Source organism: Sceloporus undulatus, chromosome 4 (assembly GCF_019175285.1).
Source record: "Sceloporus undulatus isolate JIND9_A2432 ecotype Alabama chromosome 4, SceUnd_v1.1, whole genome shotgun sequence".
Classification (NCBI taxonomy): domain Eukaryota; kingdom Metazoa; phylum Chordata; class Lepidosauria; order Squamata; family Phrynosomatidae; genus Sceloporus; species Sceloporus undulatus.
In genome coordinates this window covers 248,247,084-248,318,551 of record NC_056525.1, presented here as the reverse complement: position 1 = coordinate 248,318,551, position 71,468 = coordinate 248,247,084, and the positions used below count along the sequence as shown (strand labels likewise).

General features: G+C 43.2%; 3 protein-coding genes across 7 annotated transcripts in view; 1 reads left to right on the top strand and 2 right to left on the bottom strand.

Moving 5' to 3' along the window:
• STX17 (syntaxin 17) overlaps positions 1 to 7,192 on the bottom strand; it is a 9,481-nt gene extending 2,289 nt beyond the window's left edge. The window contains exons 1-7 of one of the 2 annotated variants that reach the window (XM_042466100.1): positions 7,134 to 7,192; positions 5,627 to 5,779; positions 3,813 to 3,878; positions 2,774 to 3,002; positions 1,254 to 1,372; positions 1,100 to 1,150; positions 83 to 169 (exon numbers count right to left, since the gene is read on the bottom strand). In XM_042466100.1, the coding sequence (XP_042322034.1) occupies positions 83 to 169; positions 1,100 to 1,150; positions 1,254 to 1,372; positions 2,774 to 3,002; positions 3,813 to 3,878; positions 5,627 to 5,749 (675 nt within the window). In that variant the 5' untranslated portion in view covers positions 5,750 to 5,779; positions 7,134 to 7,192. Of the gene's footprint in view, positions 1 to 77; positions 170 to 1,099; positions 1,151 to 1,253; positions 1,373 to 2,773; positions 3,003 to 3,812; positions 3,879 to 5,626; positions 5,780 to 7,133 lie in introns of both variants that reach the window. The other variant, XM_042466101.1, reaches the window with a different exon arrangement.
• A 5,715-nt stretch (positions 7,193 to 12,907) lies between these two features.
• TBPL1 (TATA-box binding protein like 1) lies at positions 12,908 to 26,686 on the bottom strand. Of its 4 annotated transcripts, none has more exons than XM_042464886.1 (8): positions 26,386 to 26,685; positions 22,396 to 22,483; positions 21,949 to 22,135; positions 19,279 to 19,361; positions 19,096 to 19,159; positions 15,503 to 15,606; positions 15,314 to 15,408; positions 12,908 to 13,457 (listed from the first exon to the last, which is right to left on the bottom strand). In XM_042464886.1, the coding sequence occupies exons 3-8, from the start codon at positions 22,081 to 22,083 to the stop codon at positions 13,378 to 13,380; spliced, it is 561 nt and encodes a 186-aa protein (XP_042320820.1). In that variant the 5' UTR covers positions 22,084 to 22,135; positions 22,396 to 22,483; positions 26,386 to 26,685; the 3' UTR covers positions 12,908 to 13,377. The 4 variants fall into 4 exon arrangements, with proteins under 4 accessions (XP_042320820.1, XP_042320819.1, XP_042320822.1 ...); XM_042464885.1 differs by having other exon boundaries at positions 26,438 to 26,685; XM_042464888.1 differs by lacking the exon at positions 22,396 to 22,483 and having other exon boundaries at positions 26,386 to 26,686.
• Positions 26,687 to 38,820: 12,134 nt separating this feature from the next.
• On the top strand, positions 38,821 to 56,450 carry C4H8orf82 (chromosome 4 C8orf82 homolog). The gene is made up of 3 exons (XM_042466148.1): positions 38,821 to 39,060; positions 48,412 to 48,460; positions 55,335 to 56,450. The coding sequence occupies exons 1-3, from the start codon at positions 38,917 to 38,919 to the stop codon at positions 55,784 to 55,786; spliced, it is 645 nt and encodes a 214-aa protein (XP_042322082.1). The 5' UTR covers positions 38,821 to 38,916; the 3' UTR covers positions 55,787 to 56,450.
• Positions 56,451 to 71,468: the final 15,018 nt, after the last annotated feature.

Below are 71,468 nucleotides of genomic sequence, written 5' to 3'. Positions count from 1 at the left end.
TGTTTTCTTAATCACTAGTTCCTTCAATGGAAAAATATTTTGGACAATGAAATCCACATAGAAGGTTACTGGCTCACCCAACCTTGGACAAACTTTTGTTGCCCTCTTCGACATTCGCAACAGCAGTGCTGACGTTGTCTTCGATCTGGTCAACTTTCTCCTGCTGAGCCTAGATGCAAAACAATCACAAGTGAAGTTTCCACCTGGGAAACACCATTCCAAGACCGCAAATAGCCCCACACAGTAGTACACAACCTTAAGAGGAGCTATTTTGTTTTGCATCCCACTTTTCCTCAGTCCAAGACCCAAGGAATTCACAACTTCATCCATTAAGAAGCCAAGCCCTTCCTCCAGTCCATCTGCCTTGGTCCAGGCCTCTGAGGTGGAGAAAAACTGCTGGACCCGATCCCCTTCCCCACAACCATTCCTTCTCCTTTTGTGTCATGTCTTTTTAGATTGTAAGCCTGAGGGCAGGGAACCGTCTAACTAAAAGTTTGTATGTACAGCGCTGTGTAAATTTACAACGCTTTATAAATAAAGGTTAATAATAATAATAATGATAACTTGTGGGTCCTGAAAGGTGTACACAACTCTGTGGTTATTTTCCCCACTTACTGCAGATGCCATCCTGTATGTCTGCATTCAACCCCTTGTGTCTGAAAACCACCACTGACCTGTGTACACCTTCCAGGAATCACAAGTCTGCAATGCTGACTAGGAAGCTGGAGCGATCCGTGGCCAAATATTCTAGTTCATGTCTTGCTCCAGAACTGGATGTAGTCCCAGCCCTCCCCAAGAGTTTGCTGAATACTGACACATTGTGAAGTCAAAGGCTTTCATGGCTGGCATCCATAGTATTCTGTGGGTTTTTTGGGCTATGCAGCCATGTTCTAGAAGAGTTTGTTCCTGAGGGTTCACCAGTATCTGTGGTGGCATCTTCTGAAGACTACTGACTACTGACACATTATTGCTATAGCACCCCCAGCAACACCCGGTCCCCAAAGAGGATCCAGACTTTATTGTCAGTTCCTTTAGAATCCAGAAGAAAATACCAAAGCACTGAATGTTATTATACTTACACTGACTATATTATACTTACATTAACTAGGAGAGAGAAGTCTGTCACCAGGTGGCTGAGTTCAATCAAGTCCTACAACGAAACCACAAAACCACGGTTTGTCGTACTGTTTGACTAAGGAGATCATAACAATAAAGGAATTATCAACAATAAGAAAGCACAATATACAGCGTACCTCTTCTAGCATCTCCCATGATTCTGCAGCATTTTGATCCTGGGGGATTTCAGGGAGTGGAGAAAACATCTGGGTAAAATTCTCAGAACTTCCTTCATCTCCAGTGTTATAAAATGTTTCTGAGTGAAAACATGGCAAATTCTTATAAATGTGAAATATCAAGGTGATAAGAGAGCCCTTCCCCTAAATACCATCAGCCAGTTAGTTCATATAGCATCAATGTTCACAGTCATTTACCACGTTCAGGAGGATGGGTCCCTGTCCCAAGGGGTTTGCTTCCTAAAAGTGACAGAGCTACAGAGACAACAGTGGCAGGAAGAGATGAAAGAATTGTTGCTGTGTGCCTTCAAGTCATTTACGACTTATGGAGACACTAGAGTGAACCTATAATGTTTTTCTTCTTGGCAAGATTTCTTCAGAGGTTTGCCATTGCCTTCCTGAGGCTGAGAGTATGTGACTTGTCCAAGGTCACTCAGTGGCTTTCATGGCTTAGCAGGGAATAAAACTCTGGTCTCCAGAATCATAGTCAAACACCCAAACCACTACGCCACGCTGGCTAGCAGGCCTATATTTCAAGTTAAATCAGGCTCAATTTCAGGTTAGGTTTAATTACAGTGAAGTACAAAAGATGAGGGTAGCAAAGGGAAAAACCCATTATTTTTTAATTATTATTATTATTTGGAAGAATAGGAATAGAGGTAGCCTTTGGCTTTCAACTGGCGGCTGTAGTGGTTTTTCTCACTGTTACATTTTAAATGCTTTTAAACTGTTTTATATTAGTGCTGGTTTTCATAGAACTTGTTTATTTTTAATTCTCTGCCTTGTTATGCCTGGCTTTCCTCCACATCAGGTATGCCAACCAGAATCTTGTAAGTTCTTTGGCATGATTTTCCTTTGCTTTATCCTTTACATCCTTATTAGATGCCCCTAGGTTTTACCTTCAATTTATCCACAGGTCATATCAAAATCACTAAGGCCTGTTACAGACGGCCAAAATAAAGCTGCTTCAGGTCTCTTTGGAGGTATGCTATTTAAATGAAGCATGGGTCCTAAGAGTCCGGAGGTTGCGCCAAAGCCACAGTCCATTCCCAAGCTGGAGTGCAGCTTTGGTGCAGCTTCCGGATTCTTAGGATGCATGCATCATTTAAACAGCATACTGTACCTCCAAGAGACCCGAAGCAGCTTTATTTTGGCAGTCTGTGACAGGCCTAAGTTTGGCCCCAGAACCTGCCCTTGACTTATATATGAGGTCAACTTACAGTTGATTATATACAGTAATATTCTTAATAATTTTGTGCACGAAAAAAAGTTTGTGTACAATGAACCATCAGAAAGAAAAGGTGTCATTATCTCAGCCATCCAAATGGACAATTTTGGATTTTGAAGTATTTTGGATTTCAGAATTCTGGATAAGGGAGAATCAAACCTGTAAAAAAAAGTCTCAACCTTTTGGCTTCTACTTGGTCCACAAAACCCATCTTATGCTAAGAATATACTGATTTAAAAAGGCATCTACAGACCTGCTCCTACAGTTGTAGATCTGGTTAAAGAAGCCTGACGTGATAGCTCTGTCTCACTGAACTGTTTTTTAAGCTCTTCTGCAGACTCAGAATGAAGCCGTAGAAATTCTCTGACAGCCAGCGACGCCTGCTCTTTCACTGGGTTGATCATTCTCTCCAGCGTCTGAATGTCTTCCTTCCGGACCCGGGAACAAAGTTTCTCCATCTCTCTGATGTTTGCTCGCAATTGCTGTAATAATTCAAAAAGACTCTTCATAACATTGTGAAAACAAATTTAGGGAAGCACATCCCATGATGAACATTGTTTTTACATTTTATAGTTCTGTAAAAACAAAAAGAGTCTTCCCATGGGAACCCAGACAGTGTAACTTGCTCAAGATCACCCAGTGGATTTCCATGGCTGAGCAGAGATTTGAACCCTGGTCTCTGGGAGTCTTAATCCAACACTCAAACCACTACACCATACTAAGTACCCACACAGCAACAAAAAGAGGGAAATGGTCTGGAAGATATAATTTATAAGAGAAAGAAACACCACAGTTAGCATGGGGTAGCGGTTTGAGCATTGGACTATGACTCTGGAGACCAGGACTGAAATCCCCACTCACCCATGGAAATGATCTTGGGAAAGTCATACTCTCTCAGCCTTAGAGACCTTGTGGTCTTTTAAACTCTATGATTCTACAAGGCTGAGTCTCTCTTACCCAGAATTCCAAAAATCTTTTCACAGGTGGCTGAGTTAGTGACAGCTTTGCTTTTGAGGGAACAATGTACACAAACTGTTTCATGCACCAAATTATTTCAAAATATGGTATAAAATTTCCTTCAGGCTATGTGTACAAGGTGTATATGAAACATAAATGAGTTTTGTGTTTAGACTTGGGTTCCGTCTCCAAGACATGTCATTATGAGTGTATACGCAAATTCAGGCATTTCAAAATCCCAAACACCTCTGGTCCCAAGCACTTTGGATAAGGGAGACAGCCTCCAATGTGCAACAACAAAAAAATAAGCTTACTATCAAGAAAGCAACACTTACCTGAACTGTCCGGCCTGCATTGATGTGTTCTTCATGTAATCTGTCCCATAATCTACACCTCTGGTACTAAATTCAAAGAGAATGGGGAAAGGGTATCTTTAATTGATTTTGTCGTTACCATTGTTGTTGGCTGAAAACAGAGACACAAACTCGATCAACTGTTTTTCATTCCTGGGTCTGGGTCTGGTTTTAGGCAGAGGCAGGTTCTAGTCAATAGTAGCTCCCATAGACAGTTTTATTAGTCTATTTATTGGATTTATATCCTGCCTTTTTCTCAAAATGGATTCAAGGCAACACCTGGAGAACACTTGTGCGCACAAGTCACTCAAAAGGGCTGGCTTGTGCCAACTGGTTATGAAGGAGAGTATCAGGGTTGGCTGGTTTAAACAAGGTTGGCTTAAACAAATGGCTTTTTTAAAAAAATAGTTCTTTTTTAAAAACTGATTATTCTTTTTTTCTCCTCCAAAATGAGGCTGTTATTATTTTCCAACCCTCTTACTGGAACAACAATGTTTGAATTTAAACATTTTAGAGACATAGCCACGTTAGTCAGGAATATCAGCATGCAAAGGGATCTTGTAACACCTTGTAGCATGAGCTTTCATAGACTTTTGAAGAAGCTATAGTGGGTCCTTGGGATCCGCTGGGGTTTGGTTTCAGGACCCTCCGTGGATAACAAAATCCCATTAAATATAACGGCACAGCAAAATGGTGTCCCTTATATGAAATGGAAAATCAAGGTTTGCTATTTGGAATTTATACTTTTTTGGAATATTTTCAAGGTGTTGATGCTTGAATTCGTGGACAAAAAAATCTGTGGATAATGAGGGCGGACTGTACATCCTCTTTTGCACAGTTAGTCTCAAAAGTGCTAGAAGATCTCTTTGCAACTTATTGGCAGCTAGTTTTTCATGGTTAGACCAGTATCCAATGTAAGTTGCTTCTTTTAAATCACTTTATTTTATAGTTAAAAAGGAGCCATTGAGAAACAAATCCTTCAATTAACAGAAGTTCAGCCAAAACAACTTGCTTTAAAAAGAACACTTTTAAAAGAACAATTATCTTTCAGCTAGCAGCCATAACTTCTCAACATCACTTTGCTTAATTTTCTTTTTTAGTGCTATATTGGTGTAGTCCTACACATTAATGCAACCCCCCCCAAAAAAAAACCCACCTGCTTTAAACACAAAAAACCAATTTGTCGTTGCCGCCGCCGCCACCAACCCCAGAGGATATGCTCTTTCAAGCCCAAATAACTTTTTACTGGCAAACTGTAACTTAAACCAAATCCTGATAAACCTGTTTTATGGACTACACTTCCCAGAAACCCTCACCCATCAAGGCTAATAGCTTTGCTGGATGCAATACAGTATTTGGTATGTGATTGTCCACAAAAAAAGGTAACTCTTTCAAGCTGTGAATGAGGGACCTCTGAGGATATTACTGGACACAGACCACAAAGATCTAAAATCCAACCCCCACTTTGTCATAAAGGTTATGAGCTTGGCTGGTCAATATTGCTCCATGTAACCCATCTTGCAAGGATAAAAAAGGAACACCAGAAATGCCGCTTTGAGCTTCTTGGTTGAAAGCAGGGATTAAAGAAAAATAAATAATAAACCTGTTAAGATCCAACCCAATAACTATGGCTTGAACTATACTGTGCCCCAACTTGCAAACTGGCAAGTCTCCCTTTTGTTTAACAAAACCAAAGCGTTCTGGCTTTGCTTAAATTTGTACGGTATTCAGAGGCGTTGCAGCACACATCCACAATGCCTGCTTTTAGATAAAGGGAAGAAGGAAAACAACCAAACCTTCTCAATGTTTATCTGATGCTTTCGTAATCTCTCCAAGTCTGTTGGAACTGCGACTTTAATAAACTTCTGGATGGCTGGTTCGAGGCGACGCAAATTAACCTTTTCCTCATCTTCAGGCATCTTATTTCAGATCAGCAGCTTATCATTTACCTAGAAATAACCGGAAAGATCAAATATTAAGTAACACGGCTCAAGATGAACACGATGGTTAAGGACGGATGAACAGTTTCCAGCCATCTCCCATTTTTCTATATATAAATGTGTCACATGTCAGCCATCCTCACATGTTGTTTTCCTAATCTTCATCTTCAACAAGTTAACTACAGAGTGTGCAATAATAGCTGCAAATACAGCAAGCTTTAATGTCCCACGGAGTGTCGCTGGGAAAGTCGCATGCTCTCAGCCTCAAGAGAAGGCAATGGCAAACCTCCTTTGAACAAATCTTGCCAAGAAAACCCCATGACAGGGTCACTGTAAGTCAGAAATGACTTGAAGGCACACAACCCACAAACACACAGCCTACTAAATAACCCAGGGCTGCAACTGCACTGCAGGATTCATGCAGCTTGACACCACTTTAACTGCCATGGTGTACTGCTATGGAATTCTGGGATTTGTACCTTGGAGAGCTATTCAGGCTTCCCTGTTAGACAGCTCTAGTGCCACAACAAACTGCAAATCCCACAAAAGGAAAAGAGATTCCAGCTCAACATTAGGAGGGACTTCCTGAGAGTAAGGGCTGCTACACTCCTTCCTTGGAGCATAATGGAGCCTCCCTCCTTAGAGGTCTTTAAACAGAGGCTGGATGGCCATCTGTCAATGGGGATGCTTTGATGGAGAGTTCCTGCATGGCAGAATAAAGGGGTTGGACTGGATGGCCTTTCTTGGGGTCTCTTCCAACTCTAGGATGCTGTGATTTTAATGCCAAAGCATGGAGCCATAATGGTTAAAGTGGTGTCAAACCGGATTATTTCTGCACTGTGGCTGCAGCCTGTATTTTAGTTTGTGTGTTTTATTCAAATGTTAGTATATGAAGATTTTCTTTTAATAAAAATGATTCTTGGGGGGGAGAGACTCTGCATCATCCCCCCCCAAAGTATATATGTGTGTGAATGTATGTATATATATATATATATATATATATATATATAAAATGTATGTATGTTGACTTTTAAGTAAGGTAATCTGGCAAAAAGGCTTCCTCTCCCCAAAGGATCCAGAGAGAGGGGTTTTTTGTTATTAAAAATGATTTGGGAGAAAGAAAATATCTTCCTTCCCCGAAATATATATAAATATATAGAATTTTAATAAAAATGATTTGGAAAAAGACTTCCCTTCCCCAGAATACATACATGCAAACATAGAGCAGCATTTTAATAAGCATGCTTTGGAAAAGAAAATATATATTACATACATATATACATATATATATATATATATATATAACATTATCAAATGATTTGGGAAAACAGGAAAGACAGCAGAAGAAAAACAGGAAACCCACCTCCAACTTCTTTCCAAACCAGGAAGAGAGAGAGAGAGAGAGAGAGAGAGAGAAACCGGAAGTAGCCTAGGCTGTTTACCATAGAGTCCGGGGAACAGACCGTCCATTGCTCTGCTGCCTGCACTTCCGCTTCCGGGCGGGCGACGCCATTTTCTTCTCTCTCTGTGCTTAATATGAACAAAGAGTGGAGTAGAAAAGTTCTTCTCCTCGTCTTAACGCCCCAAACGAAACAAGAAGAAGAAGAAAAGGGCCCAGGGTGCATCTACACTGTAGAAACACTTTCAATGCTGCGGCTTTATCCCGTGGAACCCTGGGGTTTGTAGTTTTTACAAGGCCTTTAGCCTTCTCTGCCCAAAGGGGCTGCTGCCTCGCAAAAACTACAAATCCCAGAATTCTGTAGGATGGGGAGCCAGGGCAGTTTAGAAGTGGTGCCAAACCACATTATTTTTACAGTGTAGATGCACCCTATGAAGTGTTTAGTTAATAATAATAATAATAATAATAATAATAAACTTTTATTTCTATCCCGCCTACTCCGACTAGGACTGAGGCGGCTTACAGTAAAACAGTCCAATACATAAGAAGAGAACAATACCCAATAATCCCAAATCCTAATCTCTAGTTCTGCTTAAACCATGAGGTTTACCAAGAAGAAGTCCGTTTTTGCCATCTCTTCCCCTCCTCTTATTTATTGATTCCTTAGAGTTCCCAGGCGCTACGTGATGGTTATCTGATGTTATTTTTAATTTGGTGGCTGCCTTATTTTATTGGAATGTTAACATATACCAATATGTATTAGATTTAATTATTTCCATATAACGTACGCCAAGGCAGTAATGGATTGGATGGGGGAAAACAAATTGAAGCTGAATCCAGACAAAACGGAGGTACTTATGGTATCTGCTCCGAACCCAAGTATTGGGATGCAACCTCCAGTCCTAGAAGGGGTCACACTCTCCTCAAAGGACTGTGTTCGCAGTCTGGGGTGCTCCTAGGTTTGTCACTTCACATGACAAATCGAGGTGAATGCGACAGTTAGGAGCGCCTGTTATCAGCTTCAGCTGATCTGCCAGCTGCGCCCTTCCCTGGAAGTCAGGGACCTTGAGACCGTAGTACATGCGCTGGTAACCTCACGCCTTGCTTCCTGCAATGCACTCTACATGGGGCTACCCTTGTGCTTGGTCCGGAAACTTCAATTAGTTCAGAACATGGCAGCCAGACTGGTCTCTGGTGCATCCAGAAGAGACCATATAACACCAATCTTAAGATCACTCCACTGGCTGCCCATCAGTTTCTGGGCCCAGTACAAGGTGTTGGTTATCACCTTTAAAGTCCTCAATGGCTTGAGTCCAACCTATCTTCAGGATGCCTCCTTCCATATAATGCTCCCCGCACACTTAGATCCTCAGGGGAAAAACTGTACCTTCTCAGCTGTAGCTCCAAGATAGTGGCATGGCTGCCGGATGAGATCTGCCATATTACCACTCTGAACAGCTTTAAAAGAGCTATAAAGACGGATCTCTTCCGGCAGGACTTTTCTGAATAGTTCTCCGGCCATCAGAAAGAAAATCTGATTGCTGACCTCTGACTTCACCAGTTATTGCATTGTTCTTACGTATGTTTTATGTTATAAATTCTACATTGCTTAATTGTATTTTAAGGGGGGGGGGGGTTGAGGGTTCAGATTGTATATTTTTTATCTTGTAAGCCGCCTCGATTGCATTTTGTAGAGAGGCGGGATATAAATAAATAAATAATTATTATTATTATGATGATGTATTTGTCTTCATGTTGCCTGTCGACTTATAGAAACCCCATGAATTTCACAGGGTTTTCTTAGGCAAGGAATCTTATGAAAAACAGCCTACAGGACCTTGCCCTTTGTTGGTGGCCTCCCATCCAAGTACTATCCAGGGCTGGCCCTGCTTAGCTTCCAAGATTAGATGGAGGCTGGTGTCTTAAGTGTATTTAGGCCAAGATATTTATTATTGTGGTTTTGTTTCTGACTTACGGCGACCCTATGATGGGGTTTTCTTGAGGTTTGCCTTTGCCTTCCTCTGAGGCTGAGAAAGTGTGACTCACCCAGGTCACTCAGTGGGTTTCATCATGGCCACCATGGAATCAAACCCTGGCCTCTAGAATCATAGTCCAACATTAAAACCACTATGCCAATTCTCCCTTGGAGTGTAGTGGAGTCTCCGTCCTTAGAGGTCTTCAAACAGAGGCTGGATGGCCATATGTCGGGGATGCTTTGATTGAGAGTTTCTGCATGGCAGAATGGGGTTGGACTGGATGGCCCTTCTTGGGGTCTCTTCCAACTCTATGATTCTGTGATTCTACCTTATATCTGAATACTGAGTATCTGAACATATGGCAATAAATAATTTCACAGAACAGTTGGCATGATGCATTGGTTTGAGCATTGGACTACAGCTCTAGAAACCAGAATTTGACTCTCTGCTCCACCATGGAAGCCCACTGGGTGACCCTGGGCAAGTCACACTCTCTCAGCCTCAGAGGAAGGCAAAGGCAAACCCCCTCTGAACAAGTCTTGCCAGGAAAACCCCATGATAAGTTCACTTGAGCATTGCCAGAAGTCAGAAACAACTCAAAGGCACACAATAATTTATGCAGAGCAGCATTATTTTGGCTGCCTGTTAGAAGCTTACAAGAGCCAGAGCCAGACTAAATTCCTTTGGCATGGAGTTCCACAGTCGATGCGCTGCTGCAGAGAAAGCCCTGTTTACGTATCCCTAGGCTGACCATACCTCAGTATCTGCAGGGGATCTGTTCCAGAGCCCCCTTCAGATTCCAAAGTTGGCAGGACCTCAAGTCCCATTGTCCCTAATGGCACGGCTGAGTGTATGTGCCACCATTGTGGACAATGGGCGGCTTGCCGTCTATGGATGCTTAAATCCATGGATGGCAAGTATGCGGATAACTAGGCCCCACTGTATTTCCACGAGACAAAAATGGGACCTTTGAATGGCAAAAACGGAATGGGGTTAGGCAATACTCCCTATTCATGAAAAAGAAAGACGATAGCAATAGTTTTATTACATGAACCTATTGAGCTAACAATTAGTGACAGAACTCATACAAAAATTTAGGTAGCTGTAGAGGGGGACTGAATTTCACCACTATCATCCCATGAATATTTCTCTGACAACATAATCTAATGTAGCAAATTTTGGTCTTTCAACGCCTTACCATAAAGCTTCTCACACTGCATGCAGCCAGTGCAATTCCTTTAAAACCACATGGTGAATGGTGTCCCAGTCAGCAATGTACCTAACAGCCGCATTTTGCACTTTCTGAGTCGTCTTGAAGGGCTTCAATGCAGTCTAAACTGGGAAGTTACTTGTCTGTGGACAACTGTGACTAGGTTACCACTCAGGAAAGGCCATAGTTGGCAAATCAAAGCTGGCCCCAAGCACAACCAACAGCCTCCAATGTGAAAGATGGAACCAAGTGTTCTCCCAAGCTATATGCCTGTTCCTTTACGGGGAGTGAAGCCCCACCTAAGGCCAGTTGCATATCTAATTCCCAGACTCATGAATCACCAATCCAAAGAGCCTTCATCTTATGGGGATGTGGTTTCAGTTAGTCACCATCATCCAGCCCACTACAGCACCTGCACCACCCCAGAAGAGACCAAGAACAAGAAGTAGAGTTGAATATCAGCAGCATACTGGTAGCATCCAACCCCAGAAGCCATAATGAGCTCCCCCCAACAGTTTATATACAGCGCAAGCACCCCAACTGTGGGCTTGCCATTCATGGATTTGAGCATCCATGGACGGCAAGCCCTACTGACTTTAACAGCCACATGCCATGTATGCAATCACAGTCACACACACAGCACCATTGGAAATGGAGAGACTTAAGGGCCTGCAGGTTTTGCTGTCTATGGAGGGATCCAGAAAGGAACCCTTGTGGGTATGAAGGGCCCACTGTGGATGCTGAACAGCATGGGAGACAAGATGGCATCCTGTGGCACTCCATAGCACAATGGCTGTGGGGCCGAGCAGGAGTTTTCCAATGCCATTCTCTGGATCCAGCATCGCAGATAAGAAGAGAACCACCATAAAAGAGAACCTCCTACTCCCACCTGATGGAGCCAGTCCAATCAGATAATGGTATTAAAAGCCCCTGAGAGATGGAACAATATAATTAGGATACCATTCCCCCATCTTTCACTTGAGGGGTTGTTAGTCAGGGCAACCAAGTCTGTCTCAGTACTAACCTTGTCTACATGGGTGATTTACACCAATGTCTCCCCAGGCTCACTGCATCTTGTTACACAATGCAGGACAAAAACTCCAAATCAGGCCTAAACTATCTTCATGACAGTCAGAGAAGTCAAAGATATACCCATGTTAGTCTGTAGAATCAGTATGTAGAGAGATCTTGTAGCACCTTTGAAACGAACTGAAATAAAGATGTTGGCAGCACGAGCTTTCAGACTGTTCTCTGCCAACTGCTCATGATGCCAACTTCTTTCTTTCAGTTGGTCTCAGAGGTGCTACATCATCTATTTCATGACAGTCAGGGCTTCTTCCCTGCAACTTGCATTTAAACAATTCACTGCAGGCACCTCATTCTGACCTCAGCAATGACACCGGGCAACAAACAGAGTCTGTAGGGGAAGGCACTAGCAAAAACCAGCAAAAGAAGGGACAAATTCAGTGGGAATTTGAGGCCAGAATACTCCAGGACAGCCCTAAGTATTCTCTCAATTGTAGACAAGCCCTAGGTTGGCCTGAAACTAGAGTGAAATGGGTCCAGATAATGTGTATTCCTCCAATAATATCTGAAGTCGCCCAGCCTTTTTCCTTCCACGCCCGCCCACCTGAGTCGGCTCAGAATATCTGATAAAACACAAAATACATATTTTAAAAGAAAGACATGGTTTCAATAGAATTTTATTTACAGTACTCCACTGAGTTTATTTCATACTGAAGTGCAAAACTGGCAGCTGAATGCATATTATCTGCAGTATTCATATCCACATTCTGTCCACCTCTGGAGGCTTAGATAAGGGAAAGACACATCATCTCATTTCTTACATGTTTATTGGCAAGAGTAGCATTTGTTTCACTTATGATTTGCTCATCTGTTCCATGTGCAGACGTACAGGAACCCACACTTTTGGCTGTTCATATTCCAAGATTACATGCCAAAGCCAAAGGTGTGGAGGTTTTTCGTCTCCTTTTTGCTTATTAACATTTTTAAAAATATAACAGTGTTATAGCAATGTTTGGCAAAAACATAGACATTTCTTTAAAAGTAGTTGTAAGACTATGCCAATGAAAAATACTTCTTTTCTTGAATATTAAGAGGAATCTCTAGAAGTAATTTCATAGCACAGCTTTAAAAAACAAACAGATGCTGCCCTTTGACTGCAAACAGGGTATAGCCGAGTGATTTTAGAAAGATCAAGTGCTTCTGTTTGAATGCGTTTTCTCTTCACCAAGTACAGTGTTCACTAAAGTCTGTTTGATCCAACATACATTCTTGTTTAGCACAAAAGGAAGGAAGGGTAATCTAAATGCTGAATTTAGTTACAAATATATTGCAGTAAACCACGTTCTGCACCTTGAAACTCAAACCTATCTGTCATTCATCTCACTTAGCCTGCTACTGATCACTTTATGCACCACTCTAAAATGGGAAGAAAAGATGAGCAAAGGATTACACTAACATTGCTCTAGTAACTTAGCTAATATACAATTGATAATAGAAATAGGAGAAGGAATGCAACAAAACAGGTATGAAAAAAAGGTTTTGCAGATTTTATTTTTATTTGTGCATGTTTTTCAGGTGAAAAAGGTTAATGTCTACAGCTTCTTTGGTGCCCAATGGTCAGCATACAAAAATGCAAAAGACTATTCACAAATAAAAACACAAGCCCAACCTAAAAGAAGTGTTTCCAGAGTTAGTGCATATCATGACAATTCTGCTTACAAACACACAGAAATTACTGCAGAAATAAATAGAAATGTCCTGTAAAAAGCAGCAATTTCATTATCTTGTAAACCTTTTTTGTTTTTATAATACAGCACTGTTCAAAATAAAATCCCAAAGGGACGGGAGTTTCTCACTGCGGCCAAGACATGCACCTCCCTCAGCTGCGTTGGTCCAGTTGTCCTTCTCCTTCCACCCTCGGCTCTGCTTTTAGTCCAATGTACAGCAGTCTTAGAAAAGTTACTTGCGCTAGTTCACCTTGCCATGAAGTGGCCATTTATAAAATTTCTTTCCTGCTTTCAAACACAAATGGATAAATCTGTTCCACTGCCGTAGCAACAGCCTTTACATTGGGCCCTGAGGATGAAAAGGGGGGGGGGGGAGATTAAGAATCAAGGCATACACAAAAGCAAACCCATTAAGCCACTATCTCTGTCCTTATTTTTATCTGAACATGTTGCTGTGTACCTTCAAGTTGCTTCCAATTTATGGAGACCCTGATGCAACCTTATCATAGGATTTTCTGAAGCTGAGAGTGTGTGACTTGGGCAAGGTCACCAAGTGGGTTGCCATGGCCGAGCGGGCAATCCAACCCTGGTCTCCATAGTTGTAATCCAAAGCTCAAACCACTACACCATGTTAACTCTCATCTGAACTCATACCAAAATTAATGTTTGTGTCCAATATTCCAGAAGTGAATGTTTCCAAATAATATTACTAAAGCAGTAAATATCTTCATATTATCTTGGAAACATCTATCCAATAGGTATCACGCCTTCTCCATGCACATTCTAGGCTGATTTCCAGTTCTCCCAGATTTAAGAGCAAGGAATAGACGGGCGAAGGAGGCCAAACCGTTCCCCTTCACAGTGCCCATCTGGTGACAGCCAATAACGCATTTGTTTCAACAGGCTTTGGAGAAGACTGCTCATGGAGAAAGGCCTTTCAATAATGTGCTAAATATTCTCTCTCTGTCTCTCTCTTCTACTCTGTCTGTGATGTAAAAGAAAACAAACACTTCATCAAGTACCTTATGTGTAAGATAGCATTTCTAGATGCACAATTTAAGAGCTTAACACTGCATGGTCTCAGCCTAGAGGATAATACTTAATTCTATTCATCTACTTAAGAATGTTTTAATAGAGAGCTCTAAACACACACCTTCTAGCTCACTTTTATTTAGATCAACTGAAGAATGCAGAAGCTGACACGTTTCACTAATTCATTTATTAAATTCTGCTTGTTAATATCTTTGATATAAGTATGTTTTTAAATTGTTTTGAATTCTATTGAGAGTTAAATTATAAATCTAACTGTTCTATGTTTCAGTAGTGTCTTGTCAGTATCTGTTTTTACGTTTCTAAGCTGCCTTGAGACCTGGGCTGGGAAAAAGACTCAATAATAAATCATCACAATACAATCATTAATAAATGCACAAAATAAGTAAAAACGGTTCAGACCCTGGCCATAATTCGTGTTTTCAATTATTCATCTTGTACTGTATGTGATAAAAGCAATGGTCTAATGTCAGCCAAAGATAGTACTAAACATTAAGACCCACTTAATCCACTTTTTTCCTTTAGTGGCATGTATAGGTAATGCACATTGCGAATGCAGCATGAGAAAAGAATACTCTTCTCTCTTACCTCCACAGCACTCCTGGAATCAGCATGAAACCCTCTCCCACTATGGCTAGAACATTTCAGAAAAACTTGTCACCACCACTATTTATTTCCTTTAAAATTATCGCTGGAGGTGGAAACAAATTCCAATCACATTGAGGAGCTGAAAAAAGAGAGACCTCTACTCTCCACACACATCTGGCATTTCCTGGTGAAGACTGCTCCCTCGTCCCCCTGGCCTTTCATTAATTAAAATGGAAAACCAGATACATGCTATGTACCAGTCAATGTACTTGGATTAAAATTTATGCATGTCTTATTGGCTTTCAGGAGATGGAACCAAGTTACATCCAAGTAACTTGGTTAAAACATGTCACAAAACTATTTGTTACATGGATCTCTCATGCCACACACCAACAACCACAGAACTAATGATAACCCAACCTTGTCTGTAATCTACTGGCTATAACCTACTGCTATAGTTTTGTCGGAGCAGGGCTGGGCACAATGAAAGTAACCTTGTCTACAAAAATACTTAATTACCTGAGAGCTGACATGCTACAATTTACTCATTCACAAAAAGGTGAATACCTGTAACTGTGATACTTCCTGTTGAAAAAATCTGTAGGGTCGCTCTGAGAGATTTTATTCTGTAGCAGACTGCAGGGTGAAGCTCTGGTTCATAACTAGGAATCAGAAAGGCAGAATTCATTTCAGAAAGTGAGTTATAAAATAAAGATGTGAACTGAAGAGTGAGAATTGATTTAGGTTCTACTGTACCTGGCATGTGGTCTGTTGTTTTTTGTGAATTCGGGCAATCTGATTTCAAAGGGCATGTTGCACACTGCTAAGACATTGACAACTTTAAAATCTGTAAAAATCACCTTTTAAAAAGAAAGTGAGCAAAGTTATTAAAGGCTGTCTAATCTTTTTAAAAAATCTTTCTGCGCACATGTTTCCTTATTTCTACTATAAACATCACTGAACACGGACATTTAGAAAGCTAGAATGGTCATGATTTTACAACCACTTTTCACCAAGACAACCATTTTTTGTCATATGTCACTGCCCTACGACCATAACATCTATGTTATTTACAGTTGAAAACCCATGTTTGCTGATTTCCCCTTTGCGGATTTGATTAGTATGTTCTCTCTAGGAATCTCTAGGTCCTCCAGTGCAATTTTGTGGTCTACTTCCAGTGTAAACTGACCAAAGAGTTGCACTTGAAGACCTAGCAATTCCTACAGAAGTGTTCTCTCATGTTAGAAAAACAGCATTCGTGATTTTTACTTATATTTATATTTGCCTTTCTTATACATGTGGAAAGGGGGAGGCTGTGCCACGAAAACCCACTGGATGACCTTGGGCAAGTTACCCACTCTCAGCTTCAGAGGAAGGAAAAGGCAACCTCTCTGAACAAATCTTGCCAAGAAGGCCCCATGATAGGATCTCCTTAGTGTCGCCATAAGTCAGAAACGACTTGAAGGAAGTCAACAACAACAACACATGGAAAATGTTTGGGGAACTATGGCTGAAATTCTATGGACTCTGCTCCCACAGTTATATCATTGGTGGAGATGAAGGCAGTGCCAAAAAAATAAAGAGTGGTATGAAGAAAAGGATAACCAGCTGCCATAAGTCATGACAAAATAAAAGTTCACCTAATGCTAGAATGCATATGGAGGAGAGAAACCACAGAGACAAGGCATTTATGGCATGGGTGGCCTGGATAATCATCTAAGATCTAGGCTACTGTTGAGGATGCTTCTCCCAGAGAAGCCAGGCATTCATGGAACAGACAGACTGGAGCTGGCAGCCTTCCTCTCCCATTGCCACCTCCACCTCCTGGTACAAAATCAGAAGTAGAACAGCTGGCTCGACCGTCTGTTACTGAGCAGTGTGCCCCAGAAGATCCTGGCCAATCAGTGCCAAAACAGTGCTTCTCAAACTTGGGTCTCCAGTTGTTTCAGACACCTACTCCCAGAAGCCTCAGCCAACCTATTCAATGATTCAAAGAATCAAAGTTTGAGCAAAACTGGTCTACAGCTAATTGCCTTGAAGTTCATTGATTTAAGATGACGACAAAAGTAAGCACACAAGGCCTGAAAATGATTAACTTTGGTTGGAACATGGCCTTTCCTATAAGAACCTTTCTGGAAAGGAAGCTAATTTCCCTCTGACTGAAATGTATTGACTTTAGTTCAACTAATCAGCTTTGCAAAATTTATTCTAATTGGCACAATAGCAGAATTGGTAATTCTCTGAATGTTAGGAAGTATTCTAATGCTGGCTTTATTTTCAGGTTTCTGTTTCACTACAAAGACGCTTTCTTAACAAAAAGTTGGATGCGCTCACTGTAACTGGCTTTTCAAAACAAAAATATTGTTCCTCTTTGGCTCTTAGCAGAAACTGGTCTTCCCAAACAAGACAAAGAGCAAATGAGGAACCAAATGCTACTTGCAAAAAGACAGTCCATGCCTGGCGTTCCAACTACTTGTGAAAGGGAGCTCCTTCTCTTTTTCACAATTCCAAAGCATGCAAAAGACGACTCCTATCCGCCTAAATTCATCCCAACAGATGTGGGCAGCCACTCTAGGTAAGGACACATGCCTCCTCACTGGACTTTAGAAAGCGACATCTACCTACCAGGACCTCTTTCACCTATTTTAAACCTTTAGAAACATTATTCAAAATGCCCTCCACAATCTCTAGGGAACAGGGGGCTAGCTTCATCAAGTTACTGTCCCCACCCTGGCTATTTCAAACCCAAGGAACACTAAAGAGAGGCCTTTTTAACACCAGAAAGTAGATTGGGAGTCACTTCTGTTAATAAAGTCCCCCTCCCACTTAAACTTAACAGAGCACCCCCTCAGGGGCAGGACAAAATACATTGCAAATTTGCCCCCCATGCCTTCAGAGTCCATGGGAAGCCTTCTGAATTATAACAAAATTCCAAAGCCATTTATTAAAACAAAAATCAGTGGCAATTGGCTCTTAAGGGACCTCAAAAGCAGCCCAGTGAACAAACCAAAGTCAATACAAAGGAACTATACTCCAGAAGGATTCAAAGGAAAAATTAAATGTACTTATTAAAGAAAAATCTGACTATCCCTGACTAATTTCTGACTGCTATTTAGTGACTACCTGCATCTTCATTAAAGATATTTCAAAAACAGATCAAAATATAAGAAAGCCACATTTACTGATGTAGTTGTGTGTCTTCAAGTCACTTCCAACTTATGGCAGCCTGAAGATGAACCTATCAGAGGGTTTTATTGGCAACATTTGTTCAAAGGGGGTTTGCCCTCCTTTTACCATGAGAGAGTGAGATTTGTCCAGGGTCAGCCAGTATGTTTCCACAGCTGAGCAAGGAATCAAACCACGGTCTCCCAGAGTCTTAGTTCCAATATTCAAAGCCTGCACATGACAGAAGCTCACATTTACCACATTCATCTTATGTTGCAAATGAAGGGCAGGTTTCCATTTCATTTTTATCCTATCTTTGCTACTGAGAGTGGTGGCAGATTGACAATATGAGTCATCTAGTCCAATGACCTTTTATTATTACAGCCTTTTCTTACAGCATTGTGCAAGCTGACAGAGAACAAATGTGCTATACTAAGCTACAGGAATTCTCTGCATTATTTTAACAAACTGTTAATCGGGTTCTAAAATATGGACATGGCTCACTCACTAAGCCTGTATCTATACAGATCACCAAGCCATCTTCCCTTCCCTAAGCCCTACAAGATATGCAAAGGGCCTAGATGTAAGATGAGATTTGCCTTTGCATTGGGCTTTTGCTGTAGGCACAAGAACTGCCCTTGGTGCTGCTCCTGCCCCCTAGAAAATAACTCATGATTACCCTCTGGCAACAAGATCTCTACAGAAAAGCTGCTGGGTACTTCTGGCAATATGTTCCCTTCTCTTGGAAAAGAATCCATGCCTCTGTTGTAACTCCGCAAAGAAATTGGGAGAGAGAAAGGAAAAGAAATCAAGGTCAAGGTGGGACTTTTCCAGAAAGAGCCACCTTAGAAAGAAGGGTGGGTCCACATGGAGCTATAGCAAAAAGCAGCCACAGCTGTCAAGAAGGCTTCTGCAGGAACAATAGGAAGAGAAACACAGCTCCCCAAATCCCTGACAACAACACAACATGGATGGTTTCTTTGGTATCAGAAAGTGTTTTGCTGGAAACCCAGCAGAACTCATCAAACAGGGGAGGGATGCTTACCGCCACGAACAAAAGAACCCTGCTCACTAGTGAGCCTAGTCAGCTTGATTCCTAGAAGCAGATCAAAACAGCAGTTCTTTCGCAAACAGCCACTGTTGACCCAGAAATCAACCCAGACTTATTCTATAGGAAGAATTACCTGAAAACCTAGTTTCTGCAGACTACGGGCTAATCGTCTGGCACCAAATTTAGCTTCTTCTTCACTAGAGATGAAGAACAAACAAACGACAGGTTACAACACTATGGACTCAAGACTCAGCATTCAATAACACACATGTGATTTTATAAGAAAGAGATCAATCAGAATCCAAATAAAATGTACCTTGTAGCTCCTGTGCAAATTACTTTCCCTGAGGACCAAATGGTTGCCGTAATCCTGGGTTTCCTAAGTTTCATTAATACTTTCTGAAATTAATCAAGAAGGGGAAAAACAGATTTTAGATTAACAAACTTCCTAATATTAAAGCAGAAAGCAACACTAAACTTCAGGACCAAAAGCTGTAGTCTTGTTATAAAATGTTGTCATAAAATTTTGTTACTGCTCAAAACAAATTTCTCATCTAACAACCACATCGTCCCAGGTAACCTTTTGAACTTAATCAGTAGGTCAAAATATTTTAGACATATGTTTGCTCAGTTTTACTGCTGACAATCTAAACTGTTGGATATGAAACCTCTGCAGGTTAAAATCACACAGGACACTCTTCCCATCCTTGGGAGTTCAGTTCTGGGGCCCTTCTGAATGACCAAAAAGTGCATGCATAAGCCTCATTATAGTAAACAGGCAGCAATGTGCAGAAGGCTGTCAGCACAGCTGCACGTATGCAGTGCCATTTACAATAATGGGGTAGGGCAATCCACAGACACTCCAGTCCACAGATGGCTACCCTGTCGATACAGCAGGCCCACAGTACATTGAAACCCTCCTTTATCTCTAGGCTAAGTGATGCCCCTTATCCTGAACTGGGACACTGAGAAGAAAATTCAGAGTATCAAGACTCTGTACGAAGGAAGCTGAAAGGAGTGTCTTGAAAGGTGTATGTGGTACCATTGGTGGGATGTACTCTGGGGAGAAGCTTCAGAGAAGAGCAACAAATATGATAAGAGGTATGAAGAACAAAACAAATGAGGAAAAGATAAAGGAGCTAGGCCTGTTCAGCTTGGTGAAGAGAAGACTGAGGGATGAGATGACTGGCCTCTCTAAATACTGTACCTCAAGGCCTACCATAGAGAAGAGGGGACAGGCCTGTTCTCTCCCAAAAGGTAGGACCAGGTCTATTGGTTTTAAGTTAGAGGAGAACAGATTTTGATTGTACATTAGATGAAACTTTCTGACCGTAAGAGGGGTTCAGCACTGCCCAGTTGAGTGGGATCTCCTTCTCTGGATATCTTCAAAGAGTCTGGGCAGTTACTTGTGGATATGCTTTAGTGGGACATCCTGCACTGAGTGAATAGGTGGGCTCTATGGCCCATGAGGCCCCTTCCAACTCTATGAATCTATGACACAACCCAACCTTCAGAGCCATATGAGTCCTTACCACTGCAGCATTGTCTCTCTCACATCTTCCAGCAGGCCTAGTCACACTCTTTTTAAAATGTGATCTTAAATGTGGGTTGCTTTAATATGTCTTATTTGTTCTTTTAAACTGAGGCGTGTTTTAACTAATGTGTATTTGTTAATCTGTCATTTGTCCCTGACTCAATCCATGGGGAGAGGCAAGTACAAAATTAATAATAATAATAATAATAATAATAATAATAATAATAATTCTTTGTTACTTCCATTGCTAACTTTCAGCCAGGCAATTAGGTTAGGGTAGGAAACAGCAAAAGCCTCAGCTTTAACTCATTACTAAACACACTTTCCTGCTCAAAGTATTCTGTAATGAAAAGCTAGTTTAGCCCTTGAAACATCTCCAACAGCCATTATTTTAATTAACTGGGACAAGAGCCAGTGCAAATCCTTGACAATGGGTGAACAATGAATTAATTGTGGAATAACAATGACTTCTTAAGAAAATCTGTGATTGGTGAAACCCTCAGTCACAAAACAGTATTCCACAGCATATCCTACACTCTGAATATCAACTGTTCATTCCAGTTACTATAATGCACATTTTGCTGCTGTAGAACACAATATTTAAGCAACTGAAGTAAACAAAGCATAACCTATAGAGAAAACTGCCTAACTGCCCTCAGCCCTGATTTTTTCAAAACTGATAATGGTAAGCATTCAAGACTAATATGAGCAAAGAACACTATCAAAATCCCTAGATACATCTTTCCAGGAAAAGTGAATTTAGGCTACAATCCTACACTCATTTATATTGGAGTATCAGTATGCAAAGGGATCTTGCAGTACATTTGAAACTAACTGAAAGACAGCAGTTGCTAGCATGGATTTTTGTAGACTTGAGCCTACTTCCCTATATGCTCAAAGTCTCAGTCTCAAAGTCTAAAAGGTGCCACAAAATTCCTTTGCATGCTGATTTTCCAGACTAACATGGCTATGCCTTTGAATTATATTGGAGTAAGTATTGCTGAATTCAGTGCTTTGCTTCTAAGGAGACACACATAAGATTGCAGCATTGGATTTTTTTTTCCTTTCTGTTTTCACCAAAGCACTTTGTGAAGATAGAAGGAGGCAACAGTCCTAACAACCAAATAATTCTTTGGACTTAGGTATTCCTGCCACATGAGCTGGCATGAGGAGTTTCACTGTCATCCAGAGAACGGAAAGTTCAGCTTCTTAGATCTACTGAAAAGCATCACAGCGGATGTCTTGCAATCCCAATATCTGGACAACAACTATCATGGCCTCAAGTTCAAGAGCATTTAAAGAAACTTCTGCACAGAACCTCATTAATCCAGATCACTGAAATCCTGAAAATGTTTTATTACATAGGGACTGCAACTTATAACACAAGTGATACCCAATGAGCCAAAACTACTTTGTAAATAAATTGCAAAATCAGAATGCTAAGTCACTTACCCCAACATCACGCTTGTATATCACATTTGCTCCCTCTAATGCAATCTTCCTCAGGTTTAAATGACATCTTGTTCGGAAGACACAGACTACGTTTGTGATTATAATATCTAATGCAACATCGCTCTCTGCATCCATTGGGTTGACTTAGAACACAGATTCCTTCCACGATACCATAAAAGATCACATCCTGAAAGAAGAGGGTATACTGTACAGGTTAAATGGTTGTCTAGTCAAAAGGCTCACAAGTTTGCTTCAGTAACTTAAAAGACAAAATTGGAAAAACAGGCCACTATATTGTCTGCATAATGGACATAATAACAGTGGGCACAAAAATGTCAAAGTTTGGCTACTGAAATTCTCTCACATTCTTATACCTTGTGAAAACAATTTTAATACAAGTTTAAATATGTGAATGTTTTTTGCTGGATAGATCTCTTTCATATTCACCTTATGTTTATACCAATATGGGTTTTTCTACAGATGTTATCATGGGCCAGCCCTTGAGACACTTCTCCCGCAGCCAAGAACTGTGATCCTTTGGGCACAAGAATATATTTACAGATTTATTTATTAAAACACTTCTGCTCCACCTTTTAGCATAGGATCTCAAGACTGCAAACAACATAAACAACTTAGAACACTTCCAGATTAAAATATAATTAATAAGAACAAAAGATTAAAAAAAGTTAAACATTGCAACAGTTAAAACCATTTTAAGAACTGCAACAATTTAAAACCACACGCATGCGTACTTTGAATAGCAATATAATTATTACTTATGATTCTGATCAAAGAAGCTCTTTGCAAGTTTGAAAGAATCTGGGAAATATGAACATAGCCAAGTTGCGAGTGCCTTTTTCCTGGTCCCTGTTAATATGAGGCAGAGAAAGTGTGCAATGAAAGTGAAATCTGAGCTCCCCAGATGATCGACTACTGGGCATATTCGATCTGAATAGTAAAATGAACACTGTTGTGCCACCACTCTGGGACCTAGCTAAAGATTGGACTCATAGCTGAAGGCCTTATGCCCAAAGGTACCATGTAGCTGAGATACTGTATTTTCTGGCGTATAAGACTACTATTTAACCCAGGAAAATCTTCTCACAAGTCAGGGGCCGTCTTATATGCCGAGTGTTGTCTTATAGGGCGGGTGCTGAAACTTCCAAGCCAGACTGGGAGAATCTGCAGTCGCCGCATATGGTGGGGGGGGGAGTTAAAAAACGGCCACGGCTGCATCCCCACCGTATGCAGCGACCATATGAAAGCAGCAAGGGCAGCGCTGTACAAGTACGGTAAAAGAAAACCCACTCACTAGGATTCGTGGAAAGAAATGACTTAATGCAGTCCTGATGACGAGGTGAGGGGGTGTCTCACCGGGAAGGTGTAAGTGAAGGGCAGGACGCCTGGGGTATGGAAAAAGAGCCGCGTTTGCACTACCGCTCTGATAGTCTTGGAGACAGGGAGGGCTGGGCAGGCAGCGAGAGCTGACCAATCCAAGCAGGCTTTGTATACAACATGTTTTCCTGCTAAGTACCTGCATGTCATAAGCATTTGAATTAAAATTACCATATTGAAATCATATCTGATGTTTTTAAAATTTTTATTTGGTGTGCGTTGGAAGAGGGATAGTAGTCTTATACGGCGAGTATACCCCAAACTCTATATATTAACTGGAAAAGTTGGGGGTCGTCTTATATGCCGGAAAATACGTACATATGGGATGAATGAAAGCACATTACACTATTAGTCATCATCTTCCCCTGGGAATGGGTGGGCTCTTCTAATGAGGAATCGCAGAAACCATTTCTTGCCATGCTGATATAACAGCTGGATAACAAAAACCACAGAACACCTCCATTACATCTGTTTAAACAGGATGTGAGGGGGACTGCCATGGGCCCTGGGGCCTTCATTCAAGAGGGCCAAGCCCTCAAGGACCACAACTCTCTCTCTGATTTCTAAAGAGGATGTTAAAAGCTGGGTTTTTTAAGGCAGGTAGATGTAAAATAGATTAAACAACCAGTTCTTCCCTAAATATTACGAAGTTCATTAAAACTTCCCTGACCTGTTACTATCAAATAAAATCCTTCCACTCGTGCTTGATTCAGAGACCTAGCCATGTTAGTCTGGGATATCAATGTATGCAAAGGGACCTTGCAGCACCTTTGAGACGGGAATATCGATACTTACCTGTGTGACGTTCTTTTCCAGTACAGAAGGTGTGGACATAACTGTGCAAGTTGTAGCATGAGCTTAAGTAGACCAGGTCTACTTCCTCAGATGCAAGACTGAGGGTGCATCTACACTGTAGAAATAATGCAGCTTGGCCCTACTCTAACTGCCATGGCTCCATCCCACAAATTTTTGGGATCTGTAGCTTTGCGAAGCACCGGCACTCTTTGGCAGAAAAGGCTCAAGACCTTGTGAAACTACAAATCCCAGGAGTCCATAGGATGATGTTATGGCACTTAAAGTGGTGTCAAACTGCACTATTCCTACAGTGTAGATGCATCCTGAGTCTGCAAAAGCTTATGCTACAAGCTCTTTCTCTCAGTTAGTCTCAGAGGTGCTACAAGATCCCTTTGCACACTGACATTCCAGATATAGAACAGCTATGTCTGTGAAGCAGCTGGAATGCGCTTATCATCTGCAATAACTGTGGCTACTGGAATTAAAGGCAGATGAACAAAGTTATCTTTTTCCGGTTCCCAAACTGAACTGGACAGTATAGGGATCAGAACATTTCTATTGAAGGTGCTGTATGGGAGAGAAGAAATAAGGGCTGAAGAGCACACGCCTGACTGTCCACATCTCTGCTTTCATCATCATCATCATCATCATCATCATCTATTTCTAGCCTGCCCTATCACAGAGAATCTAGGTGGGTTACAGCAGTAAAAAAGATCAAAGTTACAATAAAACCCAAGAAGAAGACAGTCCCTAGACCCACCCGCCAAATGCTCAAACAGGACTAAAGAGTCATAGTATAAAAGCATTAAAAACAGTAAAAACATTAAAACATTCAACTAAAGTTTGGAGGAAAATAAGCAGACAAGGAGGCACTTTTCGTAACCGCGATCATGTCCGTCTCAGGTTCGTATCCAGATCTATATCTATCTAAATCTGTCCCCTCTAGAAACAGCCAAGAAGTAAAGTTGTTTCTCATTGCCATCTTGTGAGGGTGGGACTTGCCCAGTGGGTTTATGTGGCCGAGCCAGGATTCGAACCCTGATCTACAGTCACAGTGCAACACTCAAACCACTACCTCACACTGGACTCTGTGTGTATATATGTGTGTGTGAGCATATGGATGCATGTCATCTGTTATCTCATGCGTTGAAAAAGCAGACTGCCTATGTTGAAACCATCATCTTTCACCATCCATTCTCTTGGCAAGTTCTCTTCTGAGAAGAGATCTCAAAAACAGATCTCTTCTAAAGACCTCTCTCTTCTAAAGACCTCTTGTGTGTCTTGTGTGTCTACATACTATATTACACACAAACACACACACATAATATGCCTACATATTACATTTAAAATACACACATGCGCACACAGACGTATATATGAGTCTAGTCCAATCTTCACAGTTCCAAGCATCCTGGAAGGGGGGGGGGGGGTTGTTTCTTTACAACACAACTTGTGTATATTCACACCATCCTTCATCGACTCTTGAAGTGCAGCTCATCTCTCAAAGTACTTTTCTGGGGAGCAGCCTCTGTGTTTGTGTGTATTCACATGCATCTCATGTTAGCCCAATTTGTACAGATCCAAGCATCCTATTTTGTATGTTTGTGTGTGTGTGTGTTTGTGTGTGTTTCTTAAAACACAGCCTGCATAATATACTTAAGACATCATGTTTCTTAGGAAGTTAAAGCCCATCTCTCAAAAAGACCTTTCTGGGGGGCAGCAGCCTCTGTGTGGTTGTTTACATATTGTGTGTGTGTGTGTGTAGATATGCACACATCTCATATCTTAGCCCAATTTTCAGATCCAAACATCCCATTTATTGAGGGGGGGGGGTTTCAAAGACAAACTGTATATATTTAAGCCACCATCCGTTCTCTCTCAGAGGCTCCTCTCCAAACCACATCTGCCAAGAAGACGCTTTTGGGGGGCAGCCTCCGGGTCTCTATCTGAATAGATATAGATATAGATATAATGCCTTCGCCCAATTTTCACAGATCCAAGCCTCCTAATTCTTTTTTTTTTTTGGGGGGGGGGGGTTGTCTTAAAGTACATATTGTTAAGACAAATGGTCTCAGAAATACATTTATGGGGACAATCTCTCTCTCTCTCTCTGTGAATACAATAGTGTGTGTGTGTGTGCTTATACACACACACACACACACACATATATATATATATATGTGTGTGTGTATATAAGGTTAGCCCATCTCCACAGACCCAAGCCTCCTTAAAGCCCAGCCTCCGCACCCTCCGTTCCTTCCGTTCCTCTTTCCATTCCAAGGAGTCGAGGGGGACCCACCCCGGTCTCCTCCGGGGCTCCGTCGTCGTGGCTCCGCTGGGAAACCGTTAAGCACCTCGCTGGCCCTCCCTCCGTTAACGGCGCCTCCTGGCGCGGCTTCCTGGCTCCTTTATTCCCTTCCGACCCGGTTGCCCAGCAACCCGCCTCCGCTTTGCTGTTCCGGGTCACCCTCAGGCCTCCGCCGCCGCGACACAATGAGGCATCACAAAGCGCGCGAACACCATCGACGAAGGCCTCCGCCGCGGAGCCTAGAGCGGCCACGGGAAGCCACGCCCCTCAGTGACGTACTTCCGGGAGGGGAGGGAGGTAGGAAAGAGGTCCGTTAGTGAGCGTCAGGAAGGCAATAAGGGGGCGTGGCCAGGAATGAGGCATGAGAGTGGGATTGGTTTTGCCTGCCTCTGACGTAAGTAAGGGGGCGTGGCCAAGAATGAGCGGGAAATATGTTCCATGGAGGGAAAGAAGTTGGCAGCTTAAGCTTCCTAGACTTAGGCCTAGTTCCCCAAAGTGGCGAGTTATTTAAATGCAGGCCCGGCAGCCAGCATGGCTCTGGGGCCTGGGTTCAAGTGCCCCCCTTGGGGCAAGTCACACTCTCTCAGCCTCAGTGAAGGTATGGGACTTTGTTCTGGGTAGCATAGAACTGGGCATGAAAGCCAGCAGCAGCCGGGCCACTGTAGTCCCCATCATCCCCAGCGAAGGGGCAGACGGAAAGAAAGCCAGCTCCTTTGACTGTGGGACTGGAGAAGGGCTTAGGATGCCCCCATGGACAGCCGGGAACAGGTCAGACTAGAGCTCTCCTCAGAAGCAAAGGGGGCAGGCAGAGACTATCGCACTTTGGCCACATCATGGGAAGGCATGGGCCCCCAGGAAAAACACTAATGCCAGGGAAGGAAGGAAGAGAGGAAGGCCACAAACCAGGTGGAGGGAGTCCAAAAGGGGGTCCTTATTGCAGGATCTGGGCAAGAATGCAGTGCAAGGTAAGGATCCCTGGAGACGTCTTATCCACTGAATAAGACATGAAGCATAGAAACATAGAGTTGGGGGAGACCCCAAGAAGGGCCTGATCCAGTCCAGCCCCCTTCTGCCATGCAGGAACTCTCAGTCGAAGCATCCCCTGAGACAGATGGACATCCAGCCTCTGCTTAAAGACAGCCTCCAACGAGGGAGACTCCACCACAATCTCCAAGGAAGGAGTGTGTTCCGCTGTTGAACAGCCCTGACTCAGAAGTTCTTCCTAATGTTGAAGTGGAATCTCTTTTCCTGGAGCTTGCATCCATTACTCCATTGGGTCCTAGTCTCTGTAGCAGCAGAAAACAAGCTTGCTCCCTCCTCAATATGGCATCCCTTCAAGTATTTAAACAGGGCTATCATATCACCTCTTAACCTTCTCTTCTCCAGGCTAAACATCCCCAGCTCCCTCAGTCGTTCCTCATAGGGCTTCATGGTTTCCAGGCCCTTCACCATTTTAGTTGCCCTCCTTTGGACATGCTCCAGTTTCTCAATGTCCTTTTTGAATTGTGATGCCCAGAACTGGACACAATATTATTCCAGGTGGGGCCTGACCAAAGCAGAATAGAGTGGCACTATTACTTCCCTTGATCTAGACACTATACTTCTATTGATGCAGCCTAAAATCACATTGGCCTTGTTAGTTGCCACATCACACTGTTGACTCATGTTCAACTTGTGGTCTACTTGGACTCCCAGATCCCTTTCACATGTTGTCTCCTTAAACCAGGTGTCCCCCATAATCCTATATCTGTGCATTTCATTTTTCTGCCCTAAGTGCAGTACCTTACATTTCTCTGTGACTGTGTTGAAAAGTAATATCCCCGCTACAACTGCAAGATTTTAGTCAAGAGAAGGGGATTATGGGAGCGCAGTTCAAAATTGCTTGCAGCGGGCGAGTTTTCATCTCTCCAGGGTAATCCGCAACTCCTTTGAAAGGTTTCTCAAAGCCAGGATGACCTTGCTGCTTATTCCCAGCCTCTGCAGAACAAAAGCACTTTTAGTACCAAAAGCAGTTCCTTCCACAGCATCCTCCTGGAAAACGCTTCCCCTTGGTTCTGCACAATGGCATGGGGCTTGGTACTTGCGCTGCAGCGAGGCAAAGGATTTTCTATTCAGGAGGAATTGAAAGCAGACCAGTCTGTGCAAACATGTCCTGCCAAACAACCCTGTTGTGGAATTGTCTCTATCGGAGAAGAAAAGTGTTTGAATTCATGGAGGCCAGTCTCTTTCTCAGAACCAAATACTGCGGGGAGGACAGTTTGTAACACTAAAGGCCCCCTCCAATAAAGTTACTATCATTTAGCAAGATATAAGAACTGCCACTTGCTTTTATGTTCACTTCGCTACCTTTTTTTTTTTTACAGGTGTGGAAAATTTTGATGGTTTTTGCTACCGCACTAAGAAAACATTGGAACACAACATTTCATATAAAGAAATGTTTTTTACATCCAAACGTAACTTAGCATTAAATGACAGAATAGTTTCGGTCCTAAAGCTGACAAATGGTCAAATGAAAAGGCCTCACGCTGTTTTACCCCTCTGTCAGATAGTAGCTATTATGATTTGTTTAGTATTGCTAAAGTAGAGATTGATTTTAGTAGCTACTGGTTCTTATTTTCTCAAAGGGGGAAAATGCCCAATGTTCCTTTGTCCCTAGAATGCTTTGCTGCAACTTATGCTGTTCTATGTGGGGCATAGACAAATAATCCTAACCACACAGCATAGGGCAGCCTAAAGTACCACAAAAGCTCCCTCTCCCTCTCCTTGGATTGTTGTTGTTTATCTATCTATCTATCTATCTATATTGAAATCTTGGAAAAAAAATAGAGAAGGAAACGTAAGAGCCAACGCCATCAGTTTCTGGAGCTCTGCAACAGCTCTAGTGTGGAAATGAATTTACTTGTTGCTGGTAGTAGCTCAGAGATGTTTTTGTGGATTGCTGCTAAACTTTATTCTCTTCCTTTGGCTCCTGTTTTTCAAATATCTGTATATTTTATTATTGGCTGCCAAGATGGAGGAGTGAAGATAGGAGGAAGGAACAACAACAGCCTTATAGTGGAGACCATCATAAACACGGAATGATTACTAAGGAAAGTTAAAGAAGAAAATGCAAAAGCAGGACTACTATTGAGCATAAAGAAAACAAAAATAATGACCATGGAGGACTTACATAAGTTCTGCCTAGAGAACGAGGGCATTGAATAGTTAAAGATTTCCCATTCCTTGGATCAAACACTGCAGTTAAGAAATAAGAAAAAGACTCGGAATGGGAAGGGCAGCTATGAAAGAACAAGATAAAATCCTAAAGAGTAAGGTTATGTACGGATGTGAGAGCTGGACAGTGAAGATAGTGGATAGGAAGAAAAGGAACTCATTTGAGATGTGGTGCTGGAGAAGAGTGCTGAGGATACCAAGGACAGCCAAAAAGATAATAGAACCAAACCTTTACTTTCCCTGGAAACCAAGATGACTAAATTGGAGCTGCTGTACTTTGACCACATCATAAGAAGACATGAATCATTAGAAAAGGCAATAATGCTAGAAAAGGCAGAAGGCAGCAGTATGGAAAGAAGACTGCAGATCAGATGGTTAGACTCGGTCAGATAGATCATGGGCCTAGGAGGGCCTGAGCAGAGCAGCTGAAAATAGAGGGTTGTGGAGATGTCTCGATCACAGGATCATCACGAGTCAAGGCTGACTCAACAACAGTTACCAACAAACCATGTGAAGAGAATGGAAGAGGTAGAATTGGGATGCAAATGTGGTTTTTAATATTAAAATAAATGTAATATCACATTTACTTCTTTGTATGTTTATCTCTCCCCTTTCTGCCAGCATGGGATTCAACCATTTAAAAGCACAGTATGTTGGGCGAATTCTGGAATGCCAGAGCAGGGTCCCTTCTGGATGTGCTATAGCAGGTGGATCTTGAACCAGCCAATAAAGCAGTGGTCTCTACTTTCCTAATGCTGTGACCCTTTAATACAGTTCCTCATGTTGTGGTGACCACCAACCATGTCTTGGTTCCTAAGACCATCAGAAATATGTGTTTTCCAATGGTCTTAGGTGACCCCTGTGAAAGGGTCTGCTACCCACGGGTTGAGAACCACTGCAATAAAGGCACTTACTTGCAACCAAATATTACCATTGATCAAAGGGGACCCTCCCAAGAGAAGCACATCAGATGCTTGGCATTCGCAAGGAGGACCACTTTATTGATTATAACAAAGATTTTATAACTTCGTATAGGTCTGAGGTCATGGGAATCAGCCATGCATGAGCAAAATCAAATCAGTTGACAATTAAAATGGATACAAACAGCATTCTGGTCAGCCAAAAGAGTTCAGGTCTACAGTCAAAAAATGTTGCACTCCAAAAACAATGAGGGTTTGTAAAACTAGCTGAGCTAAGAGGTTTTTGCAACATTTAGGTAGAGCGGATTCTTTATCACAGTTGCTTTCTTTTTAGCACACTGCTATTGTTTTAGACCCAAGAAGACAAACAAATGGGTGCTAGAACGCATCAACCCAGAAATCTCTCTGGAAGCCAAGATGACTAGACTAAGGCCATCGTACTTGGCCACATCATGAGGAGGCAAGACTCATTGGAGAAAAACAGTAATGCTAGGAAAGGTGGAGGGAAGCAGAAAGAGAGGAAGGCTGCAGGACAGATGGATGGACTCTATAAAATAGGTCACAGGTAAAAATTTGCAGGAACTGAACAGAGAAATGGAGAACCAGGATTCTTGGAGATATTTCATCTACAGGGTTGAGGGTGAGTAACAACAACAAATTGTTTTAGGGGTTATGGTAGAGTAACTCGGGAAAGGAGGATAAAGGATGCAAGCTGCTTTCAATATGGCGTTACAGTAGCTCTGTGGATTCTTGTTAGTTCTGTGGGTCTACTCTACAAATCAAAGGTAAACAGGGTTGCTCAAGCTACATCTCAATTCAGGTTCCAAGTTACCTGTCCAGGCTTCTGAATTTTGACCACAGCCCAACATGGGGAAAAAACTTCTTAAATTTGGTTCTTCCCCATAGCCTTCGAATACAACCAAAAAAGCTATTAAGAGGGAAGTTAATACACACTGAAACCACACTTCTGTTTAAAGAACACACATTAAAAGCAGTTTTAAAAACATATTTAAAGCATAATGAAATAGAAACATCATTTTGTTGCATGCCTTCAAGTTGTTTCTGACTGACCCCAAAGCAACCATATCACAGGGTTTTGGGGGCTGAGATGGTGTGATTTGCCCAGAGTCCTAGTCCCATGCTCAGACCACTACACATGCTCACTCTCATAATAATCCCCATTAAAAGCTCATTCTGCTGTAATGTATTAATTCCTGCATAAATAGAAAGGTCTTTACCTGCCAGCAGAAGGACAAGAATTCCACAATTTGGGAATAGCACCAAGGAAGCACACATTTTATGACTAGGATTGCTAGTTCAGGATCATCTCAGGTTGTCAGATTTCATAGAATCATAGCGTTGGAAGAGACCACAAGGGCCATCCAGTCCAATCCCCTGTCATGCGGGAACTCTCAATCAAAGATTTCCAGGTTAAAACCTTAGACCTAGGTGCAGCTGCAGATGATGTCAAGCGTTATGCTCTAAATAGTAACCACAGTCACTCACAGCTTGTCAATCAAATGCTATGAAGCACAGTTTTAACAAGATAAAGTGGTCTTTGGCTGGTACGTATCCCATAATGTCACATCTATCCTACAGCGCACCTTTTCATTGAGAGGCAAAACCCATCCATAGGCTCTCAGTCTTGCTGCTGTTCAATCACTGCCTTGGTGCAATAGGTCCCTTCCACTGAAATTCTGCTTTTCAAGCAGTTTTGTGATGTGAATGGCCACGATTCTGCTTTCCTTTCTCACCCTTGCAGCCATTGCAAAAGCTATTTAGGGAGAAGAGATAAGGAACATTTAATTTAGTCCTACTAGCTTCTAGTAGAAGGTGGATAAAGAGCAGAATGGAAGGTGAGCCCTGGACCCAGAATGACTGAGAGGGAAGGAGGAAGCTCTGTAAATACATTGCCCAACACCAGTCGGTCTTTGCAAGCGGCAGAAACAATACCTTAAGCCTTGGAAATTGTATGAAGCTATTGCTTTCTTTCCTAGCTGAGCTGGAGGTTTGCATCCCGGCCTTTCCTCGTGCCCAGAGATGAGCCCCACAAAATTAGAGAATTTGCCAGAGACAAAATAAAAATCTCTTGCCTGGAGATGAGTCGTGAAAACTAGAGTCTGAGAGCCCTGAAATATGGACACCCTAGTTATGACATTCGTATGTAGCAAACAAATGCCAAACTGTGTGTGTGTGTGTGTGTGTGTGTGTGTGTCTCAAAAACATGCTTTGGGTATGTGTGGCAACTTCAACAAAAAATGAGTGGAGAGAATGAAATATGGACTGAAAATACAGCCTTCTTGTTAATCTTTATCACACAAATTCCGTTGAAGAGCTTTGATGAAACAATTGTCGCAGGAAGATCTCCCACTCATTATTTTCTTCAGTTTCAGGTTCCGCAGAAGCATAAGAGATGGAAGAGTCTCATTTGTTATTTAATAGGTTTCAGAGCAAGAAGAGAATGTTAATGAAGGAAAGTAATTCTTATTTCTTGCAGCCTGAGCAAATAAATCAAGGATAAAAGACAGATGCGGGACAGAAATATTATTCACAACTGACTAAAAGCTTGGAGGAAGTACTGTAAAAAGAATGGCTAACATCTATTCTTTACAGCAGTTACATCCTCAAATGAAAAGCGCATAGCTTGAGTAAGCCTCCATGCAGCTTCCCAGATTTCCTCCCATTTTATTTAGGACCAGTATAGAAATGTATAGTGTCTTTGGCTTCATCTGAACTGCAGAAATAATACAGACTGAGGCCACTTTAACTGCCATGGTTCAGTACTATGGAATTCTGGGATTTGTAGTGTTGTGAGACATTTAGCTTTCTCACCAGAGAGCTTTGGTCTCACAACAAACTACATTTACTAGATTTCCATAGCCCTTAGAATCATAGCATCTGAAGGCACCACAAAGGCCATCTAGTGCCACCACCTGCCATGAAGGAACACACTGTCCTGCTCTTAACTGCAAACAGGATTCAGAGGTCTGAGTCCATAAGCCACTGTCAGTCAGAAGCCAAGAGCCAGTAAGAGAAGCAAGAGATACAGCTGGCCTCCTGTATCCATAGATTCAGCATCCATTTGGAAATATTCCAAAATAAAATTTCCAAAAGGCAAATCGTGATGTTGCCGTTTCATATAAGGCACACCTTTTACTGCAGCATTGTGTCTGATGGAACTTGGCCATTCACAGATTTTGGTATCCACGGGGGTCCTGGAACCAAAACCCAGTGGCTACCAACTAGACCCCACTGTATCTGCTGTCAGTCAAGGGTCAAGAAAGCCGTAAATCAGAGATAGGGTGGCAGCATCTGAGGGAGCAGGGTCACGTCTACAAAAACTCATGCTGCCAGCTTTTTTTCTTGCAGTTAGTCTCAGAGGTGCCACAGAATCCCTTTGCATACTGATTTTCCAGACTAACATGGCAATGTCTTTGAATTCTACCCCAATTGTAAGTCTGGTTTGGCTTCCACTGAAGATGAACTCTTAAAGGCAGGCATGATATACACAACTAAAGCATTCCTGAAAGATATCTATCCAGCTTCTGGTGCAGCTCTTACAGTAAAGAAGTTCTTCCTAATGTTTAGGGTCTCCAGAAGTCAACAGGCAACTTGACGATATCTCTCACACACTCACACTCACATATATACACACACACACCCCTTAACTTGGAAATGAACCCACGGGTTCATTGTGTTTTAGTCTCTGGAGCAGTAAAAAACAAGCTCCTTCAATCATGATATTGCCTGAGATATTTCAAGATGGCTATCATGTCATCTCTCACTCTTCTCTCCTCCAAGCTAAACATACCCAGTTCCTTAAACTATTCTTCATAGGGCTTGGGGCTTTCCAGACCTTTCCTGAGTTTGGTCATCCTCCTCTGGACATGCTCCAGCTTCCCAACATCTTTCTTGAATTGTGGTGCCTGGAAATGGACACAATATTCCAGGTGAGGTCTGACCAAAGCGGAGTAAAGTGGCGGTATACACTTCCCGCAGTGTAGTGGTTTGACTGTTGGACTCCAGGAAACCAGGATTCAAAGCTCCACTCAGCCATTCAAACCCACTGGATGATATTAGGCAAGTCGCATACTCTCAGCCTCAAAGGAAAGCAGTGGCAAACCTCCTCTGAAGAAATCTTGCCAGGAAAACTCTGTGATAGATTTGCTTTAGGAACTAAATTCTCTAATGGTTAGGCCTAAATACCCTAAAGGCACCAGATCCCATCAGATATGGGAAGCTAGCTGAGAAGTCCTAATAGCCCTTCCTAAAACGGCAAATCCAAGGATTCCATAGGATGGAACCATGGCAGTTAAAGTGGGATCAGTTAAAGCGGAACTGTGTAGTAAACTGTACAAATAAATGAATATCCACTATAGTTGTGCTTTGCCCTGTTACTATGGCTCTCTGTACTGAAGTTGTGCTATTTCTACTTCCTTCAGAGGTGCAAACATTCGACTTAACTGATGTATACCCCATTACGTTGGTTGCAACTAATAGCAACCCTATGAAATGGAGACCTCCAAGAGCCCAGCTCATCCACTGTCCTGCTCAGGTCTTGCAGATGTGGGACAACAGCTGTGGCTTCCTTGATGGAGTCAATCCACCTGTACTGTGGTCTCCCTCTTTTCCTACTGCCTTCCACTTTCCGGAGCATTATCATCTTTTCCAGTGAGTCAGGTCATCTCATGATATGCCCAAACAACAATCACCTGTTTATTCATTTGAGTACCAAGTGAGAGTCTAAGCTTGGCCATACCTGTTGATTTGTATTTTGGCAGTTCATGGTATCCATAGCACTCTGTTCCAGCACCAAATTTAAAATGAACTGATTTTGTTCCTGTCACTGTCCAGCTTTCCTAACCATACAGAGAAACCAGAAATACAAAGGCATAGAAAATCCTGTCTTTGGTATTTAATGCTATGTGTTTACATGTGGCAGTCTTTTCTAGTTCCTTTATGACTTCCCTTCTGACTCTTAATCTTTGGATTTCTGGGCTACAGTCAGTGTTTTAGTCAATAGCTGAAGCCAAGGCATAGGATCTGTTTCACTGTTTCAGTGTCTTTATTAGGCTGCATCTACACTTCAGAAATAATTCCGTTTGACACCACTTTAACTGCCATGACTCAATGCTATTGAATTCTGTGAATTTTAGTTTGTTGTGACACTAGAGCTCTTTGACAGAGAAGGTTAAATGTCTCACAAAACTTCAATTTGCAGAATTCCATAGCAAGTGCTGCCAGACTAGATTATTTCTGCAGTGTGGACACAGCCTTACACTCTTTGAAGCAAAAATACATAATTTGGGGGGTGGACAATATGGCATTTCAAACTGATTTCAGTTTGGATTAAAATAGGTGTCAAACTGGGGAAGGGATACTACTACATGGATACAGTTTGGAGAGAGCCTTCATGTAGATTCAGCCTCTGTCAGCAGGTGGTGATGTTGTTTCATTTGTTTATTTAAAAAATGCCAACTTGATTTACTAAATAGTAGCTTGAATGTCTTCTTTCTAGCATGCTGTTATGTGCCTTCAAGTCATTTCCAAATTATGGCATTTATCACAGGGTTTTCTTGGGCTGAGAATGTGCGACTTGCCCAAGGCCATGCAGACGCAATGGGTTTCCCATCAAATCAAGACTCCAGAGTCGTAGTCCAATGCTCAAACCATCACATCACATAGAATCATAGAGTTGGAAGAGACCGCAAGGGCCATCCAGTCCAACCCCCTGCCATGCAGGAAATCCAGATCAAAGCATCCCCGACAGATGGCCATCCAGCCTCCGTTTGAAGACCTCCAAGGAGGGAGACTCCACTACACTCCGAGGAAGGAGTGTGTTCCACTGTCGAACAGCCCTTACTGTCAGGAAGTTCCTCCTAATGTTGAGGTGGAATCTCTTTTCCTGCAGCTTGCATCCATTGCTCCGGGTCCTAGTCTCTGGAGCAGCAGAAAACAAGCTTGCACCCTCCTCAATATGACATCCCTTCAAATATTTCACACCAACTCTCTGTTCCTAGTGTGGAGATAGGAAAAGCTCAGCTGGCTAAAAGTGTGGAAGCCAGGATGTTGTTAAAGACACAAGAGTATAAGCATTAAAAACAAGTCTTACATATCATAGCATATCAGTAGGCAAAGGGAACTTGTAGCAATGTGAAGTCAAAGGCTTTCAGGGCCGGCATCCACCCACCTGGAAAAAGGTGTGTGTGTGTGTGTGTGTGTGTGTACTGTGTGACCCTGGGATGCACAGGGTGTCAGGATACACAGGGAAGCCATTGAAATCCACAAACATCTGGATAATTTCAACTGGAAAGAAGAAATCCTTAAAGTGAACAAAATTTGGCTACCAGGCCTGAAAGATAGCAAAGTAAAGACTCAACAAATGCAAATGGGAAACCATTCAGAGTCAGGGGCTTTCCCAGCAGATAATGATCCCCAATTAGCAGACATTAATCCTTGTTTGCATTAGCCTCCCAGCCTGAGGCCAGCCAGCAGCACAGAACAAGACACATGCAAATCACTCCTGCATTCCCAGGCTCACACAGTGTGTGTGTATGTATGTATGTTTGTATGTATCTATGTATGTATATATACACACACACCCAACCTTTTTCCAGGCAAGCATTCTCTGAAGATGCCAGCCACAGAAAATCTTCTAGAACATGGCCACAGAGACCGAAAAACCCACAAAAACACACACGATCTTTTAGCACCTTTTGAAACCAACTGCGTGAAAGAAGTTGTAGCATGAGCTTTCATCGACTGGCACTGCAGAAATAACGCAGTTTGACACTGCTTTAACTGCCATGACTCAATGCTAGGGAATTCTGAGATTTGTAGTTTTGTGGGATATTCAGCCTTCTCTGTCAGAGAGCGCTGGAGCCAAAAACAAACTACAAATCCCAGAATTTCATAGCATTAGCAGTTAAAGTGGTGTTAAATTGCCTTATTTCTGCAGTGCAGATTAGACATCAGAGACATATAGCATACAGTACTGTGTTTAGGATCAGATACCAAGAGCTGATCTATAATGGAATACACCATCTCAAGGTGAGAGATTTTGAAAGACAGGTTGGATGGCCGTTTTATGTTTGGCTGTATCCACACTGCATAAATAGTCCATTTTGAATTGACACCACTTTAACTGCCATAGCTCAGTGTTATGGAATTCTGGGAACTGTAGTTTTGTGAGATGCTTATCTGTCAGAGAGCTCTGGTGCCTCAACAAACTACAGTTCCCAGGTAGAAGGACCAACCTCAAGCAGGTGGGGGGAGAAGTTTCAGCAATGATAGATTTATGGCTGTGTCTGCACTGCACGAATAATTCAGTTTGACACCACTTTAACTGCCATGGCTCAATGGAGGATTTCCAAGGAGGGCAACTAAAATGGTGAAGGGCCTAGAAACCATGCCTCATGAGGAGAAACTTAGGTAGCTGGGTCTGTTTAGCCTGGAGAAGAGAAGGCTAAGAAGTGATAGGATAGCCCAGTTTAAGCATTTGAAGGGATGCCATATTGAGGATGGAGGAAGCTTGTTTTCTGCTGTTCCAGAGAATAGGACACAACGGGGCAATGGATTCAATCTAAAGGAAAAGAGATTCCAGCTCAACATTAGGAAGAACTTCCTGACATTAAGAGCTGTTTGACAGTGGAACACACTCCCTCAGAAAGTGATGGAGTCTCCTTCTTTGGAGGCTGTCTTTAAGCAGAGGCTGGATGGCCATCTGTCAATGGGGATGTTTTGATGGAGAGTTCCTGCATGGCAGAATGCGGCTGGACTGGATCGCCCTTCTGGTCTTTTCATCGCTATGATTTTATGTGACTTGAAGGCACACAACAGCAACCACTACCAACAAAAAATCCATCAGTGATACCTTTATTAACGATCTCGTATTTAATCATTCTACAACTACCCTAACTGCCTCTGCCTTATATTTTTAATAATCGATTCAACAATCGTTCAATAATTTCATTGTATTTTATTGTGGATTGTTATTATTACTGGCCAACCAAAACGCACAATATAGTTGTGTCACACATCTCCAATGGTTGTTGTTTTCCCTTCCTGTTTGGTTTGCAACACCTTCCCTGATGAAGAAGAAGCCCCTGGAGCTTCGAAAGCTTGCAGAAAGTATACTGTGCCTTTAGGTCGGCCAATAAAGGTGTCGTATTTGTTAAAGAACCCGGATGTTAGTCAGCGGAACCTTTGTGCACGCCCTCAGTTCCCGGGGGAGTCCGATCCGGCGTCGCACCGGTCCCCCATGAGGCCACTTCCGGTTACTAGGCCGCACTCTTTTTAGCGCCTTTTTCGCGGGTGTCGTCGCCGACCGAGGCCGGGATGCGTCTCTTCAGGGCCGGGCTCGGCTTCCTGCTTCGTCCGGGGGGCATCCTCCGTGGGCCGGAGCGACCTTTGTACCAACAGGGCCAGAGCCCCTCGCCCCGCACCCGAGAGTACTTCTACTACGTCGACCACCAGGGCCAGGTACGGGGCCAGGGAGGGAAGGGCTCTGGCGCGTTTTCCCTATTTGGCTGCATCCACATTGGAGAAATAACCCTGTTTGGCACTGCTTCAACTCTTTTCTGGCTCAAAGCTATGGAATTCTGGGAGTTGGCGTTTGTTCTGTCCTGGGCCCAGTGCTATTCAACATCTTTATCAGTGACCTGGACGACAGAATTGGGAGCATACTTAACAAATTTGCAGATGACACCAAATTAGGGGGAATAGCTAATACCCCAGAGGACAGGATCAAAATTCAAAATGACCTGAATAGACTTGAAAGCTGGGCCAAAGCTAACAAAATGAAATTCAACACAGAGAAATGTAAGGTACTGCACTTAGGGCGGAAAAATGAAATACACAGATATAGGATGGGGGACACCTGGCTGAATGAGATTTATATGTGTGAAAGGGATCTAGGAGTCCAAGTAGACCACAAGTTGAACATGAGTCAACAGTGCGATGCGGCAGCTAAAAAGGCCAATACGATTTTAGGCTGCATTAGTAAAAGTATAGTATCTAGATCAAGGGAAGTAATAGTGCCACTGTATTCTGCTTTGGTCAGGCCCCACCTAGAATATTGTGTCCAGTTCTGGGCCCCACAATTCAAAAAGGACATTGAGAAACTAGAGCCATGTGTCCAGAGGAGGGCGACTAAAATGGTGAAGGGTCTGGAAACCATGCCCTACGAGGAACGACTCAGGGAGGTGGGGATGTTTAGCCTGGAGAAAAGAAGGTTAAGGGGTGATATGATAGCTCTGTTTAAATATTTGAAGGGATGTCATATTGAGGAGGGAGCAGGCTTTTTTCTGCTGCTCCAGAGATTAGAACATGGAACAATTTATGCAAGCTACAGGAAAAGAGATTCCAGCTCAACATTAGGAGGAACTTCCTGAGAGTAAGAGAACAAACTCCCTCGGAGTGTAGTGGAGTCTCCTTCCTTGGAGGTCTTTAAGCAGAGGCTGGATGGCCATCTGTCAGGTATTCTTTGATTGAGAGTTCCTGCATGGCAGAATGGGGTTGCATGGGATGGCCCTTGGGGTCTCTTCCAACTCTAGGATTATCATAAAACTACAGTTCCCAGAATTCCTTAGCATTGAACCACAGCAGTTAAAGCTGTGGCAAACTGGATTATTTCTGTACTCTGCAGTGTCCATTGGACCAGCACTTTAACTGTCAGGGCTCCATCCTGTTGAATCCTGGGATTTGTAATTTGGACAGATATTCAGCCTGATCTGTCAGAGGGGGGGCTGTAGTGCCCACTACCACCAAAGTACAAATCCCAGGATTCTGTAGGATTGAGGACACATCTATAATATTGTTTGTTGTGCCTTCAAGTCATTTCTGACTTGTTGCATTCCTAAAGCAAACTTATCATGGGGTGTTCTTGGCAGGAATTGTTCAGATGAGGCTTGACATTGCTTTCCTTTGATGCTGAGAAAACGTGACTTACCCAAAGTCACCTGGTAGTTTCATGGCTGAGCAGGGAATCGAACCCTGGTCTGCAGAGTTACAGTCCAATATTCAAACCAAGTAGACATAATGCAACTTGACGCCACGTTGAGTGCCATGGCTCCATCCTATGGAATCCTGGGATTTGTAGTTTTGTGAGACCCCAGCACTCTGTCAGAGAAGGCTAAGGACCTTATAAAACTACAAATCCCAGGATTCCATAGAATGAAGCTACAGCACTTAATGTGGAGTCCAACTCATTATTTCCATAACATGGCAGCAGTTTAAGATATAAATTTTACCCAAGTAATCTGCTCCCAGACCAAATAGAAATGAAGGCATTATTCTTTCTCAGTTACTTAAAGAAGAAGGAATAAGGATAATTTAATATATTCTCTTTGGTTGTAGCCAGAAGGTGGATGCAGAGCAGAGCAGCAGGTGAAACCTGGCACCACAACCACTGGGAGGCAATGGAGATTATTTCCATAATTGTCAACAGAAAGAAGTCAGAAGTAGGGTTGCCAGAGAACACCTCTCTAGGAATCTCTACGTCCTCCAGTGCGCCTCTATGGTCAACATCTGCCAGAGGTTGATTAAAGGATCATACTGGTTTTTCTCTATGAAGTTCCAGGTTCTCCAGCACAACTTTTTGGTTAACTTCCAGCAGAATTGTGCTAGAGGATTTAGAGATTCCTAGAGAGAACATATTCGTCAAAACCACAAATAATCCATAAATGTCAAAGCCACAAATGTGGAGGGACAACTGTACTTAAAGGAGATGGGATAAGGATCATTTAATCTATTCTACTTGTTTGTAGTCGCAAGGTGGATGCAGCGCAGAGCAGAGGGTGAACCCTGGCACCACAACCAATAGGAGAAAATGATGATTTTTCCATATTTTCCAAGTTCTCACAGACAACAGAGGAAAGTGAGAAGTAGGATTCCCAGTTCAGAATGATCCCAGATACTGAGACTTCCGGCCAAACCGTGAAAGCTTCTTCAGCTAAGTCATTTAAGGAGGAAAAGACTAGCCTCTCAAGGTTCAAGAATGAAGACCGTAGTACAGTGAAGTAAGGGTTTTATTTAATGACCATGTTGGACAAGGTGTCAACATTCCAGCTGAGCAATTTGGCACCGAAGCCAAACATACATCTTATTCTTTATAGAGTAAGTCTACCTAGCAACTGCATCAAAAAACATATAGCAAGTCTCAGGAGTATACTAAATATACATTAGCCAATTATTTAATGGTAGTCATTAAGCCCTAATGGAAAATTACCAAGCAAGCACAAAGATGCAGCAAGATTAGACTTGCCATTTGTCCCTGAAAATGGAAAATCACAGATTCATGGTTTGAGTCCAAAACACACTGCAGAAACAATCCAGTTTGAAACCATTTTAACTGCCCTGGCTCATGCTAGGGAATCCTGGGAAGTGTAGTTTATTATGGTACCAAAGCTCTGACAGAGAAGGCTAAATGTCTCACAAAACTACAGTTCCCAGAATTTCCTAGCATTGAGCCAGGACAGTTAAAGCGATCTCAAACTGTATTATTTCTGCAGTGTGTTTTGGACCCTTATCGGCTGGGCTGGTTGAAGCAGCATATCATGGATTTCTCTCTCATTGCAGATCAATTAACACCCTTTCTCACTTGCCCAGTGCCAGTCCCACTGGGTGTGCCACCCTATAGGACAGTGATGGTGAACCTTTTCGAGGCAGAGTGCCCAAACTGCAACTGAAAACCCACTTATTTATTGCAAAGTGCCATGTCACTCTGGGCTTTCTAGTAACAGACTCTGGCAAACTCTGCTGGAGCGACGGCACATGTGCCCACAGAGAGGGTCTGGCACGCGTGCCATAGGTTCGCCATCACTGCTATAGGATGTGCATCCCCCTCTTGGATGCCATCCGGTGTGATGTGAATTCCCCACACCCCCATCATGATGCCACTGTGTGATGGTCTGTTTTGTTAATTTTTTTATAGATTTTTTTAAAAATGTTAAAATGGTTTTGAGTCTATTATTTAACTGATTTTAAAATTATTTCTATACATTTTATTTATGTTTTTGTATGGCTTTTAATTTCTGCAAGGTTTAGTAATTTGTAAGACATCTTGAGTCCCATTATTGAGGGAAAGGTGCAGTCATCATCATCATCATCATCATCAATATTTTACATTACACAACAATAGCATTTTGATCACACTTGAACTGTATATACTGGCTATACCTTGTGGAATTCTGAGGCTCATAGTTTGAGGAGATGCTACAACTCTCTGGCCCCTCTTTAAATTGCAAATCTTATGATTCCATAGGATGTTGCCATGATAGTTAAAGTGGAATTATAGCAGTAGAATCGTGCAGTGTGAAAAGGCCACAGTTCATTGTGGGTGGTAGAAACATACAAGGACTGAAAGAGCTCCAAAAGAAAATCTCCAAACTTGGAGAACGGGCAGCAAGATAGCAGACGCAGAGATGGGAATCATACAACCCTCCGGAGGATGCTGTACTACAACTCCCAGCAGTACTTGCCATTGGCTGTGCTGGCTAGGACTGATGGAAATTACAGTCTTGGAAGGCTGCTCTCTTCCTTGCCATAAGACAAATTCCAGATCTCGTATTGTGGTAACACCTTTATTAGGCTTGGTGAAAAGGTATTTGAATACTGTAGTACACAAAAAGTGTGCAGACCATTTCCATACATTCCCCATTCATCTCCCCTGGAACAAGAAAAGCAATAAGCACTAGACAGAAATCTTTGTAGGAAGAGGGCCGTGAATGAAACTCAATACAAATAAGTCTAAAATTGATGCCAAGGCAATAATCCTGGATTCACAAATATGGGAGTGGGTTTGAAGTGGCAGAAAATGACCAGGGAAAGACCCTTGGGGTCTGAATGAATAGTTGAAAGCACATTCTACCCCAGTGAACAGCAGCTGTGAAAAAAGCAAGTTTCATTTTAGAAATCAATAGGAAAGGGACTTGAATATAAAACTGCAAGCAATGTCAAACCTTTAGATAAAATCTGTCGCATGGATTCATTTGGATTATTATGCACAGTTTGTCACTCCAAGAATTGGAGAGTGGAAAAGATGGGAAGGTGTGTGTAGTGGAACTGTGTGGGGTTCTGCGCCCTGCATCCCGATGGGTCTGTCTCCTGTTCTGCCAGCCTCCATGATGTCCCCAATCTGCTGCTTCATCTCACTTCATGGTTGGGCTGCCTTTGCTGTGCATTTCTTCTCAGTTACTTAGAGAAGAGGGGAGAAGGAGAAACATAAAATATCTAAGGCTGAGGAGCTTCAACATCACAATCATATAATCCTAGAGTTGGAAGAGACCATAGTGGTCCTGTAGTCCAGCTCTCTGCAATGCAGGAATTCACAAATAAAGCACTCTTGAACAACACCTATCCAGCCTCTGTTTAGATACTTCCAAAGATGGCAAGTCCACCAACCTCTTAGACAGTCCATTCTGTTCTCCAACAGCTCTTGTTCTTCCTCATGTTCAGGTGGAATCTCATTTCTAGTAATTTAAATCTAGTGGTTCATGTTCTAGTCTCTGGATCAGCAAATAACAAGCTGGCTCCATCTTTACGATGACCTCCTTTTAGATATCTAAAGATAGCTGTCATTTCACCTTTCAGTTTTCTCTTCTCCAAGATAACATTATTTATTATTATTATCAACCTTTATTTATAAAGCGCTGTAAATTTACACAGCGCTGTACATACAATCTTTTACAAAATACAAAAAAGGCCTCCCTTCCTCTTCTGTGGCAAAGAGGACTGGCTAACGGGGCTTTTATTCTGTTTTATTTTGCTGCTGTGTAATTGTTTTAACCTGAATGTATATGTTGTGTTTTATTGATATTTGCTGTGAACTGCCCTGATCTATGGAAGGGCGGTATAAAAATAAATATTTTATTTTATTTATTTATTTAATTAGGCGGTTCCCTGCCCTCAGGCGTACAATCTAAAAAGACATGACACAAAAGGAGAAGGGAGTGGTGGCGGGGAAGGGGATGAGGTCCAGCAGTTCTTCTCTACCTCCGAGGTCTGGACCAAGGCAGAAGGACTGGAGGGAGGGCTTGGCTTCTTAATGGATGGTTAATCTTCTACCAGGGAGGCCTGTTGGAGCTAGCCTGCCACTCTAGTAGGATAATACATATAAAATACATAGCAATACAGGAAATGGTTCAAAAAAACAGGCAACAAAAGAACATCAAATAGCAAGTGAGAGTTATGCAATGCCTGGGAACGCTTCTCTGAACAGGATGGTCTTCAACTCCGTTTTGAAGCTGGTTAAAGAAGTGATGGCTCTTGCTTGTGGGGGAAGAAGGTTCCATATCAGTCTCGTTACATTGTTCCTCATCAAGCTTGGTTTCCAAAATAAGACCTTCTTAAGTTGGCACTGGTGGTGAGGGGGGTAGATAAAGGTAGGACATGTATGTATGGGCCATGTTCCTGCCAGCCTTTTGTCATCCTGTTTAGATTACGCAAGCCAATAGCCCCAGGCTGGGGCCAGGCAAACTGGATGCCAAACTGGTGGATCTGGCACAGCTTTAGCATGGTCTAAATTAACTGACAGTTTGCAGTGGAGTTTCCCAGAAACTTTGCTGTGACACCTGGTAGACAGCTGTACACTCCTTACCTACTGCTGCCACTTCCATTCTATTTGAAGGTGCCAGTCATGGCCTAGAGTTGGAAGAGACCACAAGTGCCATCCATTCCAACCCCCTGCCATGCAGGAACCCACAATCAAAACATCCCTGACAGATGGCCATCCAGCCTCTGTTTAAAGACCTCCAAAGAAGGAGATTCCACCACTCTCCATTGAGGGAGTGCATTCCACTGTCAAACAGCTCTTACTGTCAGGAAGTTCTTCCTAATGTTGAGCTGGAATCGCTTTTCCTGTAGCTTGCATCCATTCTTCCGTGTTCTAGTCTCTGCAGCAGCAGAAAACAAGCTTCTCCATCCTCCATATAACTCCACTTCAAATACCTAAACAGGGCTACCATATCATCTTTTAACTGTCTCTTCTTGGCCTGTGATGTCAGTAGGGGTACATGGCCATATAGGTCAAACCAGGGGGGCCTTTCCACCCATACAAACCATGGTGGGGGCATGCAAATAGAATATGGCAACTACAAGTGAGGTGACAATAGCTCCACGGTGTGGCGGTGGGCAAGCATCTGAACATCTACTCATTGACACTCCAAACCAAGTAGGTTCCAGGGGCAAGAACAGGCAGCTATGATGTATTTCACAATACATATGGTATATTATCCTCAATAGATTATCATGATTCTGCTCCCTGTTGCTATAACTCTTGGGGTTTTTATTATTTTTTTTAAAGGAAGGCAAAGGCAGCTCTCCATGGGGAGAAACTATCCTTGCATTGGGGATCCCTTGGCAACGCTGGGTCTCGAGCCAAATGGAAATGGCTATTTTCAGGGTCCAGCTCTCCACCAGCTGAGCAGCGGATCCATGGAGCGCTCGCTCGGGAAGCACTGCTTGGCTCCATTCCAATCCCTTCAGGCTGTTTGGACCTCTTTTTTAATCCATTAGCGTTAACTGCCGATTCACACACTCGCCTCCGCTGCATTAATGGTGTATCGAATTAGTGCTGAATTAATCATTACAGGAGAGATTAGGAGTGGTAATTAGTGTTAAAAGAAGATTTTGTGGCTGGCTTGGTGGAACGTGAGGAACGTGGAAACTCTCCTGTTGCGGACAGTCTTCCTCTTGCTATTTATTAGCCAACACAAAGCCTTTAAAGAAGCTTCTCGCTTTCTCTCTCTCTCTCTCTCTCACACACACACACACACACACACACATTCTCTCACTTCTATTATTTATTTGTTTACTTATTGATATCCTGCCCTTTTCCCAGCACTGGGACTTGAAGGGGTTTACAAATGATTGAAACTAGTACCGATTAAAAACGTACAAGAACATCAAACACAAATATAAACACACGCTATTTAAAAAAACAATTAAACTACAGTGGGCCCTTGGTATCCACTGAGGTTTGTTTCCAGGCCCCCTGTGGATACCAAAAGCCATGGATGCTCACATCCCATTAAATACAATGGCGAAATAAAATGGTGTCCCTTATATAAAATGGAACAACCAAGGTTTGATTTTTGGAATGTATACATTTTAGAAATATTTTAAAGCTGGGGATGGTTGAGTCCATGGATATGGCAGGCTGACTGTATTTACATTTAAAATTTATTAAAAGAGAGAATATTTTAAAAAATTGACAAAGTGGCACACCTTTAAAAGCCCATCTCAGTTAATTCCTGAAAGCCAGATGGATTAGGGAGGTTTTCCCTTTCTGGTGCAAGTTGAGCAAGCCTAGCCTTCCTGGGGACTGAGTTCCAAAGTCTAGTCCAAGTCCACCGAGAAGGCCCTCTCTCTTGTTCCCACCAAATGAGACTGAGAAGATAGTGGGACAGAAAGAAAGCCAACTGTCAAAGATTTTAGAGCTCATACATGGAGATAAATGCTTTCAACTAGCCTGGATCTGAGGTGTATTCATCTCCCCTTCTAGCTCATCCTTTACTCCACACCTACCAGGCAGCTTCAAGGTTCAGGAAAAAAAGATGTTGAGGACCAAGTCTAGGTTCAGGGGTGAGTAGGCAGAGCTTGGAAATATTAATAACTGGCACAATAACTTTAAATCGCTAAAAACCTTGCGGGTTTTTTAAAAAAAAATTACTCATTGAGAAACTTACGTGAGAAGGAATGTATTGATTCATTCATTTTTAAATCATTAAGTTTCAAGACATGTTTAGAATTATGTTGAAAAGACCAGCAGTGAATTAAAGCAACAAGAAATCTTGATTCTTAGTCAAAATTAATATCCAAAGACATAGCTGTGTTAGTCTGGAATATCAGTATGCATAGGCATCTTGTAGCACCTTTGAGACTAGTTATTAGTCTTAGAAATTAATGTTGTTGGTCTTTAATGATTGGGTAGTGGTTTAAGCATTGGAATATGACTCTTCTGGAGACCAAGGTTTGAATCCCCACTCAGCCATGGAAACCCTCTGGGTGATCTTGGTCAAGTCACACTCTTCTCCTCAGAAGAAGGCAGAGGCAAACCCCATCTGAACAGACCCTGCCTTGTGATAGGGTTGCCATAAGTCAGAAACATCCTGAAAGCACACAATAGCAACAAAGAGTGGATTTTGAAGTTGTTGACATTTTTAGCAAATTAGGGGTAACAAGTTAATTTTAACACATTTGCAAGAGGGTTTGACAGCTCTACCCATAATGCAGATGAGGAAAGGCAGCCATAATTAAAAGCAAGGTAAAGTAGGGCCGCTGCGCTGCATGCAGCATCTAAATACCATTTTTGTGTCCTCCCCCCCCCAAGGAACCCTGGGATTTTTTTTTATTCCAAAAATTCCTCCAAATGTCTATTCTATGGGTATACCCACTAGCCATTTTAGGCCTAGGGTGTGCTTTTAAAGAAAAAGAAAATTAATGAAGTATATCCTTGCTGTTCTTGGCCATCTTGGTTGCTTTGCCAGAGTTATCCCCCTCCCCTGCATTTTCTTACTTTGCCTCCATCTCCATCAAGCTTCTGTTTTGGAAAGGTGTGTATTGGTACAGAGAGTTCAGTTACAGATTTGGTATTGGGAATGTTCTCAACACACACAGAACCGCTGGGTTGGGTGAGCTAGGCTTTTCATCCTTTGCCTTCTCCTGGGCGATGCCCCTCTTCAATCCTCTGCCTGCATCGATGTGACCTCTGCCTCCTTTGATCATTATGCTTTGCTGGATTGAAGACCACTGTGTTTTGCTGGACTCATTCTTTGTTCCTTTTCTTCTCTTCCCTTCCTCTTCCCCACCACTCACTCCTGCAATTTTATACAGCTTTTCCTGGATGATGCCAAAGTCAAGAACTTCATCACGTGTTTCAAAGGTAAATCCCACTATCTGCATACCTACCAGACTGTGTATGTATCCATGCATGTAGACACCCCTCCATGCACCGGGGAGAGCAAGCTCAGCATGGTCGCTGGGGAGGGAGCACCATTAAAGATTGATTGTCAGTGAGGAAGGCTGCCTCTCCTAACTGTCACTGAGACTACTTTAGGGCAGGAGCTACCAACCTTTAGCTCCTGGCCACCAGAAAGCCATGTTCATTTATTTGCCTTAAACCTTCCCTACCTTCAAGGCTTCTGGAGCATTCTTCCCTCCAGGGCCATCAACCTTTAGCTCCTGGGCACTACAAAGCCATAGGCTTAAACCTTCAAGGCCTTTGGACCATTCTTTCCTTCAGTTCTGCTAAGGCTGAAGAGCCTCTACCAGCTCAGAAATACTCCTCCTGCCCTGATTTTGGACCAAGCTTGGAAAAGGTGCTCCCAGAATCACCACCACCATCCCAAATGCAGCTGACCTTATCTGCTTTCAGAAGCCAAGAAAGGTTGGAGCTAGTTAGAACTTGGATGAGAGACCCTCATGAGGAAAGACTCTTCAGAAGAGAGAGCTGGTCAATAATCCTGTCTGATACCCTGAAGAGGCATGGCTGCCAGTCAGAGTAGAAAATACTGGGCTACATGGTCCCTCCCTCAAGGATCTGACTCAGTATAAGGCAGCTTCCTATATACCAGTATTAGGTGGATTAATGAACTGGCTCAGGATAAGGCAGAAGCTGAGTGTCTGTCTCTCAGAAATGCTTTAGTTGTATATTTCTGCAGCGCAGGGAGTTGGGGTAGATGGTCCTTGAGGTCCCTTCCAGCTTTATGATTCTACGGCCTGATCTCATGGACCTGTTCTTGTCACTGAGACTCTCATAGGAGACCTAATATCTTGTGCTTCATGTGAACTCAAGGAGAGAATCTCTTTGGATTTCTCTCTCTAGGCCTCAAGTGTCTTGCTTTGACTTGAGATCAGAGCTCTAACTTTGGATCTTTGTCAACCCATCAGGAAGCATAGATGTGTTAAAGATCCCTGTGGCCAGTGACTTTTGCCCCTGGGAACTAACTTTTCCTCCAAGTTAAGCAAGCTTTAGCAAGCCCACTTGAGCAGATGGAGGCTTCCTGAACATTCACAGCAGTTGTGTAAGCAAGATCTCCTGGTGAGACTTTCAGGATGCTCAACTAAGCTAGCGCATGATCCCGCAAATCCCCGGCTTTGACACGTTTATCTTCTTTGGGAACTGCACTCATCCCGTCCAGTGTCCCAGCATTAAGACCTGTCAGCATAATCTTTAATCGGGGTATTAAAATCCAGGCCAGCTCAGCACTAGATTCAGCAGCACCCATGCCAAGTTGCTGTGGGAGAAAATGCAAAATTCATGAGATTGAACCATGGATAAATTTATTGGAGAATTGTGATGAGAGACTAGGTTGCAGCCTATCATTCAGGAGGGTTTCCACCTAGCTCCATTCCTCTCTTCCCTTCCATTAAGTGAATAAGTGTTGAGTCTAAAATATTCTGCTGCTGCTTTTTGCAGCTGTTTCTGGCCAGTGTGCAGCCCTGCCCGACCCCAATCCCCCGATGCCTTTGCTAATCCATAACCCTCTGTAATCATTCACGGTAGTCAACAAGTGCTGAAGTAAATCGCTGCCTAAATGAGACCTTGCGGGGCTTTAAGACCTAGTGATATTTTCTCCATTAGCTGGCAAATGGGATTTTAGCTTGTAAATTCCTTTGGCCGACACACTTTTCAACATGAGACTAAAGCTCGTTGAGTGGTGGGTTCAGCGTATCAGTCCAGAAGCTGCAATTTGGTGTGATGCCAGGCCAGTATGTGCTGCCATTGCCATTATTCTGCTGGTTATTACATCATTTGCTGGTCATGGGAATGAAGATACTTACTAATCAGAAGTGAAAAAATTGAATGTGTGGGGGGTTATAAAATGAATGCTTCTGCTGAAACTGTTTTGCTTTAGCAAGAAAAACATCATAAATGTATTGAAAAAGAACTGAGTAACAAAGAGAACCTTTGTGGAACTGTGAGCATCCTTTTCTGATTATTCACAATGACAGCTGGATGGATGATTGATTGATTTCACACTTTCCCCCCAAAACTGGGACGTGGGATGGCTTAATAAAAACAAATGCAGATGGCACTACATATGAAGATATAAATAAAAAAGATGCAAAAAATATTGTTAAAACTGCTGATAGAATTAAAGCAATTGAAAACAAGTCAGTTAATAGACAAACAACAGAAACTAACAGAGCAGAACACTTGAAAGCCCTGAAAGCAAATTCATAGAATCTTAGAATTGGAAGGGAGCTCAGGGGTCATCACCTCCTGCCAAGGAGTACAGAGCTATGGCACTCCTGAGAGACGGCCACCCGGCCTTTGCTTAACAATAAAGAAGTTCTTCTTAATGTTTCAGTGGAAGCATCGGATGTATAGTCGAAGGCTTTCATGGCCAGCATGATGCCAGCCAGAGATGCTGGTCAGGAACAAACTCTTCAGTAACATGGCCACATAGCCTGAAAAACCCACAAAAAACATAGGATGTATGTTAATGCTCAACCCATTGTTGAATCCTTCCACCTATCTTCAGATCACCTGGACACAGTCACGCACATACATACACCATGCAGGGTGCACTGCAGACGATTTTTATCACTGTGCTGGTTCTCTATTTCATTGAGAGCATTGTCAGCCTTGCATTGTTTCTGGCCATGTTCTTCTTCTTTTGAACTGATGCATCTTCAGACAACGCTGGTCCCATGGGAAACCGGATGGCAGTAGTGGTGTCTTTGTGTGGCAAAAATCTACTGCAGTTTTTCTGACTAGAAGTAATTTGAAGAGTGCTTGTTTTAAGATCTGTCATTGTTGTGTCTTCTTCCCAACCAACATACTCCTAACTTAAAATCTGAATTGGACGATTTCTTTTATAATTAAAATTAAAAGTGGAGGATGCAGGGCCCTGTGTCTGATTGGCACACACCTCCCGATCTTGGAGAGCCAGCTGTGGCCTTTTCCTCTGCTGGCTTCTGATTCAGAGATATATGGGTAGGAATCTAATTTTCGGCTTGCAAAACTTTCCAGCCAAATCCATGTGTGTTTTGCGTCGTCCCGCCTCATTACAAACTTCAGGTCTTTTGCCTTCAGTTTTTGTCCCTTCCAGCTTGGCTTCCCCCTGTGCCTTGTTTGCTGCACCCAGATACCTTACAGCAAAAGCAAACACAGTGCCTTTTTGCATCTTAATTTCTTTTCCCATTTATATGGCTGCAGCTGCACTATTAATAACTTGAATTTACGACTCACGTACCTGCTTCTGCTTGTAAATACCGCTGAGCCAGTGCCAGTGGACCACAGTTGTTCAGGCTTGGTGCCAAAGAAAAGGAGAGCGTCCAAATGATATGCCAAGGAACTGGGGAAAGCACAGTAAGAAAACGTCCTTCTGTGTTTGGAATAAATGATGTTCATCCACAAAATGTTTTGCTTACATGCCTGTTTTAATTAAGTCCCTTCACTAGCATCCTTCAGTCAGGTCCCACTGCTTTTAGGGTTTGTTTCATGCATGTACGCAACCATAGAATGGAAATTTCATCCATCATCCCTTTTTAAAAGCTTACCCATCCATTGCTTTTGGGTTGTATCCTTATGGGAAAACTTTGTCAGGTTGTGGATTCCCAACAGATGGACATGTGAGAAAACTCACATTGATGTGATGTGCACAAATGACGTTAAAGGCTAGGACTTTCCCTTTACTTTATTTATTTAATGAAACTTTCCTGTCCTGTCCTCTATCATGAGATCCCAGGCCAGCATACAGTTAAAATAATATGAGCAGTTTAAAACAATTCCAGATTAAAAACAACAGAATGAATTAAATAGGGTTGAAAATCATATTAAACCAATTGTGAGAAAAGGCTGAAATAATAATAATAATAATAATAATAATAATAATAATAATTTATTTATAGCCCGCCCAATCCGGGCGGGTTACAACAATAAAGACATCAATTACAATAGAGTTAAAAATCAAACCCTAGACCTACCGCCCCCCGCCCCCCCCCCCCCATACCCAGTACTAAAACAGAATTAAACAATAATAGTATAAAAAACATTAAAAGCATTTTTAAAAAAGGCAGAAACATAGGCAGGGAAGAATAGACAAATGAGGGGACAATATCTCTGTATCTTGGGAGGGTAACTAAGTTGGAAAGGCCTGCCGGAAGAGATCCATCTTGAGTGCTTTCTTAAAAGCTGTCAGAGTGGAAATGTGACGGATCTCCTCCGGCCGGTTGTTCCATAGTTTAGGAGCAGTAGTAGAGAAGGCCCTCTGGGAAACTGATGTTAACCTAGATTTTTTGGCTGTAGTAGATTTCTTCCAGAGGACCTTAGTGTGCGGGACGGACAATAGGGAAGAAGGCATTCCCTCAAGTACTCTGGGCCCAAGCCATGTAAGGCTTTAAAGGTGATCACCAACACCTTGTACTTTACCCAGAAACTAATAGGCAGCCAGTGTACATGTGTGCTTTGAAAAATAATAACATCAGGACCCCAAAGCTTTAATAAAAAGCCATGTTTCAACTCTCCAAGCGGAAAGACATTTGATAAAGGGGTGTCACAGCTGAAAAGGTCCTCTCTCATGACCCTGTGCAATGTATTGTTCCCATTAGTGGGACATGGAGCAGGACCTCACCAGCAGATCTCAGTTCTTGGGCAGATATATATAGGGAGAGGTGCTCCTTCCATATCAAGTACAGTTTGAGTCTCCTTTATCCAGAAGTGTTTTGGATTTTGGAATACCTGTATTTGCATGTCCACATGCAATAAGATGTCTTGGAGATGGGAACCAAATCTGAACATAGAATTCATTTATGTTTCATATGCACCTTATACACATAGCCTGAATGTCATTTTATACAATATTTTAAATAATTTTGCACATGAAACAAAGCCATCAAAAAGCAAAAGTGTCACTACCTCTGACACCCATGAAAAATGTTTTGTGTTTAGGAGTATTTTGGTTTTCACTGTTCCAGACAAGGGAGCCTCCACATGTATCTTCTAAGGAAAGAGCATCCATCTGCCTTGAGTTTATCTCAGCTTGGAAGGTCCTATTACCAAGTGGTAGCAGGAGACTTTTGGGACTAGCCAAGGCATTGAACAGAACTTGGGAAAGTTCCTATTTGGAACTGTAGCTCCCAGAATCCTCCAGCATGGCCACTGGGGAATTGTCTGGAAACCATGTCCTATGAGGAAAGACTTAGGGAGCTGGTTATGTTTATCCTGGAGAGAAGAGAAAGGTAGGGGGTGATATGATAGCCCTGTTTAAGTATTTGAAGCAGTGTCACATTGAGGATGCAACAAGCTTGTTTTCTGCTGCTCCAGAGAACAGGACACAGTGGAGCAATGAATGCAAACTACAGGAAAAGAGATTCCACCTCAACATTAGGAGGAACTTCCTGGCAGCAAGGGCTTTTTGACAATGGAACACACTTCCTCAGTTCTTGGAGGTCTTTAAAGAGAGGCTGGATAGCCATCTGTCGGGGATGCTTTGATTGAGTGTTCCTGCATGGCAGAATGGGGTTGGATTGGATGGTCCTCGGGGATCTCTTCCAACTCTATGATTCCATGATTCTATGAATTCTGGGAGTTGTGATCCAGAAATGGAACTTTATCATTGGGGAGTGTGTTTTGGTGATGAAGAATAATTCAAGGCCTCAAGGGAAGGACAGAAGGTAGAATGAGGTCAAGGAGAGAGTCCAGAACCTTTTATTCAGGTTTGCTGTTGTCTTTGGAGCCTTGCAACATCAGATCACTTTCCTGGCAGAGAGCCAGATACATGTGCTTTTTTTTTGAGCTACTTGCCCTGCCAGCCTCTTTGAGTAAAAAGGGTGTGCATATCTTTCTGGCAATCTCTCCTGCCATCTCCATTTCATGCTGAATCATAATCTAGATTTAATTAAATTCATTTATTTAAAGCATTTATCGGGGCTCCAGCTATGATCTATAACACATTAAAAGCATTGACTACACAAATAAAACCATTTAAAATGGACAATACAGTTCCTTAAATATAGCTTTAAAACCATAAGCAAACGATATCACAAATTTGACTGCAGCCACGGCAGTTCAAGTGGGATGAAAATGCTGTACCTATATAGTGTGAAAGCAGACCCAAGCCTCTCAGATTCCCCTAAGGCAAAACACAAAAGACTTCATCAAGAAACAGATGTGTTTAAAAAGCAAAGCACGGTCTCAGCCGTGTAAATAAAGATCGCATACAAAGTGGCTGCTTTAGTTTGGTTCTGCGTAATGTGATCGGCTGCTTGGTTAATAAGTGGAAGAAAGGCAACCGGGGAATTGTTCTAATTACCCTTCTCTGAGCCGCTGGCTTCCCTGGTTTTCCATTCCCTTCTCAGCACAGCTGGTGGTTTTCTCTTCTCCTTCTGTCATCTTTCAAGGGAACAATCACCCGCACCACTGTGAGCACCTCTTATTTTCTGAAAAATAGCATGCCTTTGAAACTTGTAGGAGCATCTCCCTAAACACAGTGGCCTGAGTTCAAGATCCTCCAGAGGGGCTTTCCTCTGTGTCCCATTGGTCTGGGAATTGTGCTGTGGAAGAGGGTCTTCTTTGCTGAGGCATCCCAGTTAGGAAATACCCACCCATTAGAGGCCCAGTTGATACCACTGGCTCAAAGAGGTGTGTGTGTATGCTTTCAAGTCATTTGTCTCCATGGATTTTCATATCTGGCAGACATCCATACCTCCCTTTTTGTATTCCTTCCCCCAAGAGGTGCCTTCTGTACTCAAACTTCTAGAAAATTAGCGATGCTGTGATCTTCCTTTGCTTTGTTTCTCTCAACCAGATAAGCAGTTCCTCGTATTCTTCTTCAAGCAACTCAAGGTGAACCAGAGCGGGCGCTACGAAGACTCCTTCCCCTACCTCTCTCCTTGCGGTCGGGAACACAACTATATCCGCTGCGATGATCTGCCTGTCGTCTTCACCCACCTCCTCCACGGGGCGTCTAATGAAGAGCTGTTGTCTTACTGCGGTGGAGCAGAGAAGCTGGCAGTGCCTTTCCAGCCAGAGAAGCTGGTGATGTTGCCTGAAAATGGACGCGTCTACCACCCAGGCCCAGAGAAGGCTGGTGGAGTGGGGCTGGTGAAATCAGCCTTGGCCTTTGAACTAAGTCCCTCTTTCGAGTATGAGCAGGGACCCGGCCAGCCACCCACCCATTTTCGTTGGCAGGACAAACGCCATGCTCTCACCTATGAGCTGCTGCCATTAATTCGAGGCAAAGAGAAAGAGGGGGACTAAGAGGACCACTCCTTGGAATGGTTGAGTTTGCCAACTGTTGGCCTGTAATTGTTCCAGAATAATTTAGGAGTCCCTGTTACCTGCCTCCATGGCAAGTGAAGCAGCGCAAGGGAACCTGCTTCCCAGCATTCCATGTGCCTTCTCCTTTATCCAAGCGGATGGGCTGATCAATCCCTGTAAGGCTTCTATCTAGCACTGGCCACTTTCTTGGAAATAATCACAATAAGAGGTGCTTGGAATAAAATGATTCTGCCTCTTCTGCTGTAGAGTGGTACTGTATATGTTCAAGCTGTACAAGGGATGTGTGCTTCAGAGTTTTTCATCCAGTTACCTTGGAGACTCAGTGAGTCTATGTAGCTGTGGTTGTGGAAGGAGTACTACCACAGAATCATAGAATCAGAATCCTAGACTTGGAAGATACCCCCAAGAGTCATCTAGTCCAACCCCATTTTGCCATGCTGGAATACACAATCAAAGCACCTCTGACAGAGAGAAACTGGGCCATATTGCGTGCAACTGAAAAAGTGGAGTGACAGAAAATTAATCAGAAGTGTTCCTGCCAAATCAGAACAGTTAGAAGGTATGATGTTGTGGTTTGCTGGTTTTACTTTGTAAATTGCCTCCAGGTATTTTGAGAAGAATAAAGGGCCATGACATACCTTGACTATACTGTTTCTCATCATGTGGCTACATTTATTATATTCCTTCAGGCAGCTTACACAAACAGATTTCTCAACACTTTGAGACTAAGGACCAGGATGGACTCTCCCATCTTTGGGGGTCTTGAAACAGTGGTTGGGCATCTTTCAAGGGTGTTTTAGATGTGTATACCTGCATGACAGAGGGTTGGACTAGATCAGCTCAGTGGCCCCTTTCAGCTGTATGAGATGGTCTTCAGGGTTCCTTCAACCTTTTTAATTCTATGGCAAAGGGAGCCTTAAGATCCCACACAAGCTACAGCAGAGGACCCCAAACCTTCCCAACTGGTGACTAGTTTTGACATTTGAGACAATAATGTAAGCACCATGACAAAATTGGTACTATGGCCACAAGGGTGATGGGCTTGCATATTCACAAAATAAGCATTATGGTGGCAGTATCTTATCACAAAACACTAATTTCTTAAGAGTGTGGTCCAGATGACCCTTGAGTGTCCTTCCAACACCATGATCCCCCCCCCCACTACCTGCTTTATTGATTGTATTTTCATAGGCTGGAGTACTGCTTCTTCATAAGTGGATGTCTGTATGAATTAGAATTGCACCATTGCAAACCATCTGTATCCAATAGAGGACTGCTGTTACGTTCCTATGTAGCAGAGCCAAGAAAGTGATCAATGTATAACAGGACTGATGCACAGTGGTTGGATTCACGTCGTGTCAGTCCTGATGTTCATTGCATCAGCCACAATGAGGGCACCAATGCTCATTGAGCACCCATGCCAGTGTCCCATTATGCATCTTTGCAATTCAGCAACTGGGTTTCTTAGCACCTCTCCTACTTAGCTAGGTATATGCAAAGTTACCTTATATAAAAGGTCATATACAATAATTTCATATACGTCATATAGGATAATACAGCCATAATTTGTTGTTTGTGTTGTGTGCCTTCAAGTCATTTCTGACTTCTGGCGATCCTAAGGGGAACCTATCACGGGGTTTTCTTGGCAAGTTTCTTCAGAGAAGGTTTGCCTTTGCCTGAGGCTGAGAGCATGTGACTTGCCCAAGGCCACCCAGTAGGTTTCCACGGCTGAGCTGAGAATTGAACCCTGGTCTCTAGAATCATGCTCCAAACTATGATTCTATGAACCCTGGTCTCTAGAATCATGCTCCAACTCTCAAACCACTATGCCATACTGATTCTTTTATTGTACAGTCAACCCTTCGTATCCATGGATTCTGCATCTATGGATTCAACCATCCACAGCTTGAAAATGGCAAATTTTATATAAGGGACACCATTTTACTATACCATCGTATGCAATGGGACTTGAGCATCCATGGATTTTGTTATTCATGGTTGATCCTGGAACCAAATCCCAGCGGATACCAAGGGCCGGCTGTACAATGCTTTATGGAAGGAAAAAAGCACATAAAGCTTACAAAATTGCATGAAGGAAGGAAGGAATGTTAAGATGGGTTACAGTAAGAACTATTCCTGGCCTCAAAGATAATACTGCCTTTGAAAGTCAAGAAAGCTTACATGTTCTTAGCACCCCAAAAGACATATGATGGGGCACATCCCTTCCCTCTTCTCCCCTTGTCAACTTCGGACTCAGTTTTGCCATACGGAGTCGAGATGCTTGCTCCGCTGACCCCTCCAGGGAAGGCTGCGTGATGATCAATTGGTTGCTGAGCACTTTGAAGATGAAAAGCAAGGAGCGAGCTTTATATTTCTTTCCTGTACGCTGCTCAGGGCTCCCCAAAGGTTTTGTGGCATTGCTTGAAGGCAGCAACATGCTCCACTGCTCCTCTGTGGCAAATTACAGTCTGCAATTAATTAACTCCTTCTCCTGGCTTTCCAACTGGGAATGGCATGGGAGCTGCCTGAGAGGAGGCCTTGCCTGGCAGGAGCCGGCTTGGGCACGGCTTCAAGAGGAATTTCGGATTGCCACTGAATCACGGCTATCTCTGCTCAGTGAACACTGCCTGGCAGGGGTGCGTGTCCACAGCCGAGATGCTAAAGGGCAAAACTGTCAGCACCCAGCCATCCTTCAAGAGGGGAGGTTTAACATTTGCTGAGGCATGCAGCTTAAGCAATCATAGAACCATAGAAGTGGAAGAGACCCCAAGGGCCATGTAATCCAATCCCCTGCTAAGTAGGAATACACAAATCAAACACTCCTGTGAGATGCCATCCAAAGAAGGTGAGACCACTGCCTTCATGGCGACTGGTTTTTGGAAAGCAGAATGTCTTGCTTTGACACTCCAAGACCAACAGGTCAGCAGCTTGCTGGAGTTGCATCTTACACAACTCTTTGAAGGTTTATGGTCAGTGTCACAATTTGCATCCATATATATATATATATATATGGATGCAAATTGCATATATATGTGGATGCAAATCGTGTGTGTCTGTGTGTGTGTGTGTGTGTGTGGTCCAGTGTGGTATAACGGTTTCAGTGTAAGACTTGGACTCTGGGAGACCAGGGTTCAGATCTCCATTCAGCCACCGAAACCCACTGGATGATCTTGGGCAAGTCACACTTTCTCAGCCTCAAGGCCATGGCAAACTTCCCCTGAATAAATCTTGCCAGGAAAAGTCTTTGGAGAGGAAACCCATAAATTGGATGTGGGATGTGTGCAATGGGATTTCAGGGGGTGTGACAAAAAAGGGGCTCGTGTCCGGGAGTGACGAGTCACGAGTCATCACTTGGTTTTATCTGAATACATTAGAATCCAGTTGCTTAACTTTGATTTGTATTTTATGCTCTGAGTTAAAAGCATGTTTTTTAAAGTTCACTTTGTTCATTGGCAGTATTGTATGTGGTTCAATTTGTGGCTCAACAATTAGAAATCAGACCTCATCATCTTCAAATGTGATATTACTTTTGTAAGGGGTGCAAACATTAATCCAATTCCTAGGGGTGTGGGTAGGGTTGCCATAAATGAGGACCTCCAAACCGGGGGAAATGTGGGACAAATTTCTGAAATGTAGGACACTAAAAAAGCGTCCTACATTTCAGAATTAAATCGCTGGCGGCCCAGCGCCCTCCTTCCTGGCCTCTGCGGAGGCCTCGGTCTCCTCGGAGGCCGGGAAGGAAGGTGTGGGGCCGCCAGCGATCGCCGGGGCCTCCCTTCCTTCTTGGCCTCCGGAGGGGCGGAAGGAGGGAGGAGGCTGCAGGGAGGCGGGGAGGTTGGCGCGGCTGCGCGCAGGAGGCGCCATCTCCCCCTTCGCCTCCTCCGCCCCAGGCCTCGCTGCCCTCCTCTTCCTCCGCGCGGCTATGCGCAGTGGAGGAGGAGGAGGCCAGCGAGGGCCCGCGGGATCCGGAGCAACCCCGCTGCAACCGGTTTATTTCCCGGTTTTTGGCGGCACCCGTGACGTGAGCGGGCAGGTGCCGCCAAAACCAGGAAAAACCCGGTTGCAGCCGGGTTATGGCAACCCTAGGTGTGGGGCACAGAAAAGGTTGGGGAACCACTGACTTGAAGGTTTGGATGTTGGAGTTGGAATTGGACTGGACACCAGGAAATCACAGTTCAAATCCTCCTTCTGCCATAGAAACCCATTGGCTGAGTTTGAGCAAGGCAGATTCTCTCGGCCTTACAGGAAATCATTGGCAAACCCCCTCTGAACAAATCTTGCCAAGAAAACTCTCGGATGAGATAGGATAGTGTGGTATAGTGGTTTGAGCATTGGACTATGACTCTGGAGGCCAGGGTTTGAATCCCAGCTCTGCCACCTGGTAACTTTGGGTAAGTCACACTCTCTCAGCCTCAGAGGATAACAATGGCAATCCCTCTCTGAAGAAACCTGCCAAGAAAACCCAATTATAGGTTTGCTTTTTAGGGTCACCAAATTGGAATAAGTTAAAGACACACAACAACAACAACAACAACAACAACAACAATGGCTGCCATAAGCTATAGTCGATTTGTAGGCCCATAACCATTTTAAAAGAGCCCAATGTGGTGTAGTGATCTGAGCGTTGGACTAGGACTCTGGGAGATCATGGTTTGAATCTCTACTCAGCTACAGAAACCCACTGGATGATCTTGGGCAACTTACACACCCTTATCCTCAGGGGAAGGTGATGACAAATCCCTGAATCAGTATTGCCAAGAACAGGTTCACTATAAGTTAGAGTCAACTTGAAGGCATCTAACAATAGTTATATCCCATTACATTTCTGATCCGACCCCACTATACTACATAAATGTTCGTGAATACCTGTACCTGAAATGTTGCACTCCATCACTGGATCTAAAGAAGATGACTGAAATCCATGAAAGCTCAGGCAACAGTCAGTCAATCAATCAGTCAGTCTTAAAGGTAGTTTTTTGTTGTTTTCTCAGGCTGTGCGGCCATGTTCTAGAAGAGTTTGTTCCTGACGTTTCGCCAGCATCTGTGGCTGGCATCTTCAGAGAACTCTGGCAGGGCCTCAGTGTGGGAGGATATGCAAAGAGGATTTCTGTTTAGATATCCATTGTCTGCTGGGAAAAACCCTGACCCTGGGTGGTTTTTCATTTGCATTTGCTTGGTCTTGCCATTCAACAACTGAACAATACACAAATTAACATGGAAATTACTCCTCCCAACACAGAATCCCACATATATATATATATACCCCACTCACTTCCATGCCAGCATTCTCTGAAGATGCCAGCCACAGATGCTGTTGAAATGTCAGGAATAAACTCTTCTAGAACATGGCCACATAGCCTGAAAAACCCACAAGAAACTATGGATGCCAGCCATGAAAGCCTTTGACTTCACAGTCTTAAAGGTGCTGCTAGATTCCATCTCTTCCTCTCCCTCCACTATCCTTTGTAAGCAGTTTACGTCATCTGCACAAAATGTGCTTTCAAATACATTTTGCTGTTGAGTAGATGGAACAACCATGGTGATCCCATGACTGCAAAGTTAGCAAGTCCCATCATAAGGTCCAGAAGTGAGCATTTTCCCTACACAGAGGAAAATTCTACACATACAGAGAGAGAGAGAGAGAGACCTACTTGCTCAACAGAAAAACGTAATCCCTCAAATCACTTCTGCACAAGGCAAAGAATTTACTCAGAGCTGCACCTCTGGAATTGAACTGCAAAGCCCTTTTCCCATTTCTCAGACCAGTTTTGCTCTTGCTGGTCCATGGAGGCTTCCCGCTTCATAGCTCCTGCAATCTTCTAAAAGCATTATACAGAATAAAAGAGTAAACATTTCCCATTTTGGACAGCCCAGACAACACAATCCCTAGAGAAAGAGAGCAAACGCGGAAGATTTCCATTGCCGGCAACTGGCAGGATTCAGCTGAAACCTTGCAGAAAAGGTCAGACTTTCTGATCGGAAAGCTGTCAAGAAAGATCACTTCCACCTCTAAAAAAGGGTACTTAAAACATCATGGAGAAAGGGAAGAGTGGAATGAGATGTTTACTTGGGAACGAGGAGATGGTTTTATTTGGAAACCGGCCAGTTTTGCTGAGAAAAACCACCTGCCGCTGGCGCCGGAGGTGTTCTGCTCTGGTGCATGAGCCACTGGGAAGAAAGCTGGCAATCCTCTGAAGCGCGAGCAGTGAGCAGAGAATTAACAACTCAATAACACGATCCTTCATGAGAAAAGAGTTGTAATAACGGCCAGCTGGGAAGGGGTGGCTGGTACAAATGACTGGGGCTCAGGGGCCTAAGATCCCACTATCTTGCATATGCTTTTCTTCTGTTCTTGGAGGGGGGGAACCTCAGGGCAGAAGCATATTGGAAGGGAAAGGGTTCGTGTATTTATTTGTCCTCCTTCAGCTGGGTGTTTTTTATTTGAAAAGTGTTCTCTGCCCAGCTGTGGTTGATGCTTAAGGTATTATGCTTAAGGACATCTCCAGGACTTGTCTCCTGGGACTTCACAAGGAGCCATCTGGAGGAGGTTTGATGTTGAGCCTCTGAAATCTCAGGGCCGAGATTATCCTGTTTTTGTCATCCAAGCCTAAGTTTTGTCTTTCTTGGTAGTATCATTATTTTGTTATTGCTTTTGACATCCATGTTAAAACCAATAAATCTCAAAGAAAACAATAATGATGTGCAAAATCTGTCAATTGTCGACCAATACAGACTGTATTGAGAGCCAGTGTGGCGTAGAGGTTTGAGCATAGAACTAGGACTCTGGCAATCAGGGTTTGATTCCCTCTTCTGCCATGGGCAAGTCACACTCTCTCAGCCCCCAAAAACCTCATGATAGGGTCACCTTAGAGTCGCCATAAGACAGAAATGAGTTGAAGGCACACAACAACAAAAACAACAACAATGGAGTCTGTTTATTGTTGTTCTTGTTGTTGTTCTTGTAGGTTTATACCTTGCTTATTGAAAGATAGCAAGCAGGGTGCCAGTCTAGCTAGCTTCTCTGAAAAGGAGTTCCAGAGCCTGGGTGCAGCCACTGAGAAGGCCCCGTCTCCTGCGTTTCCATCAAATGTACCAGTGAAGGTAGTCAGACAGAGAGCAAGGCCTCCCCAGAAGATCTCAAAACATGGGCAGGATTGTGCACAAAAGTACAGTACTTCTTGTATGATAATTCCACCTCTAAATTTGTCTTATTTTCCCATCATCTTCTCTACTTATACTTTACTTCCATCTGTTCTTACAAAACTCATTTACAGAGAGCCATTCTTCCTCTATTGTATTCATATCCTTCTGGTTCAGACAAGATGTCAAGATGTCCGTTTCCACCATTTCAGATAATTTTAACAGAAGCTCTTCTCTTTTCCACTTTTGAGCTACCAGTAATCTATCACCTGTGAATACTGTTTAGATCAGGGGTAGGCAACCTGCGGCCCGTGGGCCGAATGCGGCCCGGCAAGGCCTTGGGACCGGCCCCAGCCCAGTCCTGCCGCCGATTGCCACCGGAGCCTTTGGCCTCTCGCATGAGGGTGAGGGGCCTTTGGCCTATCAGGAGGAGGCGGGCAAGGGGGGGGGCAAGCAGCGGGCAAAGGGGGAAATTGCCTATAGAAGCCTCAGAAACATGAATTTATATTAACATTTTTTAAAAAAAAAATTCACATGTCCTCTATTTTTAAAAAAGTGTCCTCCATTTGAAAATTTTGTCCTATATTTGTCCCGGTTTATTTATTTATTTAATTTTTTAAAAAATTATTTAATTGTTTATTTTTTGGCTTCGGCCCCCCAGTTGTCTGAGGGACAGCAACCCGGCCCCCGGCTCAAAAAGGTTGCCTACCCCTGGTTTAGATATATGATATACATCATAACATAAGAACAATAATGTTTGAATACATAACAGTAGGAAGAAAGGATGACCACGCATGAGACTTAGAGGAAGTTTATTTGAAGTAGTATTTTATGTTAGTATGTAAATTCAATTGTATATTACTTGAAGGAAATGTATACATTTGTAGAAAAATAAAGTTTTAAAAAAAGTGTACAGTACTTCAAATATCCTGGACTTGAACCATTTATTAGTCTAATAAACCAAGGAACAGAATATATTATAATGCAATTCATATATATATATATATATATATATAGTGTTCAGTGCATCCACAGTTCTGAATTTTTGTTGTTGTTAACTGTATTCGTATCAATCTTGACCCATGGCGACCTTATGGATGAGACATCTCTGGGTATCCCTGTCCTCTACTGCTCTGGCCAGCTCCTGCAAACTCATATTTGTGGTCTCTTTTATAAAGTCCATCCATCTAGCATGTGGTCTTCCTCTCTTTCTACTTCCTTCTACCTTTCCCAACATTATTGTTTTTTCCAACGATACATGCCTTCTCATGATGTGTCCAAAGTATGGCAGTCTAAGTTTTGTCATCTTGGCTTCTAGGGATATTTCTGGCTTGATCTGCTCTAGGAGCTATTTGTTCTGAATAATGCCTTGGGACACCTGTGCTGTGAAGCAGGGGCATCAAGGGGGATGCAGGGTGCGGACCACACCTGATGACACCTCGGGGCCACTTGGTCAGATCCTCCTTCTTCTGCAAAGTGGTGATATGTGGTGCTCTGCCAGCGCCTGTCCCTTCTTCTCAGTCGGCTTTCTCAACCAAGGGAGCTAAGACAGTGGAAGAAGAGGCACAGGCACGCATCCCAGCTTCTCCACTGCCCTGGCTCTCTCTGTCAAGATAGCTAAGACACCAGAGTAGGAAACATGGATGCCCACCCCTTCTATCCCCTCCTGCTGCTTTGCTTGTCCACCTGCCTGCTGCCCCCCAACCTCCCCAAGGTATGGGGAGTGAGCGACTGTGCAGACAGGCAAGCAAGGCAAGTAGGAGGGGAGGCCCTTTCTGCTCACTTGCACTGGGTGACACCAGCCCTAGTGACACCCCTGCTGTGAACTGAGCATTTCTGAGTAAAAATGTTAGCTGGTCTGCTCTTGCTGAGCGTCCTGATTTTCCCCCCAATGGGCCTTGACTCTGCTCTCAATGGGCCGTGGTTGTGGTGGCTCTAAGAGAAGCGGCCAGGTGAGGTTGCTGAAGCAAGATAAGGCGATGTGCATCTCCCAGCTGCTTCAGCCTCAGATAACACTTACAAGTGCTCCTGTTTGAAATTGATGGGAAATCAGCCAAGGAGAGAGAACTGAAGGGGACTAGCTGGATGTTCTGTCCAGCTCAGTGACAGATACTGTCAAGTCAATGAGTCACATCCTGGGTGGGCGGGTGGATGCATGCCACCTAACGTGGGAGCAGGCAGAAAGTGGATCCAGGATGATCTCCTTGATTGATTTCTGATTAGATCTGCAATTAGATTGGCAAGGGATTCTGACTCTGAAAGGGTTTGCGGTTGTTCTTTTAAAATTTGATTCATGGCAACTCTGTAGAAGATACATCTCCAATATCTTCTATCCTCCACTGCTCTGCTTAGATCCTGCAAATTCAGGCCCGTGACCTCCTTGACGGACTCTATCCATCTGGTGTGTGGTCTTCCTCTCTTTCTACTACCTTCCCCAGCATTACTATCTTTTTCCAATGAATCATGTCTTCTCATGATATGGCCAAAGTATGGCAACCTTAATTTGATCATCTGGGCTCCGGGGGAGATGTCTGGCTTTATCTGCTTGAGGACCCATTTGTTTGTCTTTTGGACCATTCATAGTATCCTCAGCACTCTTCTTATGCACAACATCTCAAATGAATTGATTTTCTTCTTATCCACTTTCTTCGTTGTCCAGCTCTCACATCTACACATGGTGATGGGGAATACAGTGGCTTGTACCATTCTAACTTTGGTGCTCATTTATATAGCTTTACTCTTGGTACAGAGTCTGGCATGGATCTTGTCCAGTTCTTTCATAGCTGCCCTTCCCATTCCTAGCCTTCTTCCAATTTCTTGACTGCAGTATCAGTTCTGATCTGGACAGGTAAGCAATAACAATAGCAAAAGTGATCAGAGGTGGCTGTCTGTGTGCTAACTGCGTATCCTCCATGCTCAGGGTGCCTCTAGATAGATATACAGCTCCTAATTCCAGAGGTGGGGATCCAGATGTTGTTGGACTACAGCTCCCAGTAGTTTCAGTCAGAAAAGCCAATAGTGAGGAATGCTGGGTATGGCTACATGATCCTCATTGCAAGACCATTCACAATTTGATCCATGCCAGACTCTGTACCGAACACTATACATGCAGACATCTCCAAGCTTCATCTGGTGCATTTGCTGAGCAGAGGCAGAGAGGAGAAGGCAACACCAGGGGAGTAGACCTGGTTGGTTGTCAGTGAAGGAGGTTGCTTCTTCAAGCTGTCACTGAAGCTACTTTAGGGCAGGGGCCATGAACCTCCAGCTCCTGGCCACCAGAAAGCCATGTTCATCCCTTTGCCTTAAATCTTCCCTGCCTTCAAGGCTTCTGGAGCACTCTTCCCTTCTGGGCCATCAACCTTTAGCTCCTGGCCACCAGAAAGCTATATCCACTCCTTTGCCTTAAACCACCCCTACCTTCAAGGCCTCTGGTGCATTCTTCCCTTCAGTGCCACGAGGTCTGAAGAGCACCTTCCAGCTGAGAAATACTCCTCCTACCCTGATTTTAGGCCAAGCTTGGAAAGGTGCCCCCAGAATCAACACACACCACCTCCAAATACATCTGATCTTGTCTGATTTCAGAAGGTAAGGAAGGCTAGATCTGGTAAATACCTCCAGAAGGGAACACTCTCCAGAAGGGAGAGCTGGTCAAGAATCCTGTCTGATACCTTGAAGAGGCATGGCTGCCAGTCAGAGTGGACAATACTGGGCTACATGGACACCCCTTACCCTGGGATCTGACTCCGTATAAGGCAGCTTCCTATATCTCTGCATTAAGTGAATTAATGAACTGAGTATAGGGGCAGAAACTGAGTGCCCATCTCTCAGAAATACTTTAGTTGTACAGTTCTGCAAGGCAGGAGGTTGACCTAGATGGTCCTTGAGTTTTTGGCTGTCCATCTTTCAGAAATGCTTTCATTGTATATTTCTACAGGGCAGGGGGTTGAACAAGATGCTCCTTGAGGTGTTGGGTGCCCATCTCTTAGATGTTTGGTGCCCATTGCTCAAAAATGCTGACATTGTATGTTTCTTCAGGTCAAGGAATTGAACCGGATGGTCCTTTCAACTCATGATTCTTCTTGCAGACCTGTGTCTTAACAAAGAAATGAATGTGTTGATTTCATTTTTCTGATTCATTGGTTTCTCCTCCTTTGTGCAGATATTATATTAAGTGGATTAACAGTAATCTTTAATGAAAAGACAAAGCATCAATACAGAGGCAAGGCATGTAGAATGAAAGCATCAGTGGGGTACCCTCCTGGCAGGAAATGTTCCACTAAAAATAACATACACAGACACACACACACACACGCTCGGCACTTAACAAAATCTTTAATTAACAAATTGATGGAAGCGGGGATGGCGCTTTCAGCACTAATTGCAACATAAGTGCGCCCTTCATCCCTGCCGTGTGCTCTTGATCAATACAGCAGTGCGGTGGCTGGCTGGGCTTCTCTGCACGCATGGATACACACACACTGTGCTGGAGCATGGCCAGAAGGAATATGCAACTCAGCCAGGAACAAGACACATCTCTTTTTCTCTCTTCATTCTGTCTTCCTCTGTACACTTTCTTTCTCTCATCCCATCCCCTTCCGAATCCAAGAAACAAGAAGGAAACCAACTCTATGTGATGCAGAAGGAAGGGGCATGGAGGGAAAGGAGAGAGAAATCTTATTGCTGTGGCAACGCTAATGAATTTTTTTCTCTGGACTTCAAAGACACAATCCCCTCCACACCAGGGGCTTGGAGTTCTCTGTGCTGCTTTCCTACCCTAGACATTCTGTGGCCTGAGGCAGCACATGCGCATGCCACTAATGCCCCATTTTTGAATTAGCAAATGGCACAATTCATGGGGGATGTAATGGATTTGTAATTGGTTGGCCTGCCAAAGCCAAAGGGTGCTCAACAATGGCTCCTTTTCCTCCTGGAGAGAAGTGACCAGTGGGGTCCCACAGGGCTCTGTCCTGGGCCCAGTGCTATTGAACATCTTTATCAATGACCTGGATGACAGAATTGGGAGCATACTTATCAAATTTGCAGATGACACCAAATTAGGAGGAATAGCTAATACCCCAGAGGACAAGATCAAAATTCAAAATGACCGTAATAGACTAGAAAGCTAACAAAGTGAATTTCAACACAAAGAAATGTAAGGTACTGCCCTTAGGGTGGAAAAATGAAATGCACAGATATAGGATGGGGGACACCTGGATGAAGGAAACTACGTGTGAAAGGGATCTAGGAGTCCAAGTAGACCATAAGTTGAATATGAGTCAACAGTGTGATGTGGCAGCTAAAAAGGCCAATGGGATTCTAGGCTGCATCAATAGAAGTATAGTGTATAGATCAAGAGAAGTAATAGTGCCACTATATTCTGCTCTGGTCAGGCCCCACCTGCTCTGGGCACCACAATTTTAAAAGGATGTTGAGAAACTGGAGTGTGTCCAGAGGAGAGCAACCAAAACAGTAAAGGGTGGAAAGCATGCCCTATGAGGAAAGACTTAGGGAGCTGGGGATGTTTAGCCTGGAGAAGAGAAGGTTAAGAGGTTATATGATCACCCTGTTTAAATACTTAAAGGGATGCCATATTGAGGAGGGAGCAAGCTTGTTTTCTGCTGCTCCAGAGAATAGAACCCAGAATGGATGCAAGCTACAGAAAAGGGATTCCACCTCAACATTAGGAAGAACCTCCTGACAGTAAGGGCTGTTTGAGAGTGGAACATATTCGCTCAATGGAGAGTGGTGGAGTCTCCTTCTTTGGAGGTCTTTAAACAGAGGCTGGATGGCCATCTGTCTGGGATGCTTTGATTGAGAGTTCCTGCATGAAAGAATGTGGTTGGACTGGATGGCCCTTGCGGTCTCTTCCAACTCCATTATTCTATGATTCTAATGTTTCAGTGGAATCTTTTTTCATATAATTTCCAATGTTTTTGCCATCTTGACCACTCTGATGTTGTTTGGCGGCCCCATGTGTCCCAGATTTCACCTGTGAAATGATGGAGAGCATGAATATGGATAATACAGCATATTAATAATGGCCTTTTGCCCATGATCAGATAGTTCTCAAAGAGCTACCAAAACTCGGGGGGAGGCTTCCTCTGCATATAGGATAGCAAGGAAGGCACCAGCCTCATTTCTTTAATACAGATGGGTTGTACCCCATGTTGCTGATGTTTCCTGGACCAGCACATGGAAGCAAAGTGTGTATTGCCTAGGGAGATTGATGCTCTTTCTCATAATGAATGGTGTCCCCCATGCACTTTGGATAATGGATGGAAAGGTCAGGCTGCCAGGCAGAGACTCAGCAGGGGCTGCGATTGAAGAAAAAGAAAAGCCAGAATGATGACACAGAAGATCTGCACAGTTTCTGTTTCTTTTCCCTACTCTCCCTCCTTCTTACACAGAGAGCCAGCATGGAGTATCACTTTGAGCACTGTACTACTACAACTCTGGAGACCAGGGTTCAAATCCCTGCTTAGCCATGGAAACCCCCGGGTGACCTTGGGCAAGACATGCTCTTTCAGCCCCAGGGAAAGACAAGGGCAAACCCCCGCTGAACAAATCTTGCAACAAAAAAAAATCCCCTGATAGGGTCGCCTTAGGGTTACTAAGGTGCAGTACATACTGCCCTGAAAAGGTGGGCTGGAGGTGCCCAGTTTTCCTCCAGAGGGACGCTGCAGCAGCCAAACCACGCGGCATCGCTTCCGGACAAAAAGAACCCAGAAAAACTGGGTTCTTCTTGGCATGATGCATCCATGATGAAAGTACAGTGCCCAGAGTTTGCATCATGCGCGTGCACCCCATATGGATAGCGCCATGTAAAGATGGTGCCATCCATATGTGCTAGGGTTCCAGAGCATGCAGATGCTGCATGCTCCGGAACCCTAGAATTGGCCCCAGGCTTCCGCAAACCAGTGGTCTGTACTGGGTCTATAAACTGGAAATGACTTGAAGGCACACAACAACAACAAACAAAGAACAACAACAAGCCAACCTTCTGGTTTTCTGTGTGATTCCAAAAAAAATATATCACATGCTGGACACCTCGTGATACCTATTCTGGGATTCTGATAATCTACTTAAATGCCTGCAGAGAAGAAGGCTGCTGCCACACCGTAAAATTAATGCAGTTTGACACTGCTTTAACTGCCATGACTCCATCCTGTGGAATCCTGGGATTTGTAGTTTGCTGTGACTCTAGAGCTCTCTAACAGAGTAGACTAAACATCTCACAAAACTACAGATCCTAGAATTCCATAGCATTGAGTCATGGTAATTAAAGCGGTGTCAAACTGCATTAATCCTGCAGTGGAGATGCAGCTGAAGAGTCAACTGCTCTTTGAGACAGTTCATTCCGCTGTCAAACAGCCTTTACAGTCAAGATATGCTTCCTGATGTTTAGATGGAATCTCTTTTAGTGCATTAGATGCAGCTCTTTCAGATTCCTAACCATGACACAACCCCAGAGTGTTAGTGAAGTGTGACCCTATAACCCAAGGAACTTTAGTACTCCCCGTGCATGATGTTCAAGCACCTCAGCATTCAATGCTTAAGTACTTAAGATGGCACCACTTGCAAAGCTCTGGTTCCTTAACCTTGAACTGAGGGCAGAGGTTCCACATCAGACAAAAATATCCATCTGCTTCCATAGGGAAACTTGAAATCATAGAATCGTAGAGGTGGAAAGGAGCCCAAGAGTCATCTAGTTCAACCCTCTATTGCCCTGCAGGAAACATAACTGCAGCACTTCTGAACAATGCCCTCCAACCTCTGTTTAGCCCTCCATCCTTCAAGGAACTGTATTCTACTGTCGAACTATTGTTACAGTAAAGAGGTAATGCTTAGGTGGAATCTCTTTTCTTGTAACTTGAATCAATTGCTTCATGTTCTAGTCTCTGGAACAGCAGAAAACAAGCTGGCTCTATCCCCTCCATGACATCCCTTCAAATATTTAAAGATGGCAGCATCACAGAGCAATGGATGCAAACTATAGGAAAAGAGATTCTACCTAAACATTATGAAGACCTTCCTGACAGTAAGATCTTTTTTGTCAGTGGAATACACTGCCTTCTTCTTTGGAGGTTTTTAAATAGAGGCTGGATGGCCATCTGTTAAGAGAGCTTTGTGTCTTCCTTTATGGCAAAAAGGGTTCGGATTGGGTGGCCCTTGTGGTCTCTTCCAACTCTTTTGAGTCTATGTCACCCCTTCAGTTTTCTCCAAGCGAAACATACCCAGCTCTCGCATGAACTCGAAGGCTTTCATGGCCGGCATCCATAGTTTTTTGTGGGTTTTTCAGGCTATGTGGCCATGTTCTAGAAGAGTTTTGCCAGCATCTATGGCTGGCATCTATGGATTCAAATGACAAGGGAAAAAATTCTAATTTAGCATTGTTCCTTCACAGATGGCTATTAAAAACTTCACCATCTTGCAGGGTTGGCCATTCTACCATCTGAAAGCTCTTGCCACCATAAATGTCCTCCTAGCACTGAGCCAGAATCTCCTTTCTTGTCATTTGAAG

Coding starts and splice junctions, on each gene's coding strand:
- TBPL1 (XM_042464888.1), bottom strand. CDS start 22,083: ATGGATGCAGAGAGCGATGTTGCATTAGATATTATAATCACAAACGTA. Junction 15,409..15,502: donor AACAACAGACCACATGCCAG/GTACAGTAGAAC, acceptor TCTGATTCCTAG/TTATGAACCAGAGCTTCACC. Junction 13,458..15,313: donor AGGAAGTATCACAGTTACAG/GTATTCACCTTT, acceptor TTTCATCCTCAG/GGCCCAATGTAAAGGCTGTT.
- C4H8orf82 (XM_042466148.1), top strand. CDS start 38,917: ATGCGTCTCTTCAGGGCCGGGCTCGGCTTCCTGCTTCGTCCGGGGGGC. Junction 39,061..48,411: donor ACGTCGACCACCAGGGCCAG/GTACGGGGCCAG, acceptor AATTTTATACAG/CTTTTCCTGGATGATGCCAA. Junction 48,461..55,334: donor CTTCATCACGTGTTTCAAAG/GTAAATCCCACT, acceptor TCTCTCAACCAG/ATAAGCAGTTCCTCGTATTC.